Source organism: Coregonus lavaretus, assembly GCF_964263955.1.
Source record: "Coregonus lavaretus genome assembly, contig: HAP1_SCAFFOLD_744, whole genome shotgun sequence".
Taxonomy (NCBI): domain Eukaryota; kingdom Metazoa; phylum Chordata; class Actinopteri; order Salmoniformes; family Salmonidae; genus Coregonus; species Coregonus lavaretus.
The window spans coordinates 185,953-256,832 of NW_028158676.1; the positions used below are offsets into that span (position 1 = coordinate 185,953).

Here is a 70,880-nt window from a genome sequence, read left to right on the forward strand (position 1 = left end):
CCTCGTTCTGAACCAAGCCATGGTTTAATCAAACTGATTGCAGGTAACCCTTTGATTTTGCATTGTATATATAAAGGGTGTACATTGCACACTTTTGGGAACTATACTTGATACTCCATTACAACTTTGTTATACGAATATGAATGCTGGCTATCTATAACAAAATTAACACCTATACAATATCTGTTCAAGTTAGCATTCTACCACAATCAACACCATAGTACACTAAGACAATAGCCCTGAAATGACCTATGTTTCTCCATTATGTTTAAATCACCTGGGTGATTTGATTCACACTGCCCATTGGGTTCCAGACTAGTCCCAGACACCGAAGTTGTTAAGGCCTGGCTGTGATTTATTTAGCCAATTAAACTTGGGGATAATTAGGTGGAGACAATGAGAGAAGTGGGCAGGGAATTTGTCCAGTATGCAGAGGTTAATGATAATCCTCTTTGAGATAAGTGCCATGTGACCAGAGGGAGTTAAGACTTCAGCGTAACGTCTGATCCCAGACCCACAGACATTGTCGTCGTGCTCTGGTCTCCCAGCCCTAGCTGTTGATCTATTAGCACTGCACAGTGCCTTAAATGCTTCACTGCAAATGCAAGGGCCCAGACAGAGCCATTTAATAGAATGCCAGATTCAGACTACCGCACAGTACTTCCACAATTTATTCAGTCAGACTTATTTGGACCTCATAATTAGCAATATTTTGGACTAAAAATGCAATTACTGTGTTACTGAACCATGTGCTCTGCCGCTTTGATTCCCTGATCACTAAAGGCATGGTGTAGAGTGAGAACAGAACACAAAATACTGACTCAGTGAGAACAGGCACCGTAAAGTGGGACAAATATTGTGTGGTTGCATAACATACATTCACTGTTCCCATTTCATTTCTTAGCCTGTATGTACTGCTATGGTAATAGTCTGTGAAGGAGCTCTGAAAATACAAGCGACAGATGTGAGTCAAAGCCAGGTCTGTGTCTGAAATAATCACCGGGAGCACTGCGAGACCCCGCACTACTTGCCACCAACAGACGGATCTGAATTCGAGAAGATAAATGAGAAATGGCTTGTATGTGTTAACACCGCCCATAACACAATACAACACAGAAATGTATCCCTGGCATACGAAACAGGCCTGGAATGCAGGTTCACTATGGGGAATAAGTAAACCCACATTATTCTGGTGTGGAGCTCAAGCCCTGAGAAAAAGAACACCACTTATGTCTTTCATGCTTTCTTCCAAAAGCAGGACATCAATTCTGTTAGGCCAGTGCGAATGACAGGTTGTATGAAGCGCTGGCAGCATGTACTCTACATTAAAACAACACACAAACCCAAGAACGTGAGCAAAACGTACACACAGCGTCATAGCTCAGGAGCCACTGGGAATGCAGAGGGGAATGGAAGAGAGATATTGTAAGCAATCTGGGCCTGTTACCTGCTGGGAAATCTGGTAAGAGAAGTGATCCTGCGAGTCTGCTCTGTTTTTCCTCCACCCTCCTCTGATATAAACAGCAGGCTTTGCAGACCTGCGCTAAACAGACAGCCGATTGTAGCCTCTTTCCCTTCAGGCTACAAGCTTTCATTGGTGGGTTTGTCTTCCCAAAACAAAAACGGGAAGTGCTGGGGTCGTTACACACAGAGACATAAGGCTTTGCTTATTGTAGGACTTCCTAAAAAAAAAAGGGGGGTGGGCGGGGGCACCTTATTCCAAAGCCGGTGGCTACGCTCCAAAGATAGAGAGGGTACTCTTCAAAGACAACCTAAATTCCCCCATCATTGCTCATGACGTATTACTGTAATTCATATGTCCATGTTAGACTCATCTGATTTCAATCTAAAAGGGGATAGACAATGAGTGGTGTTTTCATGAGTCAGTGAATACAGGAAATCACAAATAAATTATTTTGATTCCCAAAATATACCCATTTACTGTATTAATTTGGTGCACATCTGTGGAATCATCCAAATAAAATTATTATTTGTGCCAGATGCCTCAATTGCATTCCCTATCATTTTATTTATCTCATGTGACTTTTAATTATCTTTGTGCAGTATTATGTGTATTAATGTTCAGGCAGATCATGGTTAGCGGTTCGGATGGGGAGGAGAATGGGAGGTGGGGGTTAAGGCTTATAAGTGGAAGGCTGTATTTGAATGACAGTAAATCCTTTGAGGACCAATGCATTTGAATACAAACTGCATTGACTGGTCATTGTCTTTGCCAATGGCAACGATAGAATTGCGAACAAATGTTTGCAATGTCGTAGCCTACAGCAATCTACTCTGTTGGAGATATATCTTGATTATAAAGGTCATTCAATTATGATATTCCATTAAAATCACTGTGGTTTAGCCCCATATTCCCAGGTGCAATAAGCATATACATTTCCTCATCAAAACCATTGTGCACATTTCATAATGACATCGCATTACAACAGATGGTGCTCATGTCACGTCTCAGGTCTGAATTTGATAATGCTGTACGCCCTCTAGTAATCGTTTAGAGGGCCTGATATAGGTTTCTGTTGTCAGAAATTAATGTGACATGAACATGAAAATGTAATATTTAGGTTAAACTGAAACTAGGGTTATGTGCATCTTTGTTAATGCTGGTGTTTATAAGCTAGATTTTTGTAATAAGATATAATTGTTTGTAAATGTTTTGTAATAATAAAATATGGAACTTGATGGATATACGTTTTTGAAGGGATACTTTGGGATTTTGGCAAAGAAGCCCTTTATCTACTTCTCCAGAGTCAGATGAACTTGTGAATACCATTTTTATGTCTCTGCGTGCAGTTTGAAGGAAGTTGCTAACTACCGTTAGCTCAACTGCTACTAGCGTTAGCGCAATTAGCTAGCATGCTAGTGGTTATCATAGACTTCCAGTCATTGCGCTAACGCTATTTTGCATTGGCTCGCGAAAATACCTCTAACTTCCTTCATATTGTATGCATAGACATAAAAATGCAAACTAGCGTTAAAAATGGTATCCATGAGTTCATCTGACTCTGGGGAAGTAGATAAAGGGCTTCATTGCCAAAATCCCGAAGTATCCCTTTAGACTGTATAAAAATGTTGTTGAGTTGCAAAATGCAGAGGACACTGCATCAAAAGCATGTTACAGTGGGGAGAACAAGTATTTGATACACTGCCGATTTTGCAGGTTTTCCTACTTACAAAGCATGTAGAGGTCTGTAATTTTTTTTCAAAAATCCAGAAAATCACATTGTATGATTTTGAAGTAATTAATTTGCATTTTATTGCATGACATAAGTATTTGATACATCAGAAAAGCAGAACTTAATATTTGGTACAGAAACCTTTGTTTGCAATTACAGAGATCATACGTTTCCTGTAGGTCTTGACCAGGTTTGCACACACCGCAGCAGGGATTTTGGCCCACTCCTCCATACAGACCTTCTCCAGATCCTTCAGTTTTCGGGGCTGTCACTGGGCAATACGGACTTTCAGCTCCCTCCAAAGATGTTCTATTGGGTTCAGCTCTGGAGACTGGCTAGGCCACTCCAGGACCTTGAGATGCTTCTTACGGAGCCACTCCTTAGTTGCCCTGGCTGTGTGTTTCGGGTCGTTGTCATGCTGGAAGACCCAGCCACGACCCATCTTCAATGCTCTTATTTTTATTTAATTTTTTTGTCATTTAGCAGACGCTCTTATCCAGAGCGACTTACAGGAGCAATTAGGGTTAAGTGCCTTGCTCAAGGGCACATCGACAGATTTTTCACCTAGTCGGCTCGGGGATTAGAACCAGCGACCTTTCGGTTACTGGCACAACGCTCTTAACCACTAAGCTACCTGCCGCCCAACAACCTCCTGAGGGAAGGAGGTTTTTGGCCAAGATCTCGCGATACATGGCCCCATCCATCCTCCCCTCAATACGGTGCAGTCGTCCTGTCCCCTTTGCAGAAAAGCATCCCCAAAGAATGATGTTTCCACCTCCATGCTTCACGGTTGGGATGGTGTTCTTGTACTCATCCTTCTTCTTCCTCCAAACACGGCGAGTGGAGTTTAGACCAAAAAGCTCTATTTTTGTCTCATCAGACCACATGACCTTCTCCCATTCCTCCTCTGGATCATCCAAACTTCAGACGGGCCTGGACATGCGCTGGCTTGAGCAGGGGGACGTTGCGTGCGCTGCAGGATTTTAATCCATGACGGCGTAGTGTGTTACTAATGGTTTTCTTTGAGACTGTGGTCCCAGCTCTCTTCAGGTCATTGACCAGGTCCTGCCGTGTAGTTCTGGGCTGATCCCTCACCTTCCTCATGATCATTGATGCCCCACGAGGTGAGATCTTGCATGGAGCCCCAGACCGAGGGTGATTGACCGTCATCTTGAACTTCTTCCATTTTCTAATAATTGCGCCAACAGTTGTTGCCTGCTCACCAAAGCTGCTTGCCTATTGTCCTGTAGCCCATCCCAGCCTTGTGAAGGTCTACAATTTTATCCCTGATGTCCTTACACAGCTCTCTGGTCTTGGCCATTGTGGAGAGGTTGGAGTCTGTTTGATTGAGTGTGTGGACAGGTGTCTTTTATACAGGTAACGAGTTAAAACAGGTGCAGTTAATACAGGTAATGAGTGGAGAACAGGAGGGCTTCTTAAAGAAAAACTAACAGGTCTGTGAGAGCCGGAATTCTTACTGGTTGGTAGGTGATCAAATACTTATGTCATGCAATAAAATGCAAATTAATTACTTCAAAATCATACAATGTGATTTTCTGTATTTTTACATGCTTTGTAAGTAGGAAAACCTGCAAAGTCGGCAGTGTATCAAATACTTGTTCTCCCCACTGTATATAGTCTACCACCTCTACATACTATAGCATTCCCACGGGAGATCTAGTCATCTGGGCTGTCGTCAGTGTCAAATAACCTGACATCTACACTCAGGCTTTTCCTAGCTTAGTTCTTATGTTCTTGTTTTACGGAAGAAAACTACAGTTAAAATTATATGGGCAGGGTTCTAATGGAATGTCTAAATTGTTTTGTTTTCCGAGACATTAAGAAGATAAATGATTGACCTGAAGTCTACAGTTGTTATTGCCAGAAGAAGTGAAAGCAAAGCAGTGAATGGAAAACCTATCTGAGTGTGTGATTGCAGTGTGTCCTGGGTAAGAAAGACAAAAACTGGATATACCCCTTTGACAGCTTGCACTTCTTCATTTGACAGGTAAAGAAAGGGAAGAATGTTGAAAGAGATAGATATCAGGAGGATCTGAAAGATGAGAAAAGATAACAAATCAAAGCAGAGGAAAGCATGAAGGTAAAAGGTAACACCGGAAGGTCTTGTTCATGTTCTTTATTTATCCAATGAACTCATGAAACTAAAGCTACAGTCCAGCATTAATGAGACCTACAGTGCCTTTAGAAAGTATTCACACCCCTTTACTTTCCCCACCCTTTGTTGTGTTACAGACTGAATTTAAAATGGATTAAATTGAGATTTATTGTCACTGGCCTACACACAATACCCCATTATGTCAAAGTGGAATTATGTTTTTCAAAATGTTTATAAATGTGTTAAGTCAATAAGTAGTCAACCCCTTTGCTATGACAAGCCTAAATAAGTTTAGTAGTACAAATGTGCTTAACAAGTCACATAATAAGTTGCATGGACTCACTCTGTGTGCAATAATAGTGTTTAACATTATTTTTGAATGACTACCTCATCTCTGTACCCCACACATACAATTATCTGTAAGATCCCTCAGTCGAGCAGTGAATTTCAAACACAGATTCAACCACAAAGACCAGGGAGATTGTCCAATGCTTCACAAAGAAGGGCACCTAATGGTAGATGGGTAAAAATAAAAAAAAGCTGACATTTAATATCCCTTTGAGCATGGTGAAGTTATTACACTTTGGATGGTGTATCAATATACCCAGTCACTACAAAGATACAGGAGTCCTTCCTAACTCAGTTGCTGGAGAGTAATGGCTGTGATAGGAGAGAACTGAGGATGGATCAACAACATTGTAGTTTACTTCACAATACTAACTTAATTGACTAAGTGACAAGAAGGAAGCTTGTGCAGAATAAAAATATTCCAAAATATGCATCCTGTTTGCAACAAGGCACTAAAGTAATACTGCAAAAATGTGACAAAGCAATTAACTTTTTGTCCTGAATACAAAGTGTTATGTTTGGGGCAAATCCAATACAACCCATTACTGAGTACCACTCTCCATATTTCCAATCATAGTGGTGGCTGCATCATGTTCTGGGGATGCATGTAATCATTAAGGACTGGGTAGTTGTTCAGGATATAAAATAAACGGAATGGAGCTAAGCAAATGCAAAATCCTAGAGGAAAACCTGGTTCAGTCTGCTTTCCACCAGACACTGCGAGATGAATTCACCTTTCAGCAGGACAATAACCTAAAACACAAGGCCAAATCTACACTGGAGTTCTTTACCAAGAAGACAGGAATGTTCCTAAGTGGCCGAGTTACAGTTTTTACTTAAATCTACCTGAAAATATATGATAATACCTAAAAATGGTTGTCTAGCAATGATAACAAATCAATTTGAAAGAGCTTGAAGAATTTTGAAAAGAATAATGGGCAAATGTTGCACAATCCAGGCTTAGAGACTTACCCAGAAAGACTCACAGCTGTAACTGCAGCCAAAGGTGTTCTACAAAGTATTGACTCAGGGGTGTGAATACTTATGTAAATGAGATATTTCTGTATTTCATTTTCAATAGATTTGCAAAATACTCTAAAAACATGTTTCACTTTGTCATTATGGGGTATTGTGTGTAGATGTGTGAAAACATTTTATTATTTAATACAGTTTGAATTCAGGCTGTAACACAACAAAATGTGGAATAAGTCAAGGGTTATGAATACTTTCTGAAGGCACTGTATTAGTACAGAGTCAATGTAATCATGTAGATTACATTGGTGCGTACAGACAGTATGAAGTTCAGCTAACACATTCATATTGACCTAGCACCCCGGCACCATTAAGCAATTACCAGCTGATGACTATGTTTGTGAAGGCCAGAGGGTAAACTCATTATGTTTGTAGTGAGCCACAATGGTCAGCTCTGTCTGATCAGTGAGAGAGATGTGAATGGATGTGACCTTTATACATGAACATCATTTCAACACAGAGGCATGGGGAAAAGCAAAACACTATGATCGACGACATGCCTGTGCAGGACTAAACTTTTGCATGTTCAACTTCAATGTTTTGCATAGAGTCATTAAATATTGAAGACAATAACACTTTACTAATTTGGGAGAGCTCCTCATGCCATACTGGGCCAGCTCTACCAACCGATTTGGTTGGGGGGGAGAACATTTTGAGAGAACATTTAGCTAATTTTATAAAACATTTCATGCAATTCTACTTATTTTGCCATGGGGCCGAGAGACATTTTTGCAGTTTTAAAGCAAGTTTCCTGCAATTCTACGCATTTTGCCATGAGGGTGGAGAGAAATGTTTGCAGTTTTAAAGCAAATTTTGCCATTAGTCATGCCATGTTAATGATATCTGAGTGAGAGTGACTAACAAAATCAATGAGGGCACGTGCTCTGCATGCCCGGTCGGTATTCGGCCATGATTACTACAAGTTTAGATAACTGGCTAGACTGACTTATCAATCAAAACAAGAGAAAAGTGACTGACAAAACAAGAGAAAAACTGCTGATGCACAACCAAATTTCGAACTTACAGCTTGTATATTCTACTATTCTAACTCTCAACAGTAAGTTGAGACCCCGACTGAGTTCCTAAAATAATTATATACATAATGTAAGCAGCCGGGGGCCCTAAGCGACTGCTTATGTTGCTTATGCCTGCAGCTGTCCCTGATGCCATAGCATGTACTGTAAGATGAAAGGCAATCAAAGTATTTGAATATAGGCCATAATAAGCCATATACAGCCAGGTCCGAAATGATTGACACCTTTGATAAAGATGAGCAAAAAATACTGTATAAAAAATATAATACAAATACTGAGCTATATTGTATGCTCAAAAAATTGGAAATTATATTATTTTATACTAATACAATTGCTCAGAGAAATAGATTTTCAAGTTTCAACTTTTAATGTCATGTGCACAAGTATAGTGACATTCCTTTCTTGCAAGCTCTAAACCCAACAATTCATGAATCAATATCAATGTAGTACAAACAATAACGTATATATAGAACAAAAATAAAGTAGAACAAAAAAACACAAGAAATAAAAATAAGAAATAAGAAGAACACGAGAAGTAAGTAAGCTATATACAGGCTCAGTTCCAGTACCATATTTACAATGTGCAGGGACACTGGAGTGGTAGGGGTACATATGTACTGTATAGGGGTAAGGTGACTAGGCATCAGGATACTGTATAGTAGCAGCAGCGTATATCATGATTGTATGTGAGTGTGTGTGTGCGTGTGTGTGTGTGTACAGTCAATATTAATGTGAGTGCATGTTATGTGTGTGTGAGCAAATGAAGTATGTGTGTGTGTGTGTGTGTGTGTGTGTGTGTGTGTGTGTGTGTGTGTGTGTGTGTGTGTGTTGGAGTGTCAGTGTGCGTGGGTGTGTAGAGTCCTGTGAGTGTGCATAGAGACAGGGCAAAAATATAAATAAAATACAAAGGTCAACTCAGATAGTCCATGTAGCCATTTTGTTAGCTATTAGCCAGTATTATGGCTTGGGGATAGAAGCTGTTCAGGAGCCTGTTGGTGTCAGACTTCATGCACCGGTACCGCTTGCCGTGCGGAAGCAGAAAGAACGGTCTATGGAGTCATTAACAATTTCCCGGGCCTTCCTTTCACACCGCCTGATATAGAGGTCCTGGATGGCAGGGAGCTCAGTCCCAGTAATGTACTGGGCTGTCCACACCACCCTCTGTAGCGCCATGCCATCGAGGGTGGTGATGTTGCCATACCAAGCAGTCATGTTTAAGAAGTAATACTTTTAAAAGATGGGGTTCTTCTGCATAGAAGGTCATAGGAAATCCCAGGACATAAGTGTCTACAATACTGTAGTAAGCTCACATAGTTGCTGTCACAAATTGCAACCTCTACACAGTTGTCACTGATATTCATATTAGGTTGGAAATTAATTTCCCACTGAGCAAACAATTTCTGTACTTACAGCATTCATATACTTTTTTGTTTTGGCTAACCTTATTTTCTTATTGACATTTGTCAATAGAACTCATGAATGCAACTGTTTATGTCAAATTGTTTTGTGTAATACCTGTAGCCGTGGTTGTCCTGAAAAGAAAATGGTAAAACACTTCATTGTGAGGCTAAATATAAGGGCTGGACATTTTTTATAGGGTTAATTGGCCACAGAATGTACATTTTACAATGGCCATTCTCTGGACTTGAACCCCATTGAAAACCTGTGGTTTGAAATGAAGAGGGCAATCCATAAGCACAGATGAAGGATATCAAGGATCTGGAAAGATTCTGTATGGAGGAATGGTCTAAGATCCCTCCCAATGTGTTCTCCATCTCATAAAACATTTCAGAAAAAGGCTCAGTGACGTTATCCTTGCAAGGTGAGGTATTGAAAGATATTGAAAACAGGTGTGCCAATCATTTTGACCCCAATCATTTAGAGAAATAAAAAATATAATATAATATAATAATAAAATATATTTCTCTGAGCAATTGTATTAATATAAAATAATATAATGTTCCACTTTTTTTAGCATACAATAGAGCTCAGTATTTGAATAATTGTTTGAATAGTATTTTTTGCTCATCTTTATCAAGTGCCAATCATTTCGGACCCGTGTGATGGGTGATTTGAAGGCACAGGAGGGTAAATACAGAGTTACTTAGTAATGCGTCAAAACAGTCCAGAGCGCAAATAGGCGCACTGGAACCAACAAGGCATACGGGGAAAATAACCCGGCGATACAAAATACAAGGAGCTCAACCGAGCTTCACTATCCTCACAATAAACAATCACACACAAAGACAAGGGGGCAGAGGGAACACATACAGGTACTGATGAGGGGATATGAACCAGGTGTGTGTAATAAACAAGACAAAACAAATGGAATGATGAGATGAGGAGCGGCAGTGGATAGAAGGCCGGTGACAACGAACGCCGAAGCCTGCCCGAACAAGGAGAGGAGGCAGCTTCGGAGGAAGTCGTGACAACCTGACTGTCACATGCTGCACATGCATGTGCCTATAGAGAAATGTTAACAATCTTATAAAGTCTAGTAGTGCACCGCTATGTAACTGAGGGGACTAATATGAGTGTCATGTGGTGATACGGCGCTAACACTGATGACTTGCCCAGGGGAGTAGAAAACATTTATTTAGCGAAAGCAGCATGGGGAAAGGATCATTTCACTAAACAATGTCTGTTTCACCCTGCATCTTCATACTCTGAGGACATTAATAAAAGACATGCTTAGGAGGGAATGAGATCTAATAGCTGTCTTACAATGTCACTCTACCATCAACTTGAACAGGAAGTACATTATCCCCTCAAGCCAGAGAGACATAAATGTCCATTGAGCAGAGCCCAAGCTAGCGGGGCAATGTTGATGAGCTGTTAAAATGACTTATTATTATTTTCAATGCCATATCTTTTATGTCAAGGGAACAGGAATTTCAATTTAACGGCAAATATAACTTTATATTCATTTAAACCCATAAAGTGCACTTTAGAGCTCCCTTTGTTATACGGTGGCTATTATTAAGCGAAAGCTCTAGGAACGGGGAATAATTGGTAATGTAATTCTTCATAACGTCAAGGTTTCTAATCCTCTGATGTTGAGCTATCGCTGGGAATTAAAAGTGTCTGTTCTTTTGTGCTTTGTGTCTCTGAGTGCCGGTTTAGATTTCACATGTTGAATCAGACATTTAAGGACATGTGAAACACAATTGTTCTATGATTTAATTATCTGATAACATTGTATGAGGTATACTTTTCCAATTAAATCCCATGTATCTGAACCTGTCTTGTCAATCCTCACAAAAGCCCGACCACTTCCTTCCCCTTTTCCCAACAGTCCTCAGGGTCATAAAGTTAATGGTGTATTTGGCTATCTTTTGATGCTTTATCTGCATTTTCCTTTTGGTCACATATGATAATATCCGTTTTGATAATGTCCGTTTTGGCTGTATGTCAACCTCTGGCTACACATTGAAAGTGTTGTATTATGTATTTCCATAGGCATCTTATTGAAACAATACTTGTAATGTGTATTGTGTCACTGTGTTTGTAATTTGAGACAAAGGTCAAATGTGTGTCGGAGAAAGCAGGCCCAATGACCTAGGTGTCTCATCTGTCTTGTAGCTGTTATCTATACAATCTTGTGACAATGTTGGCTTGGTAGGTCTAGCATGCGTTCCATTTTTTACCTTATTATATTTACCACCTTACACACTCACTCAGGATGCCTAGTCTACACTTAGAAAAAAGGGTTCCAAAAGGGTTCTTAGGCTGTCCCCATAGGAGAACCCTGGAAAGAGTTCTACCTGGAACCCAAAACGGTTCTACTTGGAACCAAAAAGGTTCTACCTGGAACCAAAAAGGGTTCTTCAAAGGGTTCTAATATGGGGACAACCGAAGAACCCTTTTAGGTTCTGGATAGCAGCATTTTTTTCTCATAGTGTAGGTGAGTGTAGGAGTCAGGTTGTTCTTGAGGTCACTTTTTGAGTACTACCCTTAGGGGCTTGTTTGGCTTAATTTGTCTTGCATTTATTTTCTTGCCCTTTCATGTTACAGTAAGTGGACATTTTAAACACCCTAAATGTGAAATAATACATCATATACTGATTAAAATGTAGGTGGCATTGCCCTACTAGTGTAATTTACCCCTGGAGTATGTTTATGTTGGCATTAATATGCTATTGGCGTACATTGACTTGGAGAGAGATCACTGTTGCATGCCCACACTTCCCAGGGCGCCTGAATTAGCATGTGAAAATATGCCACTTGTTAACTTGCGTGTGACTTTGGGGTTTGCATGGCTGTCAGCTCAAGCATAGTCAGATTCTCTCTCTCTCTCTCTCTCTCTCTCTCTCTCTCTCTCTCTAACTGATGTACACAGGAAGAAATGAAGGAGTGTGGCTTCACAGAGGGAGTAGTAGAGGAAAGGATGGAGTTCACACAATGCTGTACATATAGATAGAGGGGGAGTGGGGGGAAAAAGAGATGGGAAATGTTATAGCAGTGCAAAGAGAGTGAGAGGTGGCGTGAAATACACGCACCCACACATGCACAGAGAGAGAGCGACAGAGAGAGAGGGAGAGAGGGAGGAATGGAGAAGTACAGGTAAGGAAACATAGGTAGAGACAGTGGTGTGGAGACAGAGGACACATGATGATGTGAAGAAATAAGAGAGATGTGTAGAGAGAGAGAGAGAGAGAGAGAGAGAGAGAGAGAGAGAGAGAGAGAGAGAGAGAGAGAGAGAGAGAGAGAGAGAGAGAGAGAGAGAGAGAGAGAGAGAGAGAGAGAGAGAGAGAGAGAGAGAGAGAGAGAGAGAGAGAGAGAATAAATCCCTTAAATTGAAAGAGAGAGAGAGAGAGAGAGGCTCCTCAGCCTGTGTACTTTGAGCAGAGAGAGGGCACTGGTAGAACAGTGTATGTATGGTTGCAGCATTACACGTCCTGCCCTGCTTCAAAGTCATTCTCTCTATCACTCAGCACTTCTGTCTCCTCCTTTAACCCAACCATAAATTAACCCAATCAGGAGATAAAATGGAACAGAGGAGCAGGGCCGATCTCTTTAAAGCTTACATGATCCCTTTTGTTTCCCTGCAGGAAAAATGAACTAAATCTGAAGTCAAAAGTCAACTTGGGTGCCTTAATGACAGAGATGAGCCGAAACTTTGTAGCGAGCCAGTAGCATCTCATTAACGTGTCTCACAGGTTAGAGACGGTGTTAAAGGATTTCTTCCTGGTCCCTTATTTTGTCTCCCTTCTGAGTCAAGGCATACAGGTTAGAAAATTGGTTTTCTGAGGAAAAAGAAAGGGCTGAAAGAATAGCAGACTTTTGTTATGATAGCAGGTTCTTCCCAAGGCCAGTCGTTCATTATATGAAAGCTCAGGGCTTCTGCAAAATCTAGAGAGGATATAATTATTTTACTTTGACTCACCAGATTAAGGAGCTTGGCCATTTTTCTCCATGGGTAAAGACACACTTAATTAATAATAAGATAGATAGAGAGCACTGTAAGTACTAATTGGCCTTTTAGGACAAAACTTCTGAAATTACACTTACCATCTCACAGCTTACTGCAGTGAAAAATTAAAGTGTGTGTCAAATTGGTGAATTTTACTTTTGAGGTATAGTATAGTAAAGTTGTAAAATGTGTTACCATGAAAGCATACAATGAAAATTAAGGCCCATTGAGATCTAGCATTGTTTGCTCAAATGGATTTCAGGCCTCTTTTCTCCCATATTCCACTATTTTGGTATAAATTGAATGGTCACCACCTTCCATTTCTTTTTGATTATTTACTTTATTAAAAACAAAAAAAATACAATTTTAAGTGAGAAGTACTGTAGGCATTGGTCTGAAGCCAAAAAAGAAAGGAAATTCACATGAGCATCACACTGCGTACTTCGCCCATGCTCTACCAAGGTTTTCCAGCACACAGTTTTGACCTAGTAAAGTAGCTATGTTGGTCTATTGTACTTCCAACAATGTGTAGGCAGGTTGCTTAGGATACTAACCTTCTCAAAAAGCCTAATTCATACTCTTAGAGGAGGTGTTCCCACAATAATGTGATTTGTGCCGCATACAAGGTAATGTATTGCACCCCACACTAAGACATTACCCCTTTCCACTACCTTTTCAAGCTTTTTTTATTATATGAAAGCAACACCGTCAGGCTTGATTAAGTGAGCTGTTTTGTCTTGTAGTAATATGATGCTTGCCTGTATTTCCTTAAACCTTTATTTTAACAATACATGTCATTGAAAAATAAATATATTTCATATCATCATCTTTGGTCAGTAGGTGCCCAACATAACAACAGGAGGTGGTGTGTTGGACACAGTCACTTATATAGATATAGAGGTCTGTAGAGCATGCATGTCTTTATTCCTAATTTATGTAACCGTAAGCTTACCTGTGTAATATTGATATAAACTCAGAACCACTTGTTTTTCAAACATGGTCCTGTTTTATCAATTGCTGTACTGATCAATGGGCAGTTCAGTACCTCTGTCAAATGAAATGAAAGTTATGTGTGTATTTGTATTTCTTTTTGCAATAAAGATGATGATGTTACAATAATATATCTAAAACTACATACAGCCTAATAATATATATACAGTACTAGTCAAAAGTTTGGACACACCTACTCATTCAAGGGTTTTTCTTTATTTTTACTATTTTCTATATTGTAGAATAATAGTGAAGACATCAAAACTATGAAATAGCACACTCTTGGCATTCTCTCAACCAGCTTCACCTGGAATGCTTTTCCAACAGTCTTGAAGGAGTACCCACATATGTTGAGCACTTGTTGGCTGCTTTTCCTTCACTCTGCCGTCCGACTCATCCCAAACCATCTCAATTGGGTTGAGGTCGGGGGATTGTGGAGGCCAGGTCATCTGATGCAGCACTCCATCACTCTCCTTCTTGGTAAAATAGCCCTTACACAGCCTGGAGGTGTGTTGGGTCATTGTCCTGTTGAAAAATAAATGATAGTCCCACTAAGCCCGAACCAGATGGGATGGCGTATCGCTGCAGAATGCTGTTGTAGCCATGCTGGTTAAGTGTGCCTTGAATTCTAAATAAATCACAGACAGTGTCACCAGCAAAGAACCCCCACACCATAACACCTCCTCCTCCATGCTTTACAGTGGGAACTACACATGTGGAGATCATCCGTTCACCCACACTGCGTCTCACAAAGACACGTCGGTTGGAACCAAAAATCTCCAATTTGGACTCCAGAACTCCAATTTCCACTGGTCTAATGTCCATTGCTCGTGTTTCTAGGCCCCAAGCAGGTCTCTTCTTCTTCTTATTGGTGTCTTTTAGTAACGGTTTCTTTGCAGCAGTTCGACCATGAAGGCCTGATTCACACAGTCCCCTCTGAACAGTTGATGTTGAGATGTGTCTGTTACTTGAACTTAGTGAAGCATTTATTTGGGCTGCAATTTCTGAGGCTGGTAACTCTAATGAACTTATCCTCTGCAATAGAGGTAACTCTGATTCTTCCATGCCTGTGGCGGTCCTCATGAGAGCCAGTTTCATCATAGTGCTTGATGGTTTTTGCGACTGCACTTGAAGAAACAAGTTCTTGAAATTTTCCGTATTGACTGATCTTCATGACTTAAAGTAATGATGGACTGTCTTTTCTCTTTGCTTATTTTAGCTGTTCTTGCCACAATATGGACTTGGTCATTTACCAAATAGGGCTATCTTCTCTATACCCCCCTACCTTGTCACAACACAACTGATTGGCTCAAACGCATTAAGAAAGAAAGAAATTCCACAAATTACCTTTTAAGAAGGCACACCTGTAATTTAAATGTATTCCAGGTGACTACCTCATGAAGCTGGTTGAGAGAATGCCAAGAGTGTGCAAAGCTGTCAGCAAGGCAAAGGGTGGCTATTTGAAGAATCTCAAATATAAAATATATTTTGATTTGTTTAACACTTGTTTGGTTACTACATGATTCTATATGTGTTATTTAATAGTTTTGATGTCTTCACTATTATTCTACAATGTAGACAATAGTTAAAATAAAGAACCCTGGAATGAGTAGGTGTGTCCAAACTTTTGACTGGTACTGTATATACAGTTGAAGTCGGAAGTTTACATACACCTTAGACAAATATATTTAAACTCAGTTTTTCACAATTCCTGACATTTAATCCTAGTAAAAATTCCCTGTCTTGGGTCAGTTAGGATCACCACTTTATTTTAAGAATGTGAAATGTCAGAATAATAGTAGAGAGAATGATTTATTTCAGCTTTTATTTATTTCATCACATTCCCAGTGGGTCAGAAGTTTACATACACTCAATTACATTGCCTTTAAATTGTTTAACTTGGGTCAAACATTTTTGGGTAGCCTTCCACAAGCTTCCCACAATAAGTTGGGTGAATTTTGGCCCATTCCTCCTGACAGAGCTTGTGTAACTGAGTCAGGTTTGTAGGCCTCCTTGCTCGCACACGCTTTTTCAGTTCTGCCCACACATTTTCTATAGGATTGAGGTCAGGGCTTTGTGATGGCCACTCCAATACCTTGACTTTGTTGTCCTTAAGCCATTTTGCCACAACTTTGGAAGTATGCTTGGGGTCATTGTCCATTTGGAAGACCCATTTTCGACCAAGCTTTAACTTCCTGACTGATGTCTTGAGAAGTTGCTTCAATATATCCACATAATTTTCCTTCCTCATGATGCCATCTATTTTGTGAAGTGCACCAGTCCCTCCTGCAGCAAAGCACCCCCTCAGCTGGTAGAGCACGGCGCTTGTAACGCCAAGGTAGTGGGTTCGATCCCCGGGACCACCCATACACAAAAATGTATGCACGCATGACTGTAAGTCGCTTTGGATAAAAGCGTCTGCTAAATGGCATATTATTATTATTATTATGATGCTGCCACCCCCGTGCTTCATGTTTGGGATGGTGTTCTTCGGCTTGCAAGCAACACCCCTTTTCCTCCAAACATAACGATTGTCATTATGGACAAACAGTTCTATTTTTGTTTCATCAGACCAGAGGACATTTCTCCAAAAAGTATGATCTTTGTCCCCATGTGCAGTTGCAAACCGTAGTCTTGATTTATTATTGCGGTTTTGGAGCAGTGGCTTCTTCCTTGCTGAGCGGCTTTTCAGGTTATGTCGATATAGGACTAGTTTACTGTGGATATAGATACTTTTGTACCTGTTTCCTCCAGCATCTTCACAAGGTCCTTTGCTGTTGTTCTGGGATTGATTTGCACTTTCGCACCAAAGTACGTTCATCTCTAGGAGACAGAACGCGTCTCCTTTCTGAGCGGTATGACGGCTGCGTGGTCCCATGGTGTTTATACTTGCGTACTATTGTTTGTACAGATGAACGTGGTACCTTCAGGCATTTTGAAATTGCTCCCAAGGATGAACCAGACTTGTGGAGGTCTACAAAACATTTTCTGAGGTCTTGGCTGATTTCTTTTGATTTTCCCATGATGTCAAATAAAGAGGCACTGAGTTTGAAGGTAGGCCTTGAAATACATCCACAGGTACACCTCCAATTGACTCAAATGATGTCAATTAGCTTATCAGAAGCTTCTAAAGCCATGACATAATTTTCTGGAATTGTCCAAGCTGTTTAAAGGCACAGTCAACTTAGTGTATGTAAACGTCTGACCCACTGGAATTGTGATACAGTGAATTATAAGTGAAATAATCTGTCTGTAAATAATTGTTGGAAAAATTACTTGTGTCATGCACAAAGTAGACGTCCTAACTGACTTGACAAAACTATAGTTTGTTAACAAGAAATGTGTGGAATGGTTGAAAAACAAGTTGTATGTAAACTTCCGACTTCAACTGTATATAGTATATACTGTATATATGTGTATACATTATTTTAATAGCAGGACACTGTAAAATCCATTATCCCTCTGAAGGTTATGATTTAGGCTGTTTGAGAAGGTTAGTATCCTAAGCAACCTGCCTACACATTGTTGGAAGTACCATAGACCAACATAGCTACTGTAGAAGGTCAAAGCTGTGTGCTGGAAAACCTTCGTAGAGCATGGGTGAAGTACACATTGTGGTGCTCATTTGAATTTCCTTTATTTTTCGGCTTTAGACCAATGCCTACTTCTCACTTAAAACTTAGTTTTTACACCGGAAGGGAATTATACAACATCATTATACAACATTATAATACAGCAAAACACAGCAATAAAAGTAAAGTAAGAGTACACAATAATGACAAATTGCAACAGAAATAATGTTGTTATTAGTATTTATTTAATATTAAGAGCTGATTTACCAGAGGGAAGCGAAAAACTAAAAACTCATTTAATCCAATATGGAATCAACTGGAAAAAATGTCCATGATCTCTTTTAACAAGACAATCGAGAAAGCTCCTGGAAAATACACAAATAATAAACATGTACCTATCAACTATTTACATGAAAATTGACTTTAAAGTTTACTGAAGAAAAGCCTAGTACTACTTTACCTGTAAACAATAGTGAGTTATTACAAAATATAAAATGTACAATCAAACATTCATTCATCAGATATGTCATACAATTCAGGAATGGCCACAATTGCTCTTAAAGATCTATAGGGTTATGCAGGCTTTCTTGTTCAAGCCCAGTTCTACCATACCTGATTCTACTATTCAAGGTCTCGATGAACAGCTGAGGTCTTGATGAACAGCTGAGTAGTAGAATAAGGTGTGATAGCACTGGGCATGAACAAAAAAGCCTGCATAACCCTGTGGCTCATCAATAGCAATGTTGGTGACTCCTGATACAAACACTGTGACAAATGACAAACTGCTAAAAAAAACACCTGTAAAATACAAAGTAATTAGACAAGTACAAAACACTTTTAAGAATGTATATATACAAATATGACATGGGATAGGTGCTCTAAATCCTTTACCTACAAATGTTCTTAGTAATGCTGTACACAGCTGTCCAACTCCAGTAAAAGCCTTTATAAAATGGCATCTATCCTGGCCATTAAGCAGACTGGGGCTTTCCCTGCAGCACAACTATTGATGTAGAGCTCCACTGCTCTTGTGTGCGTGTCAATAGAGGGGGGTAATCAGCAGCTTGTTTAACGAGTCAACTGCAGAGCTGGTAAGTCTGGCTATTCGCAAGCCTCGGACATTAAGCAGTGTGTCCCTGGGATGTACTGTAGGGATGGCGTGCATCTGACAGATGAGGGCAACAAAGTATTCCTTGAGAGGTTGAGAGCGGGTTTATCCACCATTCTCTCCACCGTAGTAGCAAGACGTGCACTAGTACTATTACACGTCACACTCCCTGTCCCTTGCCACTCAATGTTGCCCAACAAACGCAATGGCTCTTTTAAGAGACTCCAAATAAATGAAAATAAGCACACACTGTGCGTGCGTGTGCGCGCCGGTGTGTGTATGTCGGGAAAGGGAGGGGGTGTCATAAATATACACGAAAGAGAATGGTCAAAATATCTCCTCTGGTAGGCAAATCCAGATCCAAATCCCAGGGCAGTGACACTAACCGTTACACTATGAACCCTGTTATAGATACGACAACTTGACACTCTATTTAAATGGACAGTCTGTTGATGATGGCATGCGTTCGTTCCAATTACAGTGGGGAAAGAAAGTATTTAGTCAGCCACCAATTGTGCAAGTTCTCCCACTTAAAAAGATGAGAGAGGCCTGTAATTTTCATCATAGGTACACGTCAACTATGACAGACAAAATGAGGAAAGAAAATCCAGAAAATCACATTGTAGGATTTTTTATGAATTTATTTGCAAATTATGGTGGAAAATAAGTATTTGGTCAATAACAAAAGTTTCTCAATACTTTGTTATATACCCTTTGTTGGCAATGACACAGGTCAAACGTTTTCTGTAAGTCTTCACAAGGTTTTCGCACACTGTTGCTGGTATTTTGGCCCATTCCTCCATGCAGATCTCCTCTAGAGCAGTGATGTTTTGGGGCTGTCGCTGGGCAACACGGACTTTCAACTCCCTCCAAAGATTTTCTATGGGGTTGAGATCTGGAGACTGGCTAGGCCACTCCAGGACCTTGAAATGCTTCTTACGAAGCCACTCCTTCGTTGCCCGGGCGGTGTGTTTGGGATCATTGTCATGCTGAAAGACCCAGCCACGTTTCATCTTCAATGCCCTTGCTGATGGAAGGAGGTTTTCACTCAAAATCTCACGATACATGGCCCCATTCATTCTTTCCTTTACACGGATCAGTCGTCCTGGTCCCTTTGCAGAAAAACAGCCCCAAAGCATGATGTTTCCACCCCCATGCTTCACAGTAGGTATGGTGTTCTTTGGATGCAACTCAGCATTCTTTGTCCTCCAAACACGACGAGTTGAGTTTTTACCAAAAAGTTCTATTTTGGTTTCATCTGACCATATGACATTCTCCCAATCCTCTTCTGGATCATCCAAATGCACTCTAGCAAACTTCAGACGGGCCTGGACATGTACTGGCTTAAGCAGGGGGACACGTCTGGCACTGCAGGATTTGAGTCCCTGGCGGCGTAGTGTGTTACTGATGGTAGGCTTTGTTACTTTGGTCCCAGCTCTCTGCAGGTCATTCACTAGGTCCCCCCGTGTGGTTCTGGGATTTTTGCTCACCGTTCTTGTGATCATTTTGACCCCACGGGGTGAGATCTTGCGTGGAGCCCCAATCGAGGGAGATTATCAGTGGTCTTGTATGTCTTCCATTTCCTAATAATTGCTCCCACAGTTGATTTCTTCAAACCAAGCTGCTTACCTATTGCAGATTCAGTCTTCCCAGCCTGGTGCAGGTCTACAATTTTGTTTCTGGTGTCCTTTGACAGCTCTTTGGTCTTGGCCATAGTGGAGTTTGGAGTGTGACTGTTTGAGGTTGTGGACAGGTGTCATTTATACTGATAACAAGTTCAAACAGGTGCCATTAATACAGGTAACGAGTGGAGGACAGAGGAGCCTCTTAAAGAATAAGTTACAGGTCTGTGAGAGCCAGAAATCTTGCTCGTTTTTAGGTGATCAAATACTTATTTTCCACCATAATTTGCAAATAAATTCATTTTTGGTTGTTGTCTAAAACAGTTGACGTGTTGAAAACAGTTTATTTTGATCACATAGCTAACCAAGTTAGCAAGAATGGCGTTTTCTTTTGACTGCGCACATGTAGCGCAAGCAAGCAGTGATCATTATGATGTTGTTGTTGTTTTACCTGGATGCAATTTTTTACTTGCGGATGGCGACTTCAGGTTTTCGGGTGCACGTTGAAAAGTCAGCAAATGTGGATTCTAATGACAAGAAGAAAATTGCATTGATAGAGGAGGGAGTGTACTGAATAAATACATAAGGTAAGGGCTAGAATTTGCTCTGGATCTGGTGTGTGCATGTATTAAAAATTAGCTGCATGGCAGTTTTCCCAAAGTTTTGTGTATCTAACTGGTCATATATAATAGCAGTCAAGGAAGTTTGTTAGCGTATTTGTTTGTGCTCTGATTACATGCAATTGTCCACAGGTCAACAGTTTACACAGATAACTTCAGCCATATGAAAAACCTTCCATAGCAGAATATACCTTTCTTTTGCTTGTCATCCAACTGGTGTTAGCTAGCTAGTTACAGCTGCTAGCCTTCTACTAGGTAGCTGCTTCTGTTGCGCAGCAACCAAGTTGCTCAACCTGGTTTTAGAGCACTGAGATTCGGCTGAAAAGATGTTAGCATTATCAGAAATGCTACAAAAAGGTAGCACATCGTTGGTTTTTATTGGGCAGAAATGTGGACGTTAGAGCGATAAATTGTGAATTTAATAAAAACCGTTGCACCTACAAACGTATTCAGTCCTAATGGATTATTGGACGCTGCAGCCTCGTTTTAATTAAACGTCTAGAATTTGAGCTAGGTTTGGGAAAGAAATTGTCTGGCGACCCTAATGCTAATGACTCGGTCAAAAATCTGGTATAGTGGTTTTTGGTAATGGCCAGATGCATCATGATGAAAGGCGGGGAGTGTTTTGTGAACCTACAATCAAGTTGATTTGCGAATTTTCATCGACATTGGCGTCATATTGGCTTAAATATAATGGTAGGGATATTTGAATTTAACATTGAGCTTCAACCAATCCCATACTATAGTCGCACCGGCCGTCGAGACTATAATATCTGGGATTCCGTTGGGATTATTTTTTAGGAGTTTTCCATTGGATTACAAATATTTATTTGGACCTGGACTTGGATTTCCATTCAAGACTCAGACACAACCAGAGGTTCTGGTAGGACTAAGGTTTTCAGTTAATTTGTTGTCATTCTTTTGTTGTTCATGCTGAACCCCTATGATTTTCCTATCAATACACTATTATTGCACTGAGCAAGTTCCCCAATCACTTATTTCTGACAAGTTTGCGGTTTGTGCAAGTTTGTTGCAGAGTAAACCCCTAAGCAAATTAGCCAAAAATAGCCTTGCCATCTAATAACATTCCCCAAAGAGTAAGACAATGGAGAAATCTGCTTGGTAGTGTTCACAAGAGGATACTATTGCAATATCCCAAACAAAAAGGCCTAAAGGAATTAGAATTGGTCAATACATTGTGCAGGGAACTGATTAAACCATAATTGGAGGACAGGACATGTAATATTTCTCAGGAGCCATGGCTGCCAGACAGCAGCTATCCAAGCTTGGCTTCTGTCTGGGCTGTGGGCCGCCTTTGGCGTGGCTGACTGGCTGAACAGGCCAGGGAGACGCAGACCAACCATCACCAAAGTGGATGCCGTCAGCATTTTAGAGCAGGCAGCTGGAGAAACAGTGAAATAAAACACCTTTCTGCTTGGCATCCTTCAGATTCACGGGGGCCACCGACTACTATTTCACGCAATGGAAATCCTTACCAACTCCCTGGCTGCTTTTTTCTCTCTGAGGTAGTTGATTTATAAGAGACAGTTGAGTAATGCTATACTGCTTCCACATTTGGATCTTGGTGACACGTACAGTAACAGTCTGACAGAGCTGCAATACCTGAAAGAGGGAGGCTTTGGGCCCTAGTCAAAAGTAGTGTACTATGTAGGGAATAGGGTGCACTATATAGGAAATAAGGTTCCATTTGGGATGCATCCCTTGTTTTGATCCCAGCAATCCGTACCTATTTTTGTCTGTAAAATTAGATGTATCATTGCATGAACAGCTGAATAATGATAACTTTAAATTATGAGTTCAGTTTTGACTTTGTCTCCACCACATAATCCTTGCAGCACATACCATGCTGAAGTACTTCAGCAGGTTATTAATACATGTATGGTAACACTTTACATTATACAATACATACATAGACACTATGTTCGCATGAATTATTACAGAAGAATAGTGTACACGTGTACTGTCCATGGAAAGGTGATCTGCATGCGACATGGACAGTAATTGGATGGCTTATAGGTTCTTAGTGTCATTGTGACACCTCATCCTTTCACATCCTTTCAGTCTTAACTTTTAAACTCCTCAGGGTACAGTATATCAGAAGATGATATAGCAGCCCTATAATCTGATCCTTTGAGCGGGAACCAGTTCTCACCTTATCAGTTCTCACCTTATGCTTTCATCTGTGTTTCAGAGGATGTAAAGATTACATTTATAGTCAGGTATAGGGAGAAAAATTGTAATGTATATCATTGCTACATCACAATGTTCTCACACTTAAAAACGACTCAATCATTGATCACAACAACGCCCCACCCTTCCTTTTACAGTTTATGCAAACGGTTGATTTGTGAATTTATTCTTGGCCGAAGGAACCTTATTGTTCCTAATTTTTCCAGCGACATAGTGACAGCCGTTTAAAGTAAACATCTGAGGCTATGTAGGCGGGTCTTTTTTCACCATGCCAAAATATACAGGTAGACATTCATGATCCTGGCTGAGCCAATCAAATTGCTTCTCCTGAAACATGAAGGAGGAACTTACCAACCACATGGTTTCCGTACATGTCTGGATGTCTTCATCTGTCACTAGAAGAATCCCTCCATGTCTGGTGTAGCCCAAAGACCCATGGTGCAGGCACTGACCCTGTCATTAGTAAGGAAGACCTCTAAGGAACCAACACACAGAGGCAGAACTCACAGGACACAAGCAGAACTTAAGGGCTCCCCTCAAAACTACTGGAACTTGAATTATAAATGTTGAAGGAACATGATGGATGGAAAGCAGAATATATATTTTCAGAAAACCAACCGGTTCTATCCCCATTTGCAATTATTAAACGTCAGATTAATTTGAAATTGTTGCATAAAGGCAGTGCTTTTGCATACACAGTGCAGATAGTGTTTGAGAGTTTGAATTCATTTCCACGAGCTATGAAATAACATGCTTGAATTGAAAGTACAAGTATTGATGCTGCTTAACTTTAAAGTGAGCACATCGGTCAATGCATGTTTTTTCCTCCTCTGGTGACACTGTTGTGTTGTTTGAGGCGCCATTAGTCTTCGGTTGTGTCTGTAATTTTCCATTCCGACCTTTGCTCTTCATGTAATTAAATTAAAGATAAATAAGTGAATTGTTTTTTAAGTTGCTATGACAATTAGTCACACAAACCAGCCTGCCTTTATACACTGACAGATCATCATACTGGTGGTTCCAATGGCCTATACAAGTAGCCTAGAACACAGTCTATGTTCTCTCTTTAATACATATGCCTCGAATGGAACCTTCCTGCTATATCCTTCCTGTTATCCCGGAATATACTTACATCAAATCAAATCAAATCAAATTGTATTGGTCACATGCGCCGAATACAACAGGTGCAGACATTACAGTGAAATGCTTACTTACAACCCTTAACCAACAGTGCATTTATTTTTAACAAAAAAAGTAAAAATAAAACAACAACAAAAAAAGTGTTGAGAAAAAAAAGAGCAGAAGTAAAATAAAGTAACAGTAGGGAGGCTATATATACAGGGGGGTACCGTTGCAGAGTCAATGTGCGGGGGCACCGGCTAGTTGAGGTAGTTGAGGTAATATGTACATGTGGGTAGAGTTAAAGTGACTATGCATAAATAATTAACAGAGATAGGAACATGCTAAATAAAGATACGTTTGCATATCGCTCTATTTGAACTGGTTAATTGGATCACTGCATATTAAGTATTTCCAGCATATTTCCCTCCTTTTTTAAACTTTTTCATATTAACTTAATTGTGACCCAAGGCATGAATATGAGCCTTCTATCTGTTTTAACACTGGGGGAATTGGGTGGCATGATTACTGTTTCTTCAATGCTTTACATTTTTTTAACAGAGACAGACTCCGACAGGAATGTGATTATATCAACAAACCGGTGTCAGGTGCAAATGGGTGTGAGCTGCCCCACAGCCCCAGTGAATTTTCAACACTTGAGATTTCCTATGGGACCACAATTCCATATTAGGGAACTATAAAAATATCGGAATTACCTGCTAGCCCAACCTAACCACCATTTGACAGGGCCTCATGGCTTTTTCCTCAATGTCGTTATAAACCTCTGGGTGGTGTGTTCCTCCAGGGCCTCACAGACGTTCAGACTGCCCCCACCCAGCCATGCAGGATACCAGGATCAGCCTGTAGCATGCTGCTGTGGAGGTGTTTCCCACTACTTACTAACACAGCCAGAGGTGCATGGGAACAAGACAGAGCTGTATACATAAGTAGTCAGTCACCCTCTTTACATCTCAGCAGTCTTCGGTTGCTCTGGGTGAGAACCACATCATTCAGTCCTGCAGGGAAAGAAGCTTTAAAAGAAGTGCCGTGTCACTTCCTGCTGATGAGGACAGTCTGGTTGGTGGAGGTTTGGCTTTCACTGGAAGGGAACCAGAAAAGTACTGAATGTTTAATACTGTATAATAAACTATTGTGTCTGTGTCATTAAACCTGTAGTTACTCTTGTGAATTATTGGTCGCAGGTGGTAATTTCTTCTCAGGCTCTATGATTTATTTTGGTTTTGGGGAGTGGGCCTAGCTACGTTCACTTGCCTAATGATGTCACATTCATTTCCACTGATATCTCGACAACTAGGGGGGTCCTCAAACAGACTGAATGGGAGCAGTAAGTGTCTGTCAGTTCACAGCTTGCGATAACACTTGGTTTTGCAGCAACAGCTGCATCTCTCCCTCCGGACACTCCCTCATCATTGTTGCCCCATATGATGGACAGTTGGACACTAGTTTCAACCTGAATTTGCTCCAAGTGCAACTCTCACACGCTATAATTTAAATATTAAACTTTTGAAAAACTAAGATTTTATCTGTCACATGTATGGGTTTATGGGTTCCTATGTAATAACCAATCCACACCCCAGACCAAAGGATATGCCTAGTTGCTGCTGATAGCTTTACTAGAAAACTCTGAACACACGACTAATACAGTCTTATTCCCTTGTCCAGAGTGTCACTTCCATCTGACCACAGCATGGTATAATAACAAGAACCCAATTAGAGAGTGCCATGGTAACAGTAAGCAACAGATAATTAAATCAAATATAGGTAATTCATCTCAGAAGCTTATAATGACCTGAGATCTGACCCAGCTTGACAATTCCTTGGCATGATACAGAATATAGTTTCATGGATCGCAGATCTTCTATGATGTATCGATGCCCGAATGTTAATAATATCATAAAAAGACTGCATTGCGCCTTACATATAACTATTTCTAAATGTAGAAACATATATGGATTGCTTACTCATTGTATATACCCTCGTGAATCTATTATCCAGTGATTCAGCCTATTCTAGAGAAATGGAAGGAAGCCATATAATGCCTGAGTTTGTCACATGGGAATTAAACCAAAGATGGAGAGTGAATAACAAATAGCCATGAATATTCAAACGTCTTTGATACAAATCCAAAAGGCAGAGTATTATCTACCTTTGACAGTCAGTGGTGAGTAAATCAACACAAGCAACAGGTCTGAAATGATGCCCCCCTGAACATAATATTTTCTTGTAATATATATATAATAATAATAATAATAATATGCCATTTAGCAGACGCTTTTATCCAAAGCGACTTACAGTCATTATATATATGTATTTATTTTTATTCTAATCAACGATTAAAGGCACCATTTATATTGCTGAGTTAAGTTATAAATAATACAAAATACTGTATAATAAAGTTAACTTTAATACATATTAATTCTCTAATAATGCGGGATACAGCATAATGCCATGGTGGAACATGTATCAAGGGTAAAGAGGATTAACAGTCATTTGCATAATAAACAGGCCAAACACAGAACGGAGGTAAATAAATGTTGAAGTGAGTCCTTGTCTCCTTCCATCCATTCATGATGTACATAGTTTATTAATCAATATTTGTGAGTCATAATTACAGCTGTTTTTTTACTTATATGAGGTAAATGGAGATTAATTAGTGACCTGAAACACATGCTAATGAGTTTCTCTTTTATGCTGCAATTTATCAGTGATTTGCCAAGTCATCTGAGCGACTGGAAATTAACTTTACACTTTTTAATTGTGTTTTGTGTTTATCTTGATTCTAGAGCGCTACTTAGAACCCCAGGATGCAGTTAGTTCAATCTGTATGGTAGCAGTCTTTCATGCAGCAACACAACACAACACAACATAATGAGTCAACTCATCTCCTCCCAATGACCAGACTCAGTGGGACTCCTATCTTAAGGTGACCTTCTGAAGATGATGCACACAACTGTGTCTCATTGTCTCTACTCACTCTTCTCAGCAAATACCAAAATACATGGGACAGTGGAGTTTAAAATGGAGGCTCCTTACTAGCATGTTACATTACAGCACAGAATAAAGTGGTAACATGGTAAACATATGGTAACAAGTCATGAACACAACATTATTTGCCCAGATGCCCCTTAAGTTTTGTGTATTTATGTTGTTATTTCAGGGTAATGCACCACATGCTTTGATATAGAGTATACCCCCTTTTCCAACCCTCATCCCCAATCCCTTACTCTGAGAGATGAGAGAGAGAGAGAGAGAGAGAGAGAGAGAGGGGGGGGGGGGGGGGGGGGGGGGTCAAATAGGCCTAGGCTATGAAAATGTATGCCGATAAAAAAATAGGTTTTGTCTTGTACTGAAATATAAGCTTTTTACCATAATCTTACCCAAAAGAGGTCCATCTTGGCCAAAGAGGACTAGATTGTAACATTTCCTAAAATCATACTTAATGCCTTATGTCTAAGAACAGAATCTGCAACGAATGTATTAGTCACAAAGCTTGCACAGGATATTTTTCTACGAGCCGTGAGTGGATAATTCCTCTATCAATCTAGTTTAGTGACATCGGTTGTGTTACAGTCCCCGCCCAGCAGCTGCTGATGCTATTTGAGTGAGAGACGGCAGTTTCTTGTACATTAACCTAAAGTAGCAGGGGGTTTAGCGTCGTCAATGGGAAGCACACGCCACGGTGGAAAAGCGAATACTGTCTAGCTAACTTCCATTTACAACATGGGTTCCACGTCGATTCCGTGTTTGTGGATTACATTTTGCATTCATCTATGTTGTTTTATGGACACTGGAAAAGCACAGAATGCGAAAGAAGGTATGTAATAAAGTTTGATACCCTTTCATCATCCAGGCTACATCCCGAAAACTGATCGGCAATGGCGCGAAGTGACATCCAAAGACAGCGCACATCCTGAAATTCTGTTGTTTGCGCACGAATTCCTGTATTTGTGAAATGTGTTAAATACATTTTTCAATTACATACAGTGTTGTTAGTCAGTGGATCGCAGTCTCTGTGCGCATCCACACAGCGTTTGTGGGACAAACGGTCCGTTGTAGGCTATTTTAGCAGGCTTTTACGCATGGCACCAAATCGACGGACAATGGTTACATTTTCGTTTACAAGGCTTAGAAAGTCTACATTTGGGAAGATTTTCATTCCACTCAGTGTCATATCATACATACATCATGACTAGGAATAAACTTCCAAGATCGTTGGATAGGCTAATTACTATCACATTAGACACCATAAATATGGTACACAGTAACCCTCCTTGTCATTACAGGAGTTCATGTTTGAAATACCTTAAGTAAATCTGTTTTTCTACAAACTGGCATACACAGAGCGCGCAAGGAAAGTATATCTATATCACATACACAGAGCGATAGAAAGGACGATCACTATACACTGTTGATATAAATAAACTAAAGAATGTTATGTTCATCTTGCTAAAGAAATAGGCTTATTAATAAATAAATACAATTGGAAGGATAGAAATAAGATTAAAATGTCACTAAGTTGTTGACCTTCACTTATAAGGTGATTATTGTGTTCGTAAACACACTGTATTGATTCTGAAATAGTCTACTGTAGTGTCCGTCTGAAGCTTGAAACAGGCTGTGTAAATTGTTAAAAAAAAAGAAGCATATATGGCTATAATATATAGTCGTATGTCTGATCAATATATTTAACAGATATTTAGCCCTTTTATTAAACACACTCTCTCAGGTCCCTGCGTTCTAGGGAGATAAATCGGCAGTACGCTCTCGGGCTGTATTCAGTGAATGGTTCGGCCGTGACTACCCACTAATAATCTATTGAATGCCTATACCCAATATATTTAAGTGACACTTTTACACCAAATTCATGTCGCCTTTGGTAGACTACATCTGAACTGTTTTGGGATCATTTTCCTGTTGTTAGTGCGCCTGTCGCCCGGGCACAGCAAGGACTCATGCATTGCTTTTTAATGTCCGAGATTTACGTACAGAGGCAGGTGTTCTCGTCTAACCTTATTGCACCAGCATGCATGCATTCTAAAAAGACACACCGATAGGTTTGAATAATTGTGCTATTTTACCTCATGTTTATGTGGTTTGTAGGCTACATGGAACCCAAAGTTGTCACACACAACACTTACTTTTTAGATAAATGGAGATACAAGTTGTCCTCAGTCTTTATAGGAAGGAACATGTGTTTATCCAGTGTTTGGTGCTGCAATGTCTTGAATATATAGCAGTTTTCTCATGCAGTGTCATTTAGGTGAAAGGTATTGCCATCAATGCCCATCTGCTCAGCCTGTAATTGTTCATTTTAATAGCTGGCTGCAGAAAATGGGTCATATGTCTACTCATCTACCCGCAAAGTAGACTTTTATAGATTATTAGTCATATTCAGCGAACAGACAGTGGCACATTCAGAGATTTAATCGCCTGCTCTACCATTTTATTTCCTGTCGCTAGTGATTCTGTTGGATTCCAAGGCGCAGCTGACAGAGCTGGAGTGGATATCCTATCCTCCTAGTGGGGTAAGTGGGACAGACACTAACTAGCCTACACTCTTCTGAGAACGTCAACATATAATACTCGAATCAACACTATTATTTCCACCATTATCATGCTCCATATGGAAGTCCTTTCCACCACAAAAAATAAATACATCTGACTACGAGTTTTGAGATAGTAGGTCATTATTATGAGATAGTATGTTATTATTATGACATAGTAAGTCGTTATTATGAGATAGTAAGTCATTATTATGATATGCATTTAGGCGATCTGTATCACATGAATCCAATGTGCACTTTGCATCAGGCCGTCCGCAACTTTCAAGGATAACCTTTTGTATATCCTATAGTCAATCACAGGTTGTGTGTGTGTGTGTGTGTGAGTGAGAGAGAGTTTGTGGTGATATTGTTCGATATTAATGTATTAAAAAGTTTTTTTGATGTGAGTTGGTGCCTCCATTAAAAAGTAAATCTGGGATTGGTACATCCATTTTTGACTTTTAAATGATTAATATACTGTATAGCCATTCATTATTGAGGAATATAACTTAGAAATGCATGAGCAACAGTCTTACCCCATCAGAACCCCAAATACACGCGTGTTTTACTCCATTGTTTGTAAACAATATAATTGTAAACAAAAACGGTATAGCTTCAAAACATGGTTAAAATTGTTATTTTGATCTCATGAATGGTCAATCCTTGCTTCCATATGTGAGAGTCCTTGCGTCTATGTATTTGAGAGTGGTTACATTTCTCCTGCTCCATTCCTCAGCTGTTTACCAAATAAAGTGACGGGGAGTGGGCTTTGTTTTTGTTTGAATCCCAGATTTCCCCTTTAAAATTGGTCGACCTGCAGGACTATTCAATGACCATGATCCAGACTTACTATCTCATAATTATGACTTACATATCTCAGAATTATGACTTATATATCTCATAATAATGACTTACTATGTAATAGTTACATACTATCTCATAACTTGTAGTCTTGTTCTTTTGTTCTTTATTGGTGGCGGTAGGCCTACTAACGAGGAAAATCTAGGGCTAATTGGAATGGGAAATTTCAACACGTTCCAGTATAATTATATCTGGCTGACTCATTACCATGCATATGTGCCTCTCGGTAATTGTCAGCCGCACTATCCGGAGGCAAGCTTTTAAAAATTGCCACAGTGTCGGACTGAATTCTACAAAGGCAATTTGGGTGGGATATTTGTTAATGTTAATTGATGTCAATAGTAGTAGTCCTGAAAATCTATTGGATGGGTGGCATTTAAGTGAAGAGATATTAATTTAGTTTTTGATGTAGCCTAGGCCTCTAGTCAACTTTCCATAATAGCCGGTCTCTAAATGTTTTTACATTTTAATAAATAAAAACATTTAAAAAAGAAATACAAAATTAAGTAATGTGATTGGAAAGTCATGAATGGAAATAATCTTAATTGATCCATAATTTGTTTTTATGCTTATCAGGTTTACTTACAGTACCTTCAGAATGTATTCACACCTCTTGACTTTTTCCAAATGTTGTTGTCTTACAGCCTGAATTTAAAATGTATTAAATTGAGATTTTTTGTCACTGGCCTACACACAATACCTCATAATGTCAAAGTGGTGTTTTTAGACATTTTTACAAATGAATTACAAATGGAAAGCTGAAATGTCTTCAGTCAATAAGTATTTAACCCCTTTGTTATGGCAAGCCTAAATACGTTCAGGAGTAAAAATGTTGCTTAACAAGTCACATAATAAGTTGCTTGGACTCACTCTGTGTGCAATAAAAGTGTTTAACATGATTTTTGAATGACTACCTCATCTCTGTACCCAAGGCATACAATTATCTGTAAGGTCCCTCAGTCGAGCATATTGAATATCCCTTTGAGCTTGGTGAAGTTATTAATTACACTTTGGATGGTGTATCAATACACCCAGTCACTACAAAGATACAGGCGCCCTTCCTAACTCAGTTGCCGGAGAGGAAGGAAACCACTCAGGGATTTCACCATGAGGCCAATTAAAACAGTTACAGAGTTTAATGGCTGTGATAGGAGAAAACTGAGGATGGATCAACAACATTGTAGTTACTCCACAATACTAACCTAAATGACAGAGTGAAAAGAAGGAAACCTTTTTGCAATAAGGCAAATCCAACACAACACATCACTGAGTACCACTCTTCATATTTTCAAGCATGTGGTGGCTGCATCATGTTATGGGTATGCTTGTCATCGGCAAGGACTAGTGAGTTTTCTTCAGGATATAAATAAATGGTATAGAGCTAAGCACAGGCAAATTCCTAGAGGAAATCCTGGTTCAGTCTGCTTTCCAACAGACATTGGGAGTATATTCACCTTTCAGCAGGACAATAACCTAAAACCCAAGGCCAAATATACACTGGAGTTGCTTACCAAGACGACATTGAATCTTCCTGTGTGGCCTAGTTACAGTTTTGACTTAAATCAGCTTGAAAATATAAGACAAGACTTGCAAATGGCTGTCTAGCAGTGATCAACAACCAACTTGACAGAGCTTGAAGAATTTTAAAATACTATTGTACAATCCAGGTGTGGAAAGCTCTTAGAGACTTACCCAGAAAGAGTCACAGCTGTAATCGCTGCCAAAGGTGATTCTAACATGTATTGACTGTAAAAAAAATGTGTATTTATTTTGTAACACAACAAAATCTGGAATATATTAAGGGGTATGAATACTTTCTGAAGGCACTTTTCTCTGTTAGTTTCTGTAAGTATTTTATAATATTTATTTGGGACTGATTTCAGAATAACAGTGATGAGTTTATGGATTATGTATATTAGTTGCAAACTCATTTCCAAATAGTTTAAAAGCAAAATGGATGACACATTTTTCAGAAAGTACTCCAATAATGGAGGTATTTTCTTTCCCTATGTGCTTGGGATTTACTTGTGCTGCACCACCTTTATGCACCTTTATTATTCATTTTTTTCACCTTTTACACTCCTTTATTACTATGTATTACATACAAAGACACTGTATTGAAACAATACTACAGTAGGGCATAAAAACCGTCCGTCATTTACATCGTTGTGTTTTGATTTCATTGCAAAAGTATATCGCTGATGAGAGCCAATCAATATAAATTTACCAAACTTGTGCTCTGTTCTTTTGTAGTGGGAAGAGATCAGCGGGTTGGATGAAAACTACACCCCCATTCGCACATACCAGGTTTGTCAGGTCATGGAGCCCAATCAGAATAACTGGCTTCGGACTAACTGGATAGAAAAGGGTGATGCCCAAAGGATTTTTGTGGAACTGAAGTTCACCTTGAGGGATTGTAACAGTCTACCCGGTGTGGTGGGCACGTGCAAGGAGACATTCAACTTGTATTATCAGGAAACCGATTCGGAAGTCGGCAGGAATATACGAGAGAACCAGTACGTAAAAATTGACACAATCGCAGCAGACGAGAGCTTCACCCAGGGGGACCTGGGAGAGAGGAAGATGAAGCTGAATACAGAAGTGCGCATCATTGGGCCGCTGTCCAGACGAGGGTTTTACCTGGCCTTCCAGGATGTAGGGGCATGCATCGCTCTGGTCTCTGTCAAAGTTTATTACAAGAAGTGCTGGTCCATCATTGAGAACCTGGCCACTTTCCCAGACACAGTGACGGGTTCAGAGTTCTCCTCTCTGGTCGAGGTCGAGGGCATGTGTGTCAGTGACGCCGAGGAGGAGGCCGACAACTCTCCCAAGATGCACTGCAGCGCAGAGGGGGAATGGCTGGTGCCTATAGGGAAATGTATATGCAAAGCAGGATTTCATCAGAAGGGCGATGCATGTGAACGTGAGTACAGTTACAGTATATTAACCTCTCTGTAAATATTCTCCCTATACTCAGTTTTCATTAGTGGCATAATTTTTCCATCCTCTGAAAAAACGGCAGTTTGCAATATTGAGAAACTCCAAACATTGTTTTAATTAGGGGAAATATTACATTTATTGGTAAGCAGAAAATGTGCCTCATTCAAATGTACATGTTTAGAATCGTTTTTTCCCTTTGATTCATTATCGCATAGGATCACCCATGCCATGCCTAAACATCAGAAAAAATCTGTTGAGCATTTTAGTTTTTAATTATGCAAAGCATGCAAATGACAATTTAGGCCACATTGAATAGTTGTGGTGGCAAATAAAATTAAAGCAGCTGATTTGAAGGCAATAATAATTATGGATAAAGTATGGAGGCCCAGAAATCCTCAGTGTAATAATTGGAATCCATGTTAATTGTTTGATTAGCGGGCTCTTAATTTATAGCCGTGGTTCTGTTGACACTGGGATTAAATGATAACTTGCACTTCAGTTTAGCTCAGTACTCCTTGGCAAGAGCACTTACCTGTATGGATGGCTGCTGGCCAAGGCAATCACTTGCAGAATACACAGGTCTGAAGGATGTCCATCCAATCTTTCAGTATCCCTCTGCCCAATCCAAACAACCCTGACAGAGAGGGAAACAAATAGCCGCCATACTGTGGCATTTAGGCCCCAGGATATTTATGAAGGGCCCTAACAGGAAACGCAATTACAGTCAAGCTTGGCTGTGTTGTTTGGTCCTAGCACCATGCCTCTGCAATTAGCATTAAAATGCTTTATGTCACTATAATTGCACAATGGATTATTTTCAGTGGCCACCTGACTTGTAAGATAAAAATCACAGTGGATTAAAGGAGAACTACTTAGGTCACATAGTTTAAGTGCCCTGTCTTGTCAGCCAAGCTTTTCCCCCCCTCACAACGTCCATCTAAGCAGCTTATGAGGGGTACTGACCAGTAATAATTAAAGGGAATGTGTCTCAGCACAAATTAGAATTCCAAGTAGGCTAGCCACATTCAGGCCACTACTGCCACACATGGTCCTTCACCAGTGAGTTAGGCATATACCCTCTACCCTGTGAAGTGTACTTAGGTGATATTATCAAAAAACTAAAATTGCCTCTTGAGTTATGTTCCCTCAAATGTGGTAGAGCTCGCTCAACACCCAGGAGTACTTTTTCTGGTGTTGTTTATGTTCTTTTGGTAAGTAGGTGTGCATTTCTGCCCCAGGGACGAAAGCTACAGTAAAAAGCAATTTGGGCCATTTTCTGATTCACTTCCAAAGGAGCAAACAATGTAGCATATATTATAAAAGCTTTGTCTAAAAAGTGTCTGCTTATGCCTGCTCTTCTGCTTGTAAAGCATTGTGCACATGGCCTGTTAGAACTGAAATGTTGCCCATTCCAGGCAATTAACTGATCCAACAAAAATACTAAAATGTTCCTTAACTTTATAAGAGATTTTTTTCAATTGGGGCATGGTTGGCTATTGTATTATGGGGTAGTTAATCTAAATAAAATGAACATCATACTGCAGCATCAGCAGCTTCGCATAGATGTGGTGATTTTAAACAGCCCATTCAGGGGTTTCTTCTGGAGCAAATCAAAGGGGAAAATACAACAGTTTTCCATCGGTTGAACACCACTGCAATGGGGCCTAGAATGGAAGATGGTTTCGTCCTTTGTAACTGCGACTAGCTTATCCTGCAGGCCATTGCCCTACAATAGTACAGATAAAATACTTGTGTTGGATTTCACACAGTCTTTACCCAGGCCTCTCTTTTAGCTTCCTGATTGGGATACTGCGCCTTGCTATATAGATCATAGATACACATTCCCTCACACATTCCCTCACTGTTCCATTTTCAATATCTACAGTATTCCCCAACTATAAAATGGCCGTCTGTGAAATATCGAGCAGAAGGTTGAAGGAGGAGCAAGTGAGTTGAGCTGTCAGTCATGTCATTCGAGGACTAGCAGCCCCCCTCTGTGGATGCAGCGGCCTCCTCCAAAACGTGTTGTGATCCACTCATTCATCACCGTCACTGGAGAAGCACAGCATGTCTTTCACTCCTCTCCCTCCCCGTCTTTGTCTCTTTTTAACTCTTTGTGTGGCAATCTGCAGCACTATGAATACCTGTCTTTCTCTCTCTCCCAGTGTTAGGAGATTCAGTGTTATGGGTTTTGAAAAAGGCCCATTTGAAGTGTCCTGCAGCGTGCGCAGGGTTTATTTGCATAGAAGTGTGTGGTGTTAAAATAGTGGGCATTCATTTTCAGGTTCTGTTCAGCAGTGGCCCACTCATTGAAATGGAGCCACTGAGTCATTTTGAGAAAGAGAGGGCCCTTGTGTTTTGCCTGAGTTATTCTCGAACCCTAGGAATGTATGTTGTCCAATTTTAACACATCACATAATTGTTCCTAAGCAACCAACTCCTGAGAGCTGAATAACTATTGACCTGTATGTTGTCCAATTTTAACACATCACATAATTATGTTGTTAAAGGACAATTCCACCACTTTATAACCAGTTATTATGCTGTTAGTATAAATGCACATCTGTAATATTTTATATACATTTTTTATCATTTTTGTTAGTCATATTGCACAATTCCTTGTTTTTGTAATTTTTGAAGCATCTGCATTGCCCTCATCTACAGTATACTACAATTCCCAGAGTGCATTTCACCTCCCAAGATGCAATGCTCTGCCCAGTCTGCAGTTCATTTAGCTGGCTAGCAAGCCCAGACGAAGCTTATGTCATAAATTAAGAGTCCATTTCACAATACTTTTGGGTTGTAAATATATAATAATGTTTGCATGAATATCATGCTGAATATATGTTCACGTCATTGTCACCAATCAATTACATTACACACTGCATTACACTCCCGAGTGGCGCAGTGGTCTAAGGCACTGCATCGCAGTGCTAGCTGTGCCACTAGAGATCCTGGTTCATATCCAGGCTCTGTCGTAGCCGGCCGCGACCAGGAGACCCATGGGGCCCAGTGTCGTCCAGGGTAGGGGAGGGAATGGCCGGCAGGGATGTAGCTCAGTTGGTAGAGCATGGCGTTTGCAACGCCAGGGTTGTGGGTTCGATTCAAATGGGGGGCCAGTATGAAAAATAAAAAAATTATGTATGCACTCACTAACTGTAAGTCGCTCTGGATAAGAGCATCTGCTAAAATGACAAAAAATTATAATAATATATATAGATAATCATTAGAATTTAGATGCTAATGATTGCTAACGAATGCTAACCCTAAGTTACTGTATCTGATAGTTAGCTAGCCCGACTGATACATCAGAAACAAGTGTGTTTGCAACAATTACAGCCAAGTTTAATCTTAAACAACAGTCAAAAAACATGCAGGCCTGTTAAAACACAACATGTATTATGACACATCACTACGGAATCCCAGTCTCATGCTTGAAGCCTGTATCTTTGGTGCTAATATTAGTAATGCTAATATTAGCAATGCTGCATCTGAAATAAAGTGTAAAAAAAGAAGAAGCCAAATACAGCCTTAAGGACTGTCCAAGCAACCATCCAACAACACTGAAGGCCTATTGGAACTAATAAAAAAAGTTTACACTACGAAAATATGTTACTTGCAATTAGTGGTCCTTGGGACTTCCCTACCCCGTTGAAGTTGACATTTAAAATGGTTAAGTTTAGGGTTAGGTAAGGGTTAAGGTTAAGGTTAGGGTAAGGGTAGGGGTTATGTTTAGGGTTCAGGGTAGGGGCGTCCCAAGGATCCCGGATAGCACTAACCATGAAAATACATGGCCGTGCAACTTCATCGGTGATGGTGGGAGTGGAATGGAATCATGGGACTTTGAGCCTTGAGCAACAGAAGAATATTTGAGTAAACTGGCTATAAATATCATTAGGATTTTGAGTGTCTATTTAAAATATTTCCAGATGTTATTAGACAAAGACAACCAGCGCAACATATAGCAGGGAGTTCCAATATGATAGAAAAAACTACAGATGGTTTTATAGATCGCTGAAAATGACTGTCCATAATTAATTTTATTCGTCATCTCAGGGATCCTGCTCATCACTAAACAGTCAATAAACATTAAATCATAAAATTACACTAAAACTGTGTAGGACATTACTAAATACTTCATAATAACATCCCAAATGTTAAAAGTGTCGGAGTTGCCCTTTAAGTAACCTATCCTGACAACGGATTAACTATTGACCTGCTCAACTATTTCTCCAGTGTGAAAGGCCTAGTACCTCAAGTAAACATATAAAACACGACCTTATCCCAGCGCTATCGCTACATACTAACAAGATAATTAATGAAAGGATATAGCATCCTGCATACACTGACACCATCCATCTTGGGGTGTCAGGAAGTCGGACAGGAGTTAGTCTAGGGCTGATTGATGGGCCGAGGCCCCTGAGGGAAGGACCTAGCTGTGTTGGGGTTGACCACAGAAGCCCAAGGTGTGTTTGTGTGGAGGGGAGAAAGGCACCGGGCAGCAGGCTGCCGAGCAGCCCCAGCCCAGCTCCAAGCCCAGGCAACTACTTAGCATTTCAAATGAAGCCAGGAGTCAGGGGACCTCATGCATTTTGACGCTCCTCCTGATTGATAAGGTGTGAATGTAATGCTCCAAATAGCTATCCCTTGCAACCGCTACCAAGCTTAATTATGCAAAAAGTGGTGCACACAGAATCACCAGGAGACGCAACTGGATTTAAATCAATCAAGATTGAAATAATTTGGTGATAGATGGTGGCTAGTCTTGTCACCGCCAGTGTCGGCTAGCTTCCTGTGAATAGCTGCATCCTTCCACAGCTTCAGGGTTGTTCTTGTTTTTTTGTTTGACCTGGCAGGTAGCACAGTGATAGGCACAGATGGGCCATTGTATCTGTTGCTTTTAAACACAAACATGGTCAACAGCTTACATCAAATCTCAAAATTAATTTGTTTAGTTTTTGGGGGGGATTTATATAAATAGTATGTAGGCTTATAGATAGAAACAAACACTGTCACCTATTTACACCCCCCCATATGTATAGTTACTGTGTAATAGAGTATGTGCCTGTTTTGTACAAGGAGAACAAGTCACTGGAAAAATAATACTAGGCTTTCATGCTACAGAGCCCTTCTAAGCACATTTTTAAGTCCCCTCTCTGCCTGCTCTGGGTGTAAGTGGGGAAAAAAGTGTGAGCTTATGTAATAAGTTATTGATTTTCCTCTTAAAGGAAGATTGAAGTGCAGAGCCACCGGTCTACAGAGCTCCCAGAGGAGAGAGCCTCGCTGACAACAGACAGGCCCTCCCTGACACACGGCTAGGTGCTAAGACCCCGGGCCCAGTCACATATCACTTTCACCCACAGGGACAGCACCACTAAATGGCAAGACGTTGTCTTCTGACATCATGTTCGCCTGTCCGATGGCATCCCTCCCAAGAGTCAGCGGCTGAGCAATTACAAAAAAGACATCTGTGCCACAGTTTAGATAGCCAAAGAGAAGTAAAGCCCACAATCTCAAGAGGAATGGAACTGGGGATCGATGGAAGTGTCTGAACCTGTTAGTGCAAGTGCAGATGAGGGCTGCTGAGGCACGGGGAAGGGGCTATTGTTGTGCGGGGAGAGGGGGCCAGAGAGGTGACTCTTTTGATGACCAAGGGTCAACCGCTGCGATCATCCATCTTCCGTCTTGGCAGTGTCCTGTCATCCAGGGCGCTCACGTTACTAAGCGCAAGAGGCAGGCCTCCATTGTCCAGCCCGTCCTTGTTTGCAGCCATGTGTAAATGAAGTTAATATTCCCTGACCTTATGCATAGCCAATGAGAGACCCCGGTGTCACATTGGAAATAACGCAATCTGACACAAAATAGCAAAGGTCTCCATTTTAGGGTCAACAATGTCTACCCACATATCTCTCCTCATTGTCTTTGTTTGCTTCAAAACAGAGAATGTTTACTATGATTCTGTCTATTCATGAAATTCAACTTGGGTCTCTAATTTGGCCTGACAGCTCTTATTTAGTGACACATCTATAGATGATTAATGTGTATCAGTTAGTTACTCTCCATTTTGAACTAGCATGACTCAAAAAGTGCTTACTAGAGGGATAATATGTTTGATTTTGCCCCATTTGATTAACAGTTATTCAGCTAAGGGGTTAAATAAATGTAATCTATTGGTGTCTTCTGGACACGTTGGTGTGTCCCGACAAGCTTTAAGTGGTTTATATTTTACTATCCTCTGATTTACATTAATATATACATGAGTTAGTTCCAGCAGCTTATCAAGTGAGGTGAAAGAAAAACTTTTTACCAATGACCAGGCAGCGAACGAGCGGTAACGTGTTGCCTGCAGGGAGACTTATACCGGATACTTTTAGGTGTGGATTTTATACCCTCATTTTACCCACTTTTATCTATAGATATAATATCTGCAAGAATGACAAACAGTAGGAGCAAACATGAAAGATAATTGAGTTTTCTTTTCATTTGATATAGCCCTAACCCAATATGCATTATGGTAGTGTAAGGCCTATAATCATGTGAATCAATGCATATCGGCTATTCTATTTTTGCGTATGACTTTGAAACAAATATTTACCAAACCAAAATGAAATGGAAATGAGTGAGACCAGTAAAACTTTTTTGTTTGGAAAATGAGGCATTTGTATTTAATTTGACATGTGGACGTTCCCGCAGAATGTCAGGCCTGGCAGCTGTGCAGCTAGGAGAATTTATATCCAGGGAAAAGTTGTATTTTTATTATTTTATTTCTCATTCGGATGTGGTAGTGTATATTTAAAAGGGAGAGACATTGGATCCAACATTAAAATGAATACCCCTGTTAACTCTCCAAATTCACAATTCAATAGCTCTCCAAATTCACAATTTAAACCGTTTTGTGCTCTATACATTTCTCAGAGGAAGGAACTATGCTACAGTATACTAATGATAAGCAGAATAAACTGCCCTTTTCTCATAACAAGGGGTTACAAAGAGCAAAAGCACTGCACAGAGGAATATAAGCTACTTTGTGAGGCAGGCAATGAGTGGGTTTCTGTGCTAGGTTATTACCAAATAAAATATTTAAACAAATTCATTGGATAAAAAAATTATAAAACAGATAATGTTCACTTGACTCAAGCCGTCTGTTTTTCCCCACTCCAAATAATTGTATCTAATCACGTAAGCAAAGCAGCACAGTGGTACTGTTTATTCAGATGCAAAAAAGCAAGCTTGTTCTAATTATCATGATTATAATCCATAAACTCGTGATTAGCATTTGTTTGAACTGGAGCGGCCATGGACAGGAACTGGGTTTAGATTTGGTGTGGTTGGTTGTCAGGACTGGAACTGGGTTTAGATTTGGTGTGGTTGGTTGTCAGGACTGGAACTGGGTTTATATTTGGTGTGGTTGGTTGTCAGGACTGGAACTGGGTTTATATTTGATGTGGTTGGTTGTCAGTACTGGAACTGGGTTTAGATTTGGTGTGGTTGGTTGTCAGGACTGGAACTGGGTTTAGATTTGGTGTGGTTGGTTGTCAGGACTGGAACTGGGTTTAGATTTGGTGTGGTTGGTTGTCAGGACTGGAACTGGGTTTAGATTTGGTGTGGTTGGTTGTCAGGACTGGAACTGGGTTTAGATTTGGTGTGGTTGGTTGTCAGGACTGGAACTGGGTTTAGATTTGGTGTGGTTGGTTGTCAGGACTGGAACTGGGTTTATATTTGGTGTGGTTGGTTGTCAGGACTGGAACTGGGTTTATATTTGGTGTGGTTGGTTGTCAAATCTTGATCGATGGTTCTCTTGGCCTCCTGAGGGGACCTGGCTGTCTCTCTGGAGCAGCGTGCACGGCTGCACGGCCATCTGAGGGCAAACGGACACCTTTGTGTCACTTGAGGCCACGGGGGCTGGACCGCGGTGGGGAAACTAGCGGCTGGTTTGACATTGTCCCTGTGTTTCAGTCCTTTCTGTCACAGTAGTGGGACCATGGGGATTGGAGTGGGGTGGGTGGAGTAGAAGGGAGTGGGGAAAGTGGGGGGCATTGGCACAATCTGGATATAATGCTTAGTTGCTGACTGTGGACATTTTGAGTGCTGATTCGTTGTGGCTGCAGGGGGCTTTGGGTCTGGGTAAACCTTTGGCCCTCTGCTTTTATCTCCAGAGCAGCACAATCTCTTCTCCTTTCCTTAGAAGTTTTTTAGCAGAGGTCCTCTCAGAGCTGACCACATCCTCCATTAAAAGGTAGCCGCACAGCCTAGCTGCCCTTAAGACTTTTCTCTCCTATTGCTACGCGAGTTAAATTAACTAAATAAAAGACGGTTAGGCAGGGACATTTTCCATGTCACTGGAAAGTCTTTTGGAAAGCCTTTTCCCTGCATGATGAATTAAAGAAGTGAAGACCTCTCTCTCTGGAAGAGGCTGTGGTCCTCTGTAGCTCAGCTGGTAGAGCACGGCGCTTGTAACGCCAAGGTAGTGGGTTCGATCCCCGGGACCACCCATACACAAAAAATAAAAAATAAAATGTATGCACGCATGACTGTAAGTCGCTTTGGATAAAAGCGTCTGCTAAATGGCATATTATATTATATTATTATATATTATATTATATTTATTATATTATATATATTATATACTTTTGTACGGACACAAGGTTCAGTTTCTGCTCAGGCGGGACCAGAGCTATACATTCTGTATTATAATTGATTTAATGTGATAACATCCTGCATTTTCCATCTGCAGATCCATGCAGTAAATCAATACGAAAGCTGAGGGAGGAAACAGGTGCTGGAGTTTATTGTTGCTTATTTGTATTTCTGACAACATGCAGCAGCACAGGCTGTAATGCATTAGGAGCAGATGTCTTTTGAAACGTTTGGGAACTAATTATGAATTGGTTTTAACTAAATTATGTTATGTTTTCTTCACACCTATCATGTGAATTTTGTAACTGCTGCAACATTTACCAAAACTACGGTACATATTGATTATTGAATCGGATGTACTGGCATGATTATCACCACACCCGATACAATCTGTTCTCTTATAAGCCTTAATTTTTAACATAGATGTCTTGGCTATAGGTTTAACACATGAAAAATGACAAGTGAGGCTAAAGATACTTCCTTTGGTACTATGGACGACAAAGTGGAGCCAATACAAATCGGACTGTCAGAAATATAATGTATTCAGCAGTAATTAGATTGCCATGCTATTTTACTTAAAGGTCCAATGCAGTCGTTTTTATCTCAATATCAAATCATTTCTGGGTAACAATTAAATACCTTGCATTAATTGATTTAAATTAAAAGCGTCAAAAATAAACAAAAATGGCTTCTTAGCAAAGAGCAATTTCTCAAGCAAGAATTTTACTAAGACTGTCTGGGAGTGGTCTGAGTGGGGAGGGAAAAACTGAGAATTAGCTGTTATTGGCAGAGAGGTTTGGAACTCTCTTTCTTATTGGTCTATTAACTAATTCACTGTGTGGTGATGTCACCATGGAAGGCCCAAACTCCCTCCCACCAAAACAGGTGGACATTTCAGGCGGTCTTTTCAAACAGCTCTTACACTAAAAGTGCATTATCATAATTTTCACAATTTCACAGTATTATTCCATAGTGTGGAAATATATATAAAACCCAGGAAAATCAGGTTTTTGACTGCACTGGGCCTAAATCAGGGGCATAAATCATTTAAATCAGTTCCATTCTGCTGTGAAATCGAAACCATATTTCCCAGTTTCATTCCCAATTATGTGTATATATCTAATTCTAAAATCTAAATACTTTAAGACTTAAGTTATATGGAACACTTCCTCAGGGATTGTGCCCTCCAACACAGTGTAGGGGAATGCTAATCTTCTCTTTGTTTCTCATGGTAAAGCTACTTATCTCCCCCTAAGCACAGTTAGCACCGATGAATGGAGCAGTTGTCTGGATGTGCCGAGCCAGACACAGCCAATCCAGCTGTGCGTGGTGGGCCTATGTGGGAAGAATTAGCGACAATATTATAGTTTTTAGGTTTGTTAACCGTTTAATCTGGTCCTTTCTAGCTAAGACTCTTAATCTGAATTTTTTTGTTTGTTTTTCGCTCACTGTAGCCTTGTTCCCTCTCTCCCTCCATCTCCATCCCCCCATCTAAAGCCCACAGGAGGTGTAGGTGTTTGAAAGTAGCTTGTTTGGAAGGGGTTAGACATAGAAACTAAATTTGCGTCCCCTGTGAAGAAGGTTCCAGCAGGGTGTCAGTTCTCTCTCCCTCCACTTCTGTGTTTGTTGTGCCACTGTTTCCAGGAGCTGGTTAGGCGCCTTTCAAAGGTGGAAGATTAACATGTCTCGGGGAAAAAGCCCAGTTGTTCAGCTTAGTTTCTATTTATTTTCTTTGTTTATAGATAAAAAAGGGAGATTTAATAGAAAAGTGCAGTAGGCTACCTCAATATTGTTTTCCTCACAGGTGAAAAAGTCTAAAAACACCTGTTGCTAGGCAGACGCAGTGAAACAAAAGGGCATTAGCATATAAAAGAGAGTGTAGCGTACATAACATGTCAGTAAACAGAGCTTGATGGATGTCCACACATACTATTTACTGAGGCAAGAACACAAGTTACATCTATTCAAAGCCACACAGTATAAAGCCTGTAGGCAACGTTAAGTAATGCATAAGAAATCAGCTTCTCCAGAGCTATTGACATCCAGCTACAACACAGTGTCACGGTCATAATTATATATTATGCCCTAGGAATACAACCCAAACATGGATCTAAAGCAATGATTCTGAAATAGAATGTCATGGCTTTGTGAACATTGAGAACCAGGGCGTTTTTTTAAATTACTGGCAAAGAATGTCCCTGGTAATATTAACATTGAGTTAGCAGTATAATGGAGTTGATGAAACAGGGACTAGCAGAGAGAATAGGAGATATATGTGTTTATGCTGTGTAACCAGACAACAAAGCACGGAGGTCAGAACAAGCAAAACAAGGAAGGAGGGTAAGACTCCCGGAGGAAATTGATTAATAAAAACCAGCATAGACAAGCTTCCCATCTTTCGCGGGGCCTGTGTTTATAGTTGATATTTATAAGGACATTTCCCTATCGTAGTGGCGGCGGCGGCGATGGAGACTGTTTAAGGAAAGGCAATGGCGTTTTGAAATAAGAAAATAAACAGTTTCCTTTATCGCGTTTGACCCGCTCCACCTGGTATTCATCAGCTAGCAGAGCCTGGCCTGCCTGCCTGTTGGTCCTGTCGACTGCAGGCCTCCTTTATCACTCTAATGGGGTGCTATCTCTCCAAGCTGCTCTCTCTCTCTCTGGGTCTCTGCAACCTCCGCTTGCCGGCCGACCGACTCTTGCATTCTTTCCACATCCGTCCTGACAGACACGCAGGCAGATCTAACACATAATCAAGCTACAGTGAGGGGAAAAAGTATTTGATCCCCTGCTGATTTTGTATGTTTGCCCACTGACAAAGGAATGATCGGTCTATAATTTTAATGGTAGGTTTATTTGAACAGTGAGAGACAGAATAACAAAAAAAAAAATCCAGAAAAACGCATGTTAAAAATGTAGATGGGAGGGTGGCCAGGGGGAGCCCCGGCTCTGACAGGGCACATCACAACAGGCCATGGAGACAGACTGGCCCACACCAGTCCATCTCATCGCACTGTGGGTCAGGAGAGCTGGAGCACAGCACTGAGCACAATACTCACCCCCCCCCCCCCTACTGCTAAGGGTGCCACCTGGTACTACTGCTAAGGGTGCCACCTGTCCCTCTGAAGACCTACCATAATACAATGAGACAGACGTGGTGAAACTCTATATTACTCCTAGCCTGTTAAGACCCTGAAGTCCCCTCTGTCCTCAGTACTTGATAAGGAGAACCTGATTAGATGTGAGGGTTAATAGGGAAGTGGAGAGGGTTGTTTATGTATTTCACCGACTCTCTAAAACAAAGGTAAAACCTTTGCTTTTCCATAATGGTAATTTATTAAATGCAAACTGTCAATTTAAGTGGATGATTAACCGCAGGAAAAACAGTTCAAGTGTCATTGCGTCGCGCCGGGACATTAGGAATAATTATCATCTGGTAAGGCCACAGGAAGCGATATGTCAGCCTGTCACAAAATGTCAACGCAGGAATCTCATCCATCCTCTTCCCTTTTTTCCGCCTCCGTGTCCTTTATCCAGATTGTCATTTAATCGCCAAACAGTGACAGCCGCTGTCTGGATGCAATTCAAAAATGTTAAGAAGCCGGGCTCGGAGGAAAAATAAATAAACCAGTATCTTGAAAAAATTGAGAATTTCATCTCTTAGTGTGTGTCTGTTCGAGATAACGGCTTCTTGTTTTATCCTCTCGTTGTCTCACACAATGTGGAGAGTGATTTAAACGTCCTCAGAAGAGATAGAATGAGTCGGGGCATAGTCATTCCTAACTGAGGCCTTTTCTGTTCTATCAGTGCAGTGTATAAAAACGCTGACTGCAGACTGTTTTTCCCCCATCGCTGAATGAGAGCGTTTGACCACTGGAAGGAAAATTACAGATGCTAGCTCTGTTACTCCTCGCTAAGGAGCCGGGTGGAATGTCAGACTTGTATTTTCTTCCTCCCTCTCACTCTCTGCTCAACCTCAGCCCTGTTCTCTAAGGACCGGCTAATTTCGCAGTGTAGCGTAAATGAGGCTGGTGTTTTCTGTGTTTTCTCCCCCTCGACTGTGTCAACAAGCACAGCCTATTAGCCTTCATCTGAGTGGTGTTGAAGGGCGGTGTCACAAAAACAGACCTTTTTAAGTTGTCGCTATGTACTTTTTTCCTTCACATGCATGTAATTATACGTTTGTCTGTTGGATATGATCAATCTAGGGTGTGGTACGGATTATCTGGAGACGCGTACAGTGTTCTAATGTGTTTCAGTGTCAGTGTAACACTTTGTCAGTGAAGTTCTCAATTACTGTACGAGAGGCGAGCCAGGTTTGCCCTGATATTACAGACAAGCACTAGACTGAACCCAGGGTAATTATAAGGCAGAGTTTTTTTTTTTTTTTTCTCCGAATAAATATGTTGCTGCAAGGGAAAAACAAGGGGAAAATCACTCACTATCACCTGCTTTTATCTAATGCTTCAACATCTCTGTTAAAGAGTGTGTTTCCAGCTGATGATGCCAGGACCAGGAACTGGCCAAGAGCGTCTGTGCTGCTTGGACAGGAATGCAGGTTCTGGGATGGCTGTGTTTGCGCTTGTCACAGTGCACTGGAGAGGGAGAGCTAGGGCGAGCCCAGAAAATGGGTACCCATGTCACACAGCTGTTTGATTTGATGCCCTACTTTGCCGCCTCGTTGCTTCTGTAAACAGCCGGTCAGACACATTGATAAACACAGGGGCCATCACAAAAAGAAAACTAGAAATAAACCATGATTTTGCATGGGAACTTTAACTTGGAGTACTGTTTACTTTTGAAAGCCCTGTTGTTCCAGTGGCTGAGATACCACTAATCTGGAGGCTCAGTCTGCGTGCCTGAGAGCCAGGCAGGCAATGTGGAAGTAGCAGTAGGAGAGAGCTGGGCCTCCCCTCAACAGTGCTGGCCACCCAGCGGTGCACCACTATCCAAACCCAAAGGCAAACAGACACGCTGGCTTATCAGAGTGTTTAAACAGCCATGCGTGGTGGGAGAGGAGAAAGCAGCCTTTCAAATAGCACCGCTGACCAATCTTGAATCTGCTGCAAATGGACTGCTCTGCGTCATCGCAGACACAGGCTAAAATATGTGAATATTTACATAGTCTTATCAGAGAGTGGTATAGTGCATTATGTGTGGGTATCTGTGTAGGTACATTGTTTGCACTTAATGTCTAATATTATGGTAGATTGGTACATGTGAATGTGTGATTAATATGTTTTGGTAAGAAGCACACAGCTCCCATCACAAGGCACCTCTCTCACAGCTTTAAAACCCTGTTTTCAATTACTGGCGTTCTCAGGTAAAGAAGTATTAGAGATAAAATCATCTATTTTTCCCCTCTCCGAAAAAAGTTGGTGAGATAAATAGAGAGTGACAGGGCTTTCATGTTGCTGAAATTGGGATACCCTGTCCCTCGGTGTCCTCCTTGCGCTGTGGAGGTGTTAGAATGAGGAAACCCAGGTTCCTTTATCCTCTCTATTTTAGACCTGTCACAGAAGTACGGCCAAAGATTTTGAACCTCTGAAAAAAGAGTGTAACGGAGATCTGAAACGGGGGACCTCGGTATAAAAACCTTTGCCCATTTTCCCAGCGGCTCATGAAAAATGCATTTTTAGTATAATTTGATAGTTTGTATGCAGAGCTATTTACAGGCGTATAGATTCCTTGCAGATTGGAACAGAAATCATGTGGCCTAGATTTCGTTTTTTCGACAAGGCTTAGCGTTGGATTTTCAACTAACAGCGGGTCACTGTGGCTTAGTTGTCTTGAAGTGTTGAGACTAAAAAAGCCAAACCCAAAATAGACATTTCCCTATTCACTCATGCTTAAAAGTACATTTGGATCATGCATGTGATTCATAAAGCCCACTGTATGAATCGTTTTATTTGTTATACAGCAATTGTTCAATTTTTTTTTACATTATTGCTGGATTTTGTCAGGTACTGTGCCTGTTTTTTTCCCTCAGGATTTAGTTTTTGGCTTGTTGCATAAATCAATGATCCCTAATAATTCAAGAGGCTGATTTGGATAGATTGAATCAGCAGCTGAATTAATTAATTGTCATTGGGACGTGTTAAATAACTCATCACTAGGGCCCTGGGTTTGTTTGATCATGTCACATGACCTGGATTTTAAGCTTTTTCATAAAACTTTCCCCTTTTCTTTTTATGTCAGATGGTCCAGCATCATCCTCAGACAATTGCTTTCATTTTTGGTCTAATTTCTGGAAAAGGCTTCAAATAAAGGTTCAAATCCAGGTCATGTGACATGATCAACCAAAACACAGGGCTCTACTCATCATACAAACAGCCATGTGACCAGTAGGGAATAATTCATACACAGTCTCTTATCCCTGGCAGACGAGCATATTCACGAAGCTGAAACGCTCAAATAATCCATTTAGAGTTTCCACAACCTTGTCTGTGTTCTCTATTCGCACCTCACTTAGCACTGTATGCCTGACTAGGACAACACTCCCGCTCTGACTGGACTTTGATAAACAAGACACGTATTTATTTCATGACCAGGGGATATAAAACAGACCAAAAATAGCCCTATTTTCCCTCTCAGGTTAATAAGCAGTCATTTTTCCCTATTCAGTGCAGGCTTTGACATGGTGATATTTGTGATGTTTTTTGAAGTGGGGTTTGTTAAGCTGGTTGATGAAGCCGGAGGGGTAGGTTGATCCAAACACCAGCTGCTGTGTGATGTGAACACAAGCGTAATGGTCTGTTCTAACATGCCCTTTCCCTTTTCTGGGAATTCAAGTGTGAACCAAACCCTTTCTCTCCCTTCCCTTCTTCCTCTGGTTGTAGCATGTGGCCGTGGGTTTTACAAGTCCTCGTCCCAGGACCTGCAGTGTTCGCGCTGCCCAGCACACAGCTACAACGACCGGGAGGGCTCGTGGCGCTGCGACTGTGAGGACGGCTACTACCGGGCGCTCTCGGACCCAGCCTCTGTGGCCTGCACAAGTAAGTAATGGAGCATTGCTAGGTAAATACAGGAAGGACCTGTCGTAGAGTCTGCATTTATGCACCCATGAACACATGCTTGCACATGCACGCGCACACTCAAGCAACCCTTCCAGACCCCCGCTGCCCACACTGAGAATGTTCAATCTGGAGGATTGTGAAAAGCCCAGATCTGTTCACCATCCAATCCACTCCAGAGCCCATACCAGTCCCCTGCCTCTGCTTCCCAATATGTCTTTATAATTATGTTAATTGACCTGAGTGTGTGTTTTTTCTCTAACCCCCCCACCCCCCCGGCTGGTAGCTAATGATCAGAGGAGCAATTTGCCATTTCCCATCTAAAAGATTGCAATTACAGTCAACAGCAGCACCCCGTGTCTCCATTTGTTCTGGTCAATGTTGCAATTATGTGACAGCCATTGATGACTTGTTTACACAGGCCAGGGGATCCATTTTAGAGGGCGGGGCTAATTTGCTCCCAAATCCACTTCTGTTGCTCCCAAACAGGTTGAATCATGGGGTGCTTTTACAGGGCAATCCCCCCCCCCAATCAATGACTGACTCCACAGAGATGGAGGGAAGGCGAGAGAGAGAGGGAGAGGGAGGGAGAGAGGGGGAGGGAGGGAGAGGACACAGGGACAATGAAATTAGGCCTAATTTAAAGGAACAGTAGCACAGTCAGGGTGGTACAAGGACTGGGCTAATAAGGAGAGGTGGAAAAAAGAACTTCCTCTGTAAATCTGACAGGCTGATTTATCTCAGCGTCTCTCTCTCTCTCTGTCCATATTTGTTCTGGCCAGTCTTAATTCAGTCCTTGACTTGAAACAAGGACAGGACAGACTCTACCTACCTCTTACCCCTTCCCACCCTCTACCTTCTCCAATCAGAAACTGGTAGGAAACAAAAAGCCCACATTTCCACAGTAACCACTCAGATGATTTTATGAAAGACGGATCCATTTCTTTCTCCACCAAACCCGTCCTGTGGTTTTACTGTCGGAAGATGAAAATAGTAACTTTGCCACTTACATTGACCATTTTTATTTATTTATTTCACCTTTATTTAAGTTATATATTTTTTTGTTATTTCCTGATGCCCTCTGTCTGTTCTGCTGTGAATAATCACATAGGTGGAAACAGAGGTATGAAATGGCCATTGGTCAAGTTGTCTATTTAATAGATTCCACTGTTTATCTACATAAAGACATGCTACGGAACTTTGGCGACTACTAAATATATTTTGAAACCTCCCACTTTGGGCTGGATGTTTCAATGTGTAGTTCATACATGCATGATCTATTAGCAGAATTACTGTCGTACCTCAATTAGCCACAATGGTGAGATGGCGCCGGAGAAGATGGCTGCCGTTTTACAGCCCTCTAACCAATTGTACTATTATGTGTGTTTTTTCGTGTTATTTGTAATTTATTCTGTACATAATGTTTCTGCCATCGTCTCTTATAACCAAAAAGAGCTTCTGGATATCAGGACAGCGATTACTCACCTCGTATTGGACGAAGATTTTTTCTTCAACGAGTCGGACGCGAAGGATATCCTACAGACACCCGACAAGGCCCAAATCCCTGTCATTCGCAGGAGAAAGAGACCGAGATATCGTGGACGTAGGTCGGGGTGCCTTGTAAGGATTCGACGGCAAGCGATGTAAACTGCCTCTTCCATCAATTATATTAGCCAATGTTCAATCATTTGAAAATAAATTAGATGACCTAAGATTACGGTTATCCTACCAACGGGACATTAAAAACTGTCATATCTTATGTTTCACCGAGTCGTGGCTGAACGACGACATGGACAACATACAGCTGACGGGCTATACGCTACATCGACAGGATAGAACGGCAGACTCCGGTAAGACAAGGGGTGGCGGTCTGTGTATATTTGTAAACAACAGCTGGTGCACAAAATCAAATACTAAGGAAGTCTCTAGGTTTTGCTCGCCTGAGGTAGAGTATTTTATGATAAGCTGTAGACCACACTATTTACCAAGAGAGTTTTCATCTATATTTTTCATAGCTGTCTATTTACCACCACAATCCAATGCTGGCATTAAGATTGCACTCAATGAGCTGTATAAGGCCATAAGTAAACAGGAAAACGCTCATCCAGAGGCAGCGCTCCTAGTGGCCGGGGACTTTAATTCTACCTCATTTCTACCAGCATGTTAAATGTGCAACCAGAGGAAAAAAAACTCTAGACCACCTTTACTCCACACACAGAGACGCATACAAAGCTCTCCCTTGCCCTCCATTTGGCAAATCTGACCATAACTCTATCCTCCAGATTCCTGCTTCTAAGCAAAAACTAAAGCAGGAAGCATCAGTGACTCGGGTAATAAAAAAGTAGTCAGATGACGCAGATGTTAAGCTACAGGACTGTTTTGCTAGCAAAGACTGAAACATGTTCCAGGATTTTTCAGATAGCATTGAGGAGTACACCACATCAGTCACTGGCTTCATCAATAAGTGCATCGATGACATCGTCCCCACAGTGACCATACGTACATACCCCAACCAGAAGCCATGGATTACAGGCAACATCTGCACTGAGCTAAAGGGTAGAGCTGCCGCTTTCAAGGAGCGGGACTCTAACCCGGATGCTTATAAGAAATCCCGCTATGCCCTCCGACGAACCATCAAACAGGCAAAGAGTCAATACAGGACTAAGATTGAATCATACTACACCGGCTCTGACGCTCGTCGGATGTGGCAGGGCTTGAAAACTATTACACACTACAAAGGGAAGCACAGCCACGAGCTGCCCAGTGACACAAGCCTACCAGACGAGCTAAACCACTTCTATGCAAGCAACACTGAAGCATGCATGAGAGCACCAGCTGTTCCGGATGACTATGTGATCACGCTCTCCGTAGCCGATGTGAGTAAGACATTTAAGCAGGTCAACATTCACAAGGCCGCAGGGCCTGACGGATTACCAGGACGTGTACTCCGAGCATGTGCTGACGAACTGGCAAGTGTCTTCACTGACATTTTCAACATGTCCCTGACTGAGTCTGTAATACCAACATGTTTCAAGCAGACCACCATAGTCCCCGTTCCCAAGGACACAAAGATAACCTGCCTAAATGACTACCGACCCGTAGCACTGATGTCTGTAGCCATGAAGTGCTTTGAAAGGCTGGTCATGGCTCACATCAACACCATTATCCCAGAAACGCTAGACCCACTCCAATTTACATACCGCCCCAACAGATCCACAGATGATGCAATCTCCATTGCACTCCACACTGCCCTTTCCCACCTGGACAAGAGGAACACCTATGTGAGAATGCTATTCATTGACTACAGCTCAGCGTTCAACACCATAGTGCCCTCAAAGCTCATCACTAAGCTAAGGATCCTGGCACTAAACACCTCCCTCTGCAACTGGATCCTGGACTTCCTGACGGGCCGCCCCCAGGTGGTAAGGGTAGGTAACAACACATCTGCCACTCTGATCCTCAACACGGGGGCCCCTCAGGGGTGCGTGCTCAGTACCCTCCTGTACTCCCTGTTCACCCATGACTGCATGACCAGGCATGACTCCAATACCACAACAGTGGTAGGCCTGATCACCGACAACGATGAGACAGCCTATAGGGAGGAGGTCAGAGACCTGGCCGTGTGGTGCCAGTATAACAACCTCTTCCTCAACGTGACCAAGACAAAGGAGATGATTGTGGACTACAGGAAAAAAAAGAGGACTGAGCACGCCCCCATTCTCATCGACTGGGCTGTAGTGGAACAGGTTGAGAGCTTCAAGTTCCTTGGTGTCCACATCACCAACGAACTATCATGGTCCAAACACACCAAGACAGTCGTGAAGAGGGCACAACAAAGCCTATTCCCCCTCAGGAGACTGAAAAGATTTGGCATGGATCCTCAGATCCTCAAAAAGTTATACAGCTGCACCATCGAGAGCATCCTGACTGGTTGCATCACCACCTGGTATGGCAACTGCTCGGCCTCCGACCGCAAGGCACTACAGAGGGTAGTGCTTACGGCCCAGTACATCACTGGGGCCAAGCTTCCTGCCATCCAGGACCTCTATACCAGGCGGTGTCAGAGGAAGGCCCTCAAAATTGTCAAAGACTCCAGCCACCCTAGTCATAGACTGTTCCCTCTGCTATCGCACGGCAAGCGGTACCGGAGCGCCAAGTCTAGGTCCAAAAGGCTTCTCAACAGCTTCTACCCCCAAGCCATAAGACTCCTGAACAGCTAATCATGGCTACCCGGACTATTTGCACTGCCCCCCCACCCCCACCCCATATTTTTACGCTGCTGCTACTCTGTTAATGATTTATGCATAGTCACTTTAACTCTACCCACATGTACATATTACCTCAACTACCTCAACTAGCCGGTGCCCCCGCACATTGACTCTGCACCGGTACCCCCCTGTATATAGCCTCCCTACTGTTATTTTATTTTACTTCTGCTCTTTTTTTCTCAACACTTTTTTGTTGTTGTTGTTTTATTTTATTTTTTTATAAAAAAATAAATGCATTGTTGGTTAAGGGCTGTAAGTAAGCATTTCACGGTAATGTCTACACCTGTTGTATTCGGCGCATGTGATTTGATTTGATTTGAAATCCCTAGTTTGAAAGCGACTATTTTTGTAGAATGTGTGCTGCGCCATTTTCCCTACATTTTCCCCCATGTGGGCCAGCCTTTGTGGGGTCTGGTCTGGTCTGGTCGGGGTAGAATTCAATAGTAATTGAAAGTGAATTTACATTGCTTGAGTAAACAACTTGATTGACAGATTTTTAAATGGGCGCTTGTAAACCACCCTATCTTAGGCTCTGTACAAACAGAGAGACAGATCTCTGCAGCACATGGATTAGGAATGTCTTTATGAGACTAAGATTGGACGAAGGGGAAGATAAAGATTAAACATGGATATGTTGGGAGAGGTAATTCACTGCAACAGGCAAAAACGGAAATTAAGACACTAGTTTTGAAAAGGCGTCGGACAATATATTTTCCATTATCATTGTTGCAAATATTGCGTGTTGAGAGAGAAGGGAAAATACATTGTATGATATTGTTTTTCCAATATTTGCTCACTCCATTCTTATGCAAAGCCAGGAGATAATGAGAAATATATGAGGATGGCACTGCAGGAAGGCTGGGAGCATTTTTCAAGAAGCGGAGCAAAGCCTTGAAGCTGCTGACAGGTTGGGGAGTGGGCATCAATCATGTGACAGCTGTGAGCAGTGCTGGTGCTAGCAGGGTCTGAAAAGGGCAGTTTTGAGCAGCCATCTCCCCCCTTCCTCCCCTCTCCCCCCTCTCGCCCCCGTCGTCCCACTCAAATTTGCCACCTCAACAAGTTGACATCTCACAGAGAGGGAGAAGGAGAGGGAGAGGGAGAGGGAGAGAGAGAGGAAAAGAACGAGAAATGGAGAGAGAGAGAGAGAGAGAGAGAGAGAGAGAGAGAGAGAGAGAGAGAGAGAGAGAGAGAGAGAGACAGAGAGAGAGAGAGAGAGAGAGACAGAGACAGAGAGAGAGAGAGAGAGAGAGAGAGACAGAGAGAGAGAGAGAGAGAGAGAGACAGAGGAGAGAGAGAGGAGAGAGAGAGAGAGAGAGAGAGAGAGAGAGAGAGAGAGAGAATGATAGAATCCATCTTGATTCCAGCCTGTAGTTGCTAGGGGACGGTTGGGGTCCAGTCCCTTTCCTCCTCCTATCACGGCCTCCCTCTCTTCCACATGGCTTCACTCAACCAGGTTTTAAACCACCCAGGTCAAAGGTCATGACACATGTTTGTAGATGAAGGATTAGTGCTTGGCTGATTTGAATACCATTCACCCCCAGCCTCCCCTCTCCCTCCATCCCTCCAATAGTGTGCAGCCCCCTAATAGAGCAGTGGAGGGCTGAGACGGCCAAGAGCACCTCTCTCCTTTAGCTCTGCTCTCTCTCACAGCAGATCAGCACATCAGTCTTTTTCTCCTAAGCCCTCTGACTAACTCAGGTCTCTCAGCTCTACACAGAGAGACAGGCTCAGGAAGATTACCTAATTATCTACTAACTATTGCTATTAACCAAAAGAGTCAGCCATCTTGGTTTATGCAATATCATTCAGTTAAAATGGTCAATTTGATTCAGTTGACGCGTGAATGTGCTGTCAGAGGCGGTTATTCATCACCGATATCACAGGTTCACCCAGTTTCTGGAGAATCAGCTGTATTACGCTATAAGAAGGAGGTGACAGGACACATTCACCCACACACAGACACGCACACACACACACACGTGCACACACAATGCGGCATTGGAAGGAAGAAGCTAGCATGTGATTGAGACATCTCAGACTCTGAGGGCTATGGAAGACTAATCCGTGAAATGAAACTTCACTGGTAGGAGGGGGAGAGAGGGGAAAGCATAAAGAGATAAGACAGAGAGAGGAGAGGAGTGAGAGACGGAAAAAGAGAGAGAGAGAGAGAGGGAGGGCGGCAAGCCCTTGAGCTACGAGGATCAGCAGACAGACATCGGAGGCTCAGGATGTCGCTCTCCGAGCTGCAGGTAAGGCAGGGGGAGGACAGTGTCACCTCACCTTACAGAGGCAGGGAGAGAACTGTGCAGTGGCGGGGAACAAAGCCAACCCAGGGAACAGGAAGCACAATGTCTAGCCTAGGACAGTGAGGGGAAGCTTGCACTCACTGTATTCCATGTCCGCAAAACTAGAACAAAACACAGGCCACTCAAATCCATTCTAATTCAATATCCTCCTCCAGCTGTTATCTCTGAAATCACTGCCCTGATCTTTGTCACCTGAGACCCAATGAGAGTGGCTGAGTAAATAAAACAAGCTATAGTCTGTTGGTAACCGTGACCATGGTAATGCAATACAAACAGACCCCTGAAAGATGAGTGTGTGTGTGTGTGTGTGTGTGTGTGTGTGTGTGTGTGTGTGTGTGTGTGTGTGTGTGTGTTTGTGCATGCACATGTGTGTGTATGTGTGTGACTCTCGCTCTTTGTCCCTGAAGAGGATTAAAGGAGTAGTTCACTATTTTACAACTTGATGTTAGGATGGTTCCTCACTCTGAAAGTAGTCTATGGGCCAGGAGAAACTGGAATCCATGGTTCAGTTCTCTTTAAACAGACACTGCTAACTTTAGCCACCACAAGCTAACAATCAATGGGAGTGATGGGTGCATGTGAGCATGTAAAAAAATAAATAGCCAAATCACCTTTAAGTAACATCAAACAAAATATGGAGTTGATTTGAATTGATTTCAGGTGATTTGAACATAATCTTTAAAAACATGCTCACATGCCCCCATCACTTCCATTGATTGTTAGCTTGTGGTGGCTAAGGTTAGCTGACATTTGTAGTGGCTGTTTAAAGAAGACTGAACCCTGGATTACATTTTCTCTTGGCCCATAGACTACTTTCAGGGTGAGGAACAATCTAACATCAAGTTGTAAAATAGTGAACTACTCCTTTATTAGCGCAGGTCGAGTGTAGGTGACAGTGCTGAAGTCGTGCCTTGGCGCTAGCTAGAGAGTCGTGCCATCTCTTCTCTTCAGCTGCCACACGTCTCTTTCATCTCCAGAGCCCAGAGTATCAACGGCACAGTCTCATAATGTCCCTCTGTAGCCATGAATATGGATGGCTCTGTTCTGCCTGCCTCATTCTTCCTAATGGGAGGAATTAGGAAAATAACCTAATGTGCAGTGTTAATGACTCAGACGATTGTAATTTTCGCTCTATGCATATGTATTACCTATTTGTAAATACTTTTGTCTAATTAAATGGGCTGAGAAGCTCTAGGTTCACTAGAGGAAAAAATGTGGATGAAAAGGGAGTCGTTTAGTATTTCAGAGGGAAATTAAAGATGCTTTTAAAAACGCCCATGAACAAAGAATACAAGTCATAATCTATAGTGCATTAAAAGGGATATAGAATGAGCACTCAATTGCAGCCATACAGTATATAAACATCTGGGTCATAAAAACAAGGGCTGGAATTTGAATGATAAAAGCAGCAATTTGTAAATCATTGTTTTTATGAGAAGAGTATAATTCTTTGCCATTGTTCAGAGGACAATGGTTTGTGTTCTAGTGCAGTCTGGGGGATTTATGGAACTAGTGGTTAGTGTGCTTCCAGTGATATTCTATATAGAGGCTATTGTGGGGCGATAACTCAGATTTAATCTCACTTGTAAATTCTGGGACAATTTTTCAAAAACATAAACTTTAAGTGTCTTGTCTCCGCGATTCATTGGGAAGGAAACCCTTTGTCTCACACTGGGATAATTGTATTTTGGGAAGGACAGAGGGAGAGCTAATAAAGCCTCATATCTGCCTCCCTCTGATCCTCTGTTCAGGATGAATAATTCTACATTGGAATGACATCTCAATCATTTCAAAACTAGATATTCCTACCAATGTTACATTTCTGATATATATTCCATGTTTGAATGTTAACGACAATTTGTGAATTGTGAATGCATGACCATTAAATGAACAGAACGGGCATCCGAAAAGCACCTACCTTCACCTTCCATGAACCATTCATACCTTTAAACATGTACCTGTCACACTCGAAAGGCAATACTATTACACAATTGACATTACAATTGCCAATACTTAACACGTTAACATTCGTATTTAGCATGTACAGCATCAAATCAGAGTCGTAGGAATGCAATCATTATGCATTATAATAGTCCCCATGAGTTGTTTCAGTTTCACAGCCTACTCCTCATTGACCTTGGCTTTGCTGGTATTTGACTTCCTCTCTGCGTACCTGCACTAGTTTTGTGTGTCGGTGTGTGGCTCAAGGGGTCATAGCTGGCATGTCCCGTGGCAGTCAGTCTAAGAGGACAGAGCAGAACAGTCAACCATAGATCCAGTCAGTGCACACACACAGTCTGCTGTCACTTTCCCTCCCTGGCACTCTGTTATTTAACTCTCCTTCCTCTCCCTCCTTCCCTCCTCTCCCTCTTTTTCTGCCTCCCGCCCTGACAGGACCTCCCTCGGCGCCACAGAACCTGGTCTATAACATCAACCAGACCACGGTCAGCCTGGAGTGGAGCCCGCCGGCCGACACGGGTGGCCGCAACGACGTCACCTACAGGATTATGTGCCGGCGCTGCAGCTGGGAGCCGGAGGAGTGCATGCCGTGCGGGGGGAACGTGGGATACTCCCCCCAACAGGCGGGATTAGTGGACACCTACGTGAGCGTGGTGGACCTGCTGGCCCACGCCAACTACACCTTCGAGGTTGAGGCAGTCAACGGGGTATCTGACCTCAGCCGCACCCAGAGGCTGTTCGCCGCAGTCAGCATCGCCACCAGTCAAGCAGGTAAGGAATCTGATTGGCTCATAGAGATAAAATATAATGTTCTGTTTAATTCTGTGGTTTGGCTAGATTCTAGAACAAGGTCCTGCATCCTAACTGAGAGAAGGAAAATGTGTTTTTTCACCCTTCCCTGTAAACTATATTACTTGCACTTTCATATTCCGCTGGTGTGATCTAGAATTGCCTTTTTGTTTAAGTTACAAAGAAATACACATTTTCATATGTGGCACTTCATGTTCTCCTAGATGTTCTGGAAAAGCGAGGAAGATATGGCCCTTTTAGGATACAGTATAAAGTTAAACGTTTGCACTTAGTGTATGCACTATACAAACTAGCATATATTACATACAAAACCATATAGCTATTTTGCACTGAGGTCTGCAGTACTAAGTACCGTAATCATACCACATTGGCATTAATGATCATAGGCTGATCTACAACATTTATAGTTGGCATATTACCCAGATTAATTTAATGTGTGTATCTGAGATATTTACAGATATGGTGGCAAACATTAGTAGCATAGCAAGGCTTGCTGCCAGTTGTACCATAGGAAACAGTGCGTGTCGCTAACTCCCCTGGGAACCTAACATAATTAAAATGCTGTCTTTTTTTGGTGACACCAACTGAAAGCAGCACTACACCTTTTTTAATTCATTATTTCTATGGATCCACCAAACAAGATTTATCTTTCATGCTCAAGCATCCATGAAGCACAGTTGGTGACAAAAGGGAATACTAACTAGGGTCATTAAAAGAGGGTTGCACAGCCATTGTAGCTTGTAAAGAGTGTTTGGGGAATATTATCATCATAACCATGTTGCTAACCAGTAGCTATGAGAATTCTGGGACTCGTGTGGTGCACACTGAGGCTCTTGTGGTATACGTTTAAGTTCGAATTTGAACCACCTTTCAGATTACCTGAAATGAGGCTTGGGATGTTGTCTTTTTAGGCTTAGCTTCACCCCAACCCAACGCTATACATTAATGCAGAAGAGCTGCAACTCTTTCGAGTTTTCTTGCTCAAAGAATTGGGGCAATCCTGAACATGCAGCCATGTCCTGTGGTGCTATGATACTCTCCCAGTAAGATGAATCTGCATACAGTATCTGTTGCATTTCAGACATTTTTGATTGCACTCATTATTTGTTTGCATGTACTGAGAAAAAAAAACATCAACTAAACAAAATAGAAGACGCAATATCGCAACAACCCCCATTCTAAGATTGCCAAAAGGAGAGAGAGGAGAGATAAAGAGAGAGAGCGAGAGAGAAATAGAATGGATAATTGCGGCCAGGCAGCAGAATGAATGTGGGTTAAACTGTAGGGAATGATGTATGTTCTGTGACACGGTTCATGACAGAGACACACGTTGGATGGTTCTAGGGGTTGCCTTGCCAAGGACACAAGGACACTGCAAGGAGGTAGACCTGCAGGAAAAGATGAGAAAAACAATTAACACATGGCTCCCTCAGAGCCTCTTATAATTAAATGTGGCATGTTGACAACAGACGATTACTCTGTTAACCCTGAGGAATATTTAGCCATCAGAAGTAGTGGGAAGTAGAAGGAAGCGTTTGATGAGGAAGAAATTATGTTTACGTCTTAAAGCTAGCATTAGGCTACTATTTGAAGCAAGAATTACATAGTTTGAGATGTTCACTACTATTTAGTGTAATTAGATGTGTTTATAGATGTTTTGTTACCCTATAGCCTAGATACATTATGACTAATTTCAACAATTAGGGATGTAACAGACTGCTTGGCTTCAGTTTGATGATGTGCAAACACATATTGTTAGTGAGATCCTCATGTGAGAGAGCAGGAAGAATCAGTGTTACTGTGTAGGTAGCAGTCTAGACATTAACCCTGTCCTGCGGTGCTTTCAGCACTGGCCACTGGGCCCTCATCATGTCCGGCTGCTGTTCCCAGGCCATTAGGGAACGCTCCAGCGCTTTTTAATTGGAACGTCAGCACTTCCTAAAACAATGGCACCTTCCCGAGCAAGCATGTACAGTAGGGCCACATTGTTAATGAATGACTGCAATAATAAACCCTTTTACGCCTCATCATCCAGCATTGATTAACCTTTCCTCGGGATGGAGGTAGAGAGAGAGAGTGAGCCATGGTCCTGAAAAAGCCTTGAAGAGAGGAGAGGAGAGACCATCTAGCAGGTAGTGCCTCTCTCTCCTGCTGAATGATAATCAACCTATGAAGAAGAGAGAAGGAGTGGAGCAGAGTGACTGACTGGGGGAAGGAATGCTCCGCAGTGCTGCGCGAATGCAGATGGTGATCCATCTGATTAGGAATTCACACCTCCCCTAATTATACCAAAGGAAGTGTGAGGAGTAAGGCTGTGAGGCAGTCTGCAGCCATGGATGAGTTGAGGAGCTACACAAGGTGCTGAGTGCTTATTGTTCCCAGGAAAACCTAATTACCTCTCAGCTCTGTCTATAAGTGTGTTTAAATAGCTACTGTTGGTGACGCGGCGCATACAAGTTCATCATCTTGATTTGTCTTCGACTCTCCCCTCGCATCCTCACCACATCCTCCTACCCAGGTGAAGGAATATGAATTTGTCATCACATCTTGATGAGGTGGAGTTTTTCCGGGAAAAGTTAGGCTAGCTAGACGGAGAGTGCATTTCAATCAGGGCTCTATTGTCGCTTGACAACACTACAGCGCTGCCCTCGAAGGTCCTCCATACTCCGGATGCTTTCATGCCGCCACACTTGTAAAGAAGGCCTTTTGTTCTTTCAGAAGCCTGTGAGTGGCAACTGCTTATGGAATAACCATTAATATTTATTCAAGAAAGTGTGTGTGCACATCTCAGCCCAAAAATTCCCTGTGGAGAACCAAGGTAGAAATAAGATTGGAATTGGTTAAGGGGAATGGCTATATGAGCACAATGTGTGGCGTAACACTCAGCCACAGACCAGTGGATGATGCTGTTAAGGTGTGAGCAGAAAGAGGCGTAACAATATATTAAAGCTGCAATATGTAACTTTTTGGGCAACCCAACCAAATTCACATAGGAATGTGAGTTATAGATCTGTCATTCTTATTGAAATCAAGTCTAAGAAGCGGTAGATCTATTCTATGTATGCTATTCTATGCTTCCCGTTTTTTCCGTTGAGTTTTTGCGTCTTTTACTTTCGGTTTTGTATACCAGCTTCAAACAGCTGAAAATACAATATTTTTGGTTATTGAAAATATATTGCACAGCGGTTTAGATGGTCCAATGATTCTCTACACTATACAGTACATTGCTTGTTTTGTCACATGAACTGAAATTAGGCAAACTATTAGATTTTTAGCAACCAGGAAATGGCAAAGGGATGTATGCATATTGCACTTTTGAAGAGGGAAGGGGGGAAGCTGTGGAAATTGATTTTAATGCTGACTGCTCATATTAGCCAGGAGCAGCGAACAGGTTACATACTGATAGAAATGTCTACTGGCGCTGAGCAATGCTGTTTGTGTTCAGAGCCCTCTAGCATGAGTCAGTATGGGATTGGGATATAACTTAGCAACATGTATTATTTACACCTCGATGTAGATTGGGGCTTGTCGTTTATTCTTCATTTCATCCTCCTTCATGGTGGAACTGTAATAGATCGCACATTGATAGCCTTTTATGATCAATTGTTGCAGATGAATGGATTCAGATTAAACAATGTTGCTTCTGGGTTTATTTTTAGATCATCTCCATCAGGACTATTGTTGCGTAACTTCATATTTACTTAAAATTAGATCAGAGTGTCCTCAAGTACAAACCTATTTAAACATTCAAAGGGAACAACAGGCTATTCCCTTTGCTACCATTTCACTCAGTGAGAAAATGCATTGTAGCACGCATGAATGTAAGCTAAGCATTTCACTTTGATCTGAAAAGCCTCTCTGCTCTAGCATTGCGTGAGAAGCAAATATCCCCCTTTCAACACAAGTTGTTGGGCTGCTAGTATTGTCAGGACTACGTTATTGTTTGATGTCAGTCATTTGTATGAAAGTCTACAGCAACATACAATTATTAGTGCTATGATTGGATAATTAATCTCCCTTAAAGCGCCTTTCAGCAGTAGAAACAATAACAAAGCTGAAGGATGGGGCTGGAGAAATGTAATCACTCTCAAAAATTCATAGACCGAGCTATGGATGCAAGGATTGACCATCCATGATCTCAAAATTATAGTTTTAACTGTGTTTTGAGGCTATATAGTGTTTGTTTACATTTTCTTTGTTTACAAACAAACTTTTATTTTGGGTTCTGATGGGGTACCATAGTTGATCATGAGACATTTATAAGTTCAATTCTTCAAGAATCTGGGTACATGGGTACTTATCATTAATTTAAAGTCCAAAAATGTTGGGAGTGAGAAGTGTTTAAACAGGCAACCATGCAAGCTAATACTCTGTGGTTCTCGAGCGGTAATCTATATGGTCACGTTATCTACACTTTATCACCACAAAATGGATATTTCTCAATGCATTGGTGAGAGTAACACTTTTGGAAACAAAGGCCCATTGATTGATTGCTTTTATGTCCTAATCTGTCATGGTGGCCTTAAACAGAGTGGATTGATTCGGAGGATTCCCCACTGACCACCACCATGGTAGCTGGGGTCGGTGTCATTTTAAAGTTAAGCGGATCCTCCTTTGTTGCATTTGTCAGTGGTTTTATGTTACCTGGGAGCCCATTCTTTTGCCCCACAATTTTTTCTCTGTCCTTCCACATGCAGTAATTTGATGAGAGCTTGGCAAAGCAGTCCGATTCAACAGCTGCAATATAACAGCGGTGGTCTCCCCGAAGCACAAGCGCTCCGGCACTTAACCTGTAGGTTTCTGTAAATGCCTCCTGATTTGCCTGTCACCCAATCCGTCAGCAATGAATAATTTTCATGGAAGGTGCACTTTAATTACTTTCCGATTTAAATGGCATTATCGTGGCCTATCTAGGTAATTAATCTCCCCAAGTATCCTGTTTCAGTCTTTTATTGCTGGCAGACGAGCCACCTAAACCCCCCTGAATCTGGTGTGCATGACTGAGCTCTCTCTCACAGTAGCCCCACAGTGTTCCCTCTTTCCCCTTGACTTGGTGCCTATCACCAACAGTGGACAGCCCAGTGGCAGAGGGGCCTTTCTCTGAGAACACACAGAGTTTAAGCGCTCCACGCACCCTGTCAGAATGACAGCCCTGTTTCTCTCTCTCTGCCTTGGAAAGGACACATTTACAGATACGGTTACAGGCTGACTGTGTTGAGGAGCTGTGAAAAACACATTTGTTACCGTCCACTAAATAGCATTTGAAAAAATGACTTTTTGTTCCTTACCTGTTCGTAGCTGGGATCATTTTGATGAAAGAAATATCTATAAATCTCTCATTCTGTACTTTGTTTGTGTTAATGTGTGTTTCTAAGTGTGTTGCGTTTGCAGTGATGCGTGAACATTTGTAGAAAATAATGTTATTTGATATCTGGATTGAAAACACTGTCGGGAACTGCAACTTTTTTATGATTATGATGTTGTTTTGCCCAGCTGGGAATCTTGTCAAAGTTAAAAGGCCACGGCGCTGATTCTTATTCAGTTTTATCTTCTAGCCGGCGTTTCCCACAGAAGTCAGGATGGAGACCAGTTTCATTATTTAGACGCCTGTGAAACTGCAAAGAAGTTTGAGGCTACAAAGCTTTTCCCAGGCTACCTATTGTTTACCTTAGCAACAGCAACTGAACTTTTCACTCTTCATATTCATATAATTTATTATATGTACAGTATTTGACAGGGACATCAATCAACATTTCTGTAAATGTGGCAGATTAAGCCAGCTAGCTAGTTTTCAACTGTTCCAACAATTCCAATTTTCACTTTTTATGTCTAGGACTAGGAACCTCAATTTTTCCTCTATGGCTCATTTGTTTAAGACCACTGGCATATAGGAGATACTGGCATATAGGGAAATTCCATGTAGTACAGATTATGAGCTCAGTGAAATTAATGTCCTTACAAAGTAAATGTCTATTTGAGAAATGTCATTAAGCACAAAAATGGAACTCTAATATGGTTAATTTCAAATTTGATTGGACTCTTATTATTAACGAGTTTCTTTGACTGACAGCTCCTAATTGAAGCAGTCCGTGGCTGGATGGAAATACCGGATGAGGACTGGGATAAATAATAGCATGACCTGGGAACAATGAAACACTAATGAAAAATTATGAAAATATATTTAGGACTGATAAAATGACTCATAACACAGGTTCAGAGACAATGCCTTCATTCTTATATAGAATAATGGATTTCGCAATGCATAAACCTTTGTTTTCAATGAGGCCACACTTTTTGTATACCTCTGAGTTGCTGAGAATGTATTCAGCATTAGTATAAAACTCTTGTGTGTAATTACCTCCGGCACCTTCAAGATGTGTTGACAAGCTGAATGCACCGATGAATACCCCATAAGACATACCACCAGAGGTCTCTTCACAATCCCCAAGTCCAGAACAGACTATGGGAGGTGCACAGTACTACATAGAGCCATGACTACATGGAACTCTATTCCACATCAGGTAACTGATGCAAGCAGTAGAATCTGATTAAAAAAACAGATAAAAATACACCTTATGGAACAGCGGGTAGTGTGAAGAGACACACATTCAGATACAGACACACGAATACACACACGGGCGCGAACACACAGTCATTTTCTTAACTCTATTTTCTTAAAACTGCATTGTTGGTTAAGGGCTTGTAAGAAAGCATTTCACCATAAGGTCTACACTGGTTGTATTCGGCGCATGTGACAAATACAATTGATTTCATTTGACTTTACACACACTTACATTGTGGTATTGTTGTATGGTGGTATCATACATTTTGTGTTGTGGAAATGTAGTGGTGTATCGATGTTATATGATGTACTGTTTTATATTTTTTAAATGTGTAATGTAACTGTCTTGATGTGTTTGGACCCCAGGAAGAGTAGCTGTTGCCTTGGCAGGAGCTAATGGCGATCCCTAATAAATACAAATACAAATATATACATACAGTACATATTCATGGTGACAGTGGTTACAATAATAGAACTTTGGCTGAATTAAATAATGTTGTAAAAACTATTAATATATTCACCCAGTGCTTGGAATAGAAATTGTGTTTACGATAAACCAGGGAGCTCCTTTGGAGAAGTCCAGTTGACCAGTAAGTAGAGCAAGCTGAGGCTGGCCTGTGATGCTATGCAGAGGTTCTATTCCCTTTACTGCCCATGGGGGTGACTGGGAGTCCCCAGTAAACACTCACATACTCTCTCTTTCTCTGACACGCACACACACACACACACACACACACACACACACACACACACACACACACACACACACACACACACACACACACACACATAGACACACCAGCTCAGCATGCACCTGTGACTCCCAGGCACTGTGTTTATATGGAACACATGCTCGTCCATGCTAGATCCCCTGGCTGGAAAGGGCTCCAGCACTTTGCAGCATAGGCATTCAAGTGTTTCATTTCCTGCCGAAGAACTTAAAGGAGTTTGGTAATAAAACCTAAATAGTGATGCATGTCATAGGTGCCTGATAGTTGCCAAATCCCCATGGACCAGAGAGAAAAAACACACACTCCCACGAAGCCATTCCCCAATCTCAAGGCCTTGATGGCTTGTTCCTTTCACAGAGGGCACTTTCCCAGCTCTGCTGTGGGTGCAGACTAGAGGAATACCTTACGTGTGGACCAGACAGTTTAACTCAGGGTGACAGGTTTAACTCTATCTGCTAGACTGCCACACACTGGAAAACAGCTTGGTCAGCCTGAGGTTAAAGACATTTGATATCCATTTGCTGTCTATTTCAACTTGTCACCATTACTTTTATACAGAGAGAACAGTTTTATTTAGACAACTCTGTGCTGCAGAACAGGAGCTGCAACATGTTTGCAACAAGCAAACAATTACCTACTTTTCAGAGTTTACAGTTTATTTTCTTCTTATTTTCTATTCAGCTTTGGAAGAACCACAGATTGTCTTATGGGAAGGGATTTGGCATAACACAACAATGTATTTTGGTAGCAGTGAGAGAGACATTTTTCTCTGGGTCTGTGAGCATTACTCACTAAAAAGAATAGAGGCAGATTGACAGATCTGTTGTTTCACTCTTTCATTGTCTCATCAGCATACTGTCTCCTGCAGTGAGGGGAACTAATTATGTCTTCAACCCCATGCTTCACCCTTTATTCAGATCATCACACTTGGAAATAATAATGAGTTGGAATCAGAAGAACACTTCGGCTCAGAACAGGATGAAAAATTAAAAAGAAAGAAAATCCAGAAAGCCTTCAAACAGCAGTTGCCACCTCTGAAAAAACCTGCTGTTAATCATGGGCGACCTCTTGACCCCAAAGCTGTCGCCTCAAAAGCCTTACAGCGACTATGACTCGGTTTCATCTCACTAGCTGCTAGTCTCCTCAGCTGTGCTAACTGAGCCCCTCACCTCCCCTACAGTACCAACAACATATCTGACAGCCATCTGCTAGGCTGCTTTTAATGATTTGATATGAAAACAACAGTAAAAAGATTAGAGTTCGCAGTGTGTTGGTTACTGGTTGTGGAGCAGATGGGACACACATCTGGGCTGGAGAGAAGCTGGGACTGACTGGCAAGAAGTGACCTTCTGTAGGTTTTGAAACCAACATTCCTCCCTCGCTCCCTCCCTCCTTTCCTCAGTATCCATGCCCAGAGGAGAGGGTGGAGTCATCTCTGTGGTCATCTTTGGTTGTCTTAAACAAAATCCTTCGACAGTTCTGTAAGACGATCTAGAGAAAGCCTTTTTTGAAGTGTCCCTTCGGTGTCCTATATTAACTAGGGAGTTATGTAGTAGGGAATTGAATTGCCTATTTAACCTTGTGCATCAGTGAAATGTAATAATTGTGTACTCTGATGACAAAAACATGGTTTCACAACTTAACACTGCTGGAGAAATGGCTTAATTACCCTCTGTGGTGTCTCAGGATATTTCTTCAGGTAGTACATTAGACAATAGTCTGTGTTGGGGATTCATTATCCTTGCATGACCAGATTCAGCCATTTTGCTATTCTTTGTGTTTGTTGTTTGTTGTGATTGTGTGGATGTGCCTAAAGCTTAGGCAAAAAAAGTGCTTTCTAGGTCACGTAGTTCCTCATGCGTATAAAACGACCATATTTCTTACTGGAGTTATCAATATATTTTTCTTTGAAGAGAGCCAGGATTGTGTTTTTTGGGATTGTTTTCTGAAAAGTATTCTCGGAGGAAAAATTCAATTTAAATGAAACTTGGAGGAGCTGATGTCCTCAGAGACCGACATAATGAAATGTGTTAAATTCCTCTCAAATTGCCTCGCTGTCACACCACTGAGTAGCCGTAGCCAAAAATAAATACTGTCACATAGCGGCTAGACTAATACACGTTGGCAAGACCTTCTTGTTTCAGACTGTGGATACTCTACATTACAGGTAACTGGCACATGGGCTGATACTGTAAACGTCAACTGCTCCACGATGGCTTTACTAAGCTTGCTGCTTGCAGGTGAGAGGAGGCTGATCTCCCAGACTTAGTTTTGTTAGTTTGTTATCTCCAGATAACTGAAAGGTAGCTCAGGTTAAATTGTGTGAACATTCCTGATATTTACATAATAATATGACAACATCCTCCAATTAACTGGTGACAAAGTGGATTTGCTAAAGAAAACATACGGTGTGACACAAAGAGAGGCAAAAGCCTCTGTCTGTCATTGTGCTATGGGGGTAATTGGGAACGGGGTTTGGGACAAGCTCAACAGCCTGAAAGCAAACGATTGTCCAGCCCTCCCACTTAGACCGAAGCCTATTCCTTACTGTCTAACAACACCCAGAAATGACCAATTACTGTAATGGCAAATCCTTCCCTCAATACACAATGGCTGAGAGAAGTGACACCTGGCTCATCTTCATCAAGAAGGTTTACTTGATCTCTCAATTGAGGGATCCTCGGTCGCTAACTCCCCCTATACGCACACCATTTAGCTGCCTTAGTCCAATTTCAGATACTTTTGTTATCCCCTTGGGCCCATTGTTGTTAGGAAAAAACCTACTATCTGTGTACAGGTTGTGTGTTTGTGCTATCTGTATTGCTGGTGGTCCTACTCAGTGTAGAATATATATCTGCATCACCCCCCCCCCCCCCCCCCCCCCCTCATTCCCTGTCCTAAATCCACATTGAGGCAAAATCGAGAGTGCAGGGGATATGGATATGAACGGCTGGACTAACTTTTCTTTGGTTTAATAGTGAAGGATTAAGGCAATTCAGACTGTTAAAGAAAGAAGAGGCTGTGGCAGCATTTTAATTGTGCTGTTTGATTAATGGCTGTTGCGTTAGGCCAGGCATTTTAAGGCGGCTTTCACGCCAAATTGGTTTGGAGCGTTTTTTCCGAACTCTGGTTTGTTTGCCCCCTTAGTTCGGTTTGTATGGACTTGTGTGAACATTCTGTCCACAATCAGGAGCGCACCAAACAACGCACTGTGGTTCGCTCAAAAAGGATGTTCTCGTACCGTTTCCATTCCTACCGTGGTGCGGTTCGCCTCAGTTGAGAACGCAGTCCGGAGCAAACACAGGAAAATAACCAGAGTCAAACAGTATTATTGATTGTTTGACTGCGAGCATTTGATAAAATGCACACATTATCATAACTTGATATCTCTGAAACATCCATTTGCAGATTAGAGGAAATCAAGGGCTATACAGGGGATAAAGGTTACTGAATATACTGTATTGACTGCATGATGCAGTTAGAGCGTCTATTGCAATGTTTTCCTCCCGCGTGTTGTTGGAAGATCAAAGGGAAAGTAATATGACGATTAGGATGCTCCATGATGATAATAGATGGATTTAACGTGAGCATTTTTCTTCCAATAAACAAATGACTTGCATGGACACGTGGTTTTGTCTAGGCAGTTTAGTTTGTTTAAAATGTGGCAATGTGAAACCAACCAGACCAAATGAAAAACAATACAATGTAACAAATAATCAAACTCTGATTTGAACTATAGCTCAGAATTATGCGTGAAAATGCCCTAAGAGACAACACAATTAATTGTGATTCAAGGCATTGACTACTGATTAGTTCCATGTGGAGGGCTGAGAATTTTATTTGACCAGAATGCGTTTTCATTTGTACTAGATTAGGGAATGTCCTCTTCCCCACCTAAAGACAGAAGCTTGAGTTCATACTGCACCTGCCTTCTCTTTGAGAGAAATAAAACACAATTCCGAGAGCAAATTTGGAGTAAGATTATTATTTTTTGTATCTAGCCAAGCTCAAAACTTCAAAGACCTTACCAGCCTTTCTATTCCTACCCTCACATTTCAATACTTTCCACTGGCCGTGTTCCTCCTTTCATACGACCAGAGAAACTGATTCATCTGCCGAGCCTTGCTGAGTTTTATTGGACCATTCCCTGGGTTTGTCATTTTAAGCAACGATCAATAACTTAATCATAAAGCCATTAAAATGTCTCGCTTTGGTCGCCAATTCAGAAAACATTATGCAGCTAATGGAGCAATTACAAAAATGTGTCCTGCTTTTCTGTGGTACTTCAAAATCAGACTCCATAAATATAGCTGGTCTGTCCTCTACAAAAATGTTTTCAACCTTGAGTAAAATCTTGATTTGTAGCTTTTATAACATTTGCCATTAAATAGTTGAGACTTGTATTCTATTCAAAGGGCCATAGGCTACCTCACTGATAGTGTTGATATATTGCTTTATATCAGAGATTCATTGCAGTCATCTTTTTCAGACATTGAGGGGAGAAGAAAGAGTGAAAAAGTCCAAGAGTTAGTAACCAAATATATCCTCTTATCAGACAAACTCTGCAGAGTTCAGGGAGCTGACTGAATAACATTCTGAGGGATAATTACCATGAAATAATGATGCCAATGTAACTCATAATGATAGGGACCCTGGGCTCTGGCACTATGTCAAAATGTGAGAACAGATTCATATTCACACACTCACACATGCACATACTAGTATTATCAGAATACCAAAAAAATACTACATTTATAATACCCCATTCATTTTTTCCATGACTTGTGTAGGCAGCAGAATCATTTCAGCTGTTGTGTTGAGAGATCAGTTGTTTTCCTGAGAGCTGCGGT

General features: G+C 41.4%; 1 protein-coding gene across 1 annotated transcript; it reads left to right on the top strand.

Moving 5' to 3' along the window:
- Positions 1-28,023: 28,023 nt before the first annotated feature.
- LOC311123695 (ephrin type-A receptor 7-like) lies at positions 28,024-59,960 on the top strand. Its single transcript, XM_084197939.1, has 5 exons — positions 28,024-28,214; positions 29,861-29,925; positions 33,058-33,727; positions 49,221-49,376; positions 58,363-59,960. Exons 1-5 carry the CDS (start codon positions 28,121-28,123, stop codon positions 58,866-58,868), a joined length of 1,491 nt encoding a protein of 496 aa, XP_084054065.1. The 5' UTR covers positions 28,024-28,120; the 3' UTR covers positions 58,869-59,960.
- Positions 59,961-70,880: the final 10,920 nt, after the last annotated feature.

Excerpts from the sequence above, each read along its gene's own strand:
- LOC311123695 (XM_084197939.1), top strand. The coding sequence starts at position 28,121 with ATGGGTTCCACGTCGATTCCGTGTTTGTGGATTACATTTTGCATTCAT. Across the intron at positions 29,926-33,057 it reads TATCCTATCCTCCTAGTGGG|TGGGAAGAGATCAGCGGGTT; the intron begins GTAAGTGGGACA and ends GTTCTTTTGTAG. Across the intron at positions 33,728-49,220 it reads GAAGGGCGATGCATGTGAAC|CATGTGGCCGTGGGTTTTAC; the intron begins GTGAGTACAGTT and ends CTCTGGTTGTAG.